At 41.7% G+C, this 72,089-nt stretch overlaps 1 protein-coding gene across 2 annotated transcripts; it reads right to left on the reverse strand.

Annotated features, from left to right (window-relative positions):
* Positions 1 to 1,961: 1,961 nt before the first annotated feature.
* On the reverse strand, positions 1,962 to 55,204 carry EGFL6 (EGF like domain multiple 6). 2 transcript variants are annotated; one of them, XM_081566446.1, is made up of 12 exons: positions 54,888 to 55,204; positions 37,768 to 37,880; positions 31,446 to 31,538; positions 27,288 to 27,407; positions 24,411 to 24,530; positions 22,683 to 22,817; positions 20,430 to 20,552; positions 11,715 to 12,026; positions 9,414 to 9,494; positions 7,551 to 7,652; positions 5,188 to 5,453; positions 1,962 to 2,565 (listed from the first exon to the last, which is right to left on the reverse strand). In XM_081566446.1, the coding sequence occupies exons 1-12, from the start codon at positions 54,959 to 54,961 to the stop codon at positions 2,455 to 2,457; spliced, it is 1,650 nt and encodes a 549-aa protein (XP_081422572.1). In that variant the 5' UTR covers positions 54,962 to 55,204; the 3' UTR covers positions 1,962 to 2,454. The 2 variants fall into 2 exon arrangements, with proteins under 2 accessions (XP_081422572.1, XP_081422571.1); XM_081566445.1 differs by having other exon boundaries at positions 2,246 to 2,565; positions 7,551 to 7,655; positions 54,888 to 55,201.
* Between the last annotated feature and the right edge of the window lie 16,885 nt (positions 55,205 to 72,089).

Here is a 72,089-nt window from a genome sequence, read left to right on the forward strand (position 1 = left end):
TGGGTGGCGGCCAGGGTCCACAGGTGTGGGAGTCGTGGCTGAACTGTTTGACCTTAGGTTCGCCAAAGGAATCCAATGGGATTCCATGCTGCTGCAGGCTAGAGATCCATGACTATAGGCTGTGGACTGGAATTTGAAACAAGATATTGGTATTTAAGGTCCAAGAAGTTAGTCCCAAAGACTGTGGTCTTGCAATGGACATGGCAGGGCAGCCCCCTGGGGCTCCGGAAGAATGGTAACCTGACATTGGATTGTGTTTTGTTTGAAATCCTAGATAGGCCAAGAGAGGATTTATTTTTGTCTCATGTAACATCAAGCAGTGACCAGTGTGGGACAGGGTAGACATGCCACCATGTCATCAGGAACCCAGGTTTCCTCCAGCTATGTACTCCACCATAGTTGTGGCCCTGGCCCTCATGGTCACAAGGCAGCTCCCAGAGCTCCTGCCTTCACAACCACATTGCAGGCAGGAAGGAGGGAGGGAAATGGCAAAAGGAGCTGCCAACTGAGAGCCTTCTTTAATGATCCTTCCTGGAAGCCTCACCAGTGACTTCAGTGAGCTCCCCCATCTGAAGGAGAAGTTGGGAAACACAGCCTTTTAGCTGAACACATTGCAGTCCCCCCATATATGTTTATACATGGTTATACTGGTAAGGAAAAAGGTGAGAAAGGATATTGGGCAGGCAACTAGAAGTCTCTGCTACAGATACTAGAGAAACATGAAATATTACTAAATTCAATTTAAATCAGCTTCATATTGATTTTCTCCCTATATGTAACATAATTGCAGGCCTCCCTATTTCATTTCAGTTAACATCTCTTCCTATAACATGGATTATGGGGCGCTGACTGGCCTTCACTGCACATTCTCCTCTCCATCTTCCTTTACTCTAAGCCATAACTATGCTCTCCAATTTCCTTGGTCACTGAGGAGACACGGTGAAGGAGGTCTTCTTCAGGTTCTAGCCCAGTCATATAATAGAAATCACTTGTGTCAGTCAACTTTTGCCGTGTAACAAACCACCCCACATTTTCATTTTCATATCCTAACACAACCATTTTATAACATTATCTCTTACAATTCTGTGGGCTGATTTCACTGAGCCAGGCAGTTCTTCATCTGGTCTCACTAGAAACACTGTCTTGGGGGTTTCTATAACTAGTAGTTATCCTAACAGATACAGCCACAATCCTGTGTCGACTTTCTATGGGAAAAGAACTTCACACTAAACGAAAACAATGTATTTTTTCCCACCATCTTAAAAGGTCGATTTAAACCCTTTGTAATCCTTCTTCTTGTCTTTTTTTCTTTTAAATAATCCTTCTTATTTGAAAGAAAAAGACAAAGAAGAAGAACGATTACTATGAGTTTCAATATAAAAAAAAAAAACTCTAAGAAAAAGGCTATAAATTTTAAGGATTAGTAGGTGGACACATTCTCGCTTTCCTTCATTTTACAGGTCAATGCCTTCATCGCTTCCAGGGCTAACAGGCAAATATCTGGGGAATCTTCTGTTTGGGAGCTGTCCTGAACTGCTTTCCAACTTAGAATCTTAAAACAGAATATACTTTCATCCGCAGGAATGTACACTCAGGATTCATTACCACACAAAGCAGTTCTTGAATTTGGAAGAAAAGAGAATAGACAAGGAGGCATTAGTCTTTTTTGGAACCTGGTTACTAGCATAATTTGATTTTAGATAATTCTCCGAGACCTTCAATTCAACAACTTAAGCTAATTGGCATCATAGTTATGTGGCCTAAGAAAGCACTCTGTGTTTCCATAATAGCAAGTAATTTTAAGAATTTTTAAGAATATAAGTTAAAAATAATATAAGTATTTTCACAGAAAAAAGAATGTAAAACACATTTTCTAGCAAAGCAAATAACCATACACATAATTAAACACGCAATAAACAACACATTTTCTTACTTAGAAAAACTTAAACCATGACACAAGGTGATTATTTGGATATTATTATTACAAAGGACTTAAATATACAAACTTCGTTGTAAAAGATCTGGCTAAGCCACTTAGGTAAAAGTCTATCTGTGATGTTATAGTTTCCAAGAAGTGCCATAAAAGTCAAACAGTTAAACATTTCTCTGTGCTGCTTTTTTTTTTTTTTTTTGGCAATTCTAGAAATGTTACATAAAGTAGTTCATCAAGTCATGTAGACACACATCAGATGTACTGGGGTGGGGAGGGCTGAACTGATACGTCCACGTTTTATAGACTCAGAAATGAGTGAGAAGACACAATGGTACTATATTTAAAGCAAATATCAGTATATCGTATACAAGAAAGGCATCTTACAACAATGGTTCTGTTTGTACACCACAATTGTTCAGTTTGTATTTCTAAAACGGGGGTGGGGATCTATGATCTATTGTCAAAAAACAGAGAACTGATGTAAAAAGCCAATATAGAGATATAAAAGATAACAGTAACATTCAACCATCCACAGATAAAAGGCCATCTGGACATAAGCCTGAAACCAGCAAGACGCCATCCACCGCAATTTCTCCAGTCTTGCCCTTGCCACGTTCAGCTTCAAAAATGATCTAATAATGAAGAGGGAATAAAAAATTACTTGCAAATATTTAAAGCAATGATAAAGTCCCACTATTTCACTGCTATTAAACTGAACTCAATTCATATGTCCCTATTCCATAGAAACAGGCTTTGGCATTGAATATATGGTAATGTATTTTCCAGATGCCTGGTATCTACACTGAGTGAATTACAATCAGAGAAAACAGGGCTCCTGCAACACCTACAAGAACCTGGAAAGCCCTGGAAAGCTGAGAACAGTAAAGTTTAAGAGGAAATTTTGGAATTCCTTCCCATTTAGAAGAAAAAAGAAAGCAAAACTAAAGGAATAATACGGTTTTCTTTTCAAAACCCAGGCTAGAAGAAATTTAATTATCGTTGTGAACCCTCCTACTCCACTGGTGGGAATGCAAACTGGTACAGCCACTATGGAGATCTGTATGGTAGTTCCTTAAAAAACTAAACACAGAGCTACCATATGATAGGCCAATCCCACTCCTGGGTGCTGAGAAAACCGTAATTCGAAAAGACATATGCATCCCAATGTTCATTGCAGAGCTGTTTACAATAGCCAAGATATGGAAGCAACCTAGATGTCCATCAACAGATGAATGGAAAAGAAGGTGTGGTATAATGGAATATTACTCAGCCATAAAAAAGAATGCAATAATGCCATTTGCAACAATATGGATGGATCTAGTTGGTCCTACTGAATGAAGTAAGACAGAGAAAGACAAATGTGATATGATTTATATGTGGAATCTAAAAAAAATAGTGGGAAAAAATAGTACATATGAACTTATTTACAAAACAGAGCCACAGACATAGAAAACAAACATGGTTACCAAAGGGGACAGGGGTAGGGAGGGATAAATTGGGAGATTGGGGTTAACATATATACACTATCATATATAAGATAGTAACTGGGAATTCCCTGATGGTCTTTTGGTTAGGACTTGGAGCTTGCACTGCCAGGGCCCAGGTTCCATCCCTGGTCCAGGAACTAACATGGATGGACCTGCTGCTGCTGCTGCTGCTAAGTTGCTTCAGTCGTGTCCAACTCTGTGCGACCCCATAGATGGCAGCCCACCAGGCTCCACCGTCCCTGGGATTCTCCAGGCAAGAATACTGGAGTGGGTTGCCATTTCCTTCTCCAATGCATGAAAGGGAAAAGTGAAAGTGAAGTCGCTCAGTCATGTCCGACTCTTAGCAACCCCATGGACTGCAGCCTACCAGGCTCCTCCATCCATGGGATTTTCCAGGCAAGAGTAATGGAGTGGAGTGCCATTGGATGGACCTAGAGAATATCATACTAAGTGAAGTAAGTCAGATAGAGAAAGACCAACACCATATCATATCAGTCATATGTGGAACCTAAAATATGACACAAATGTGGACTTCCCTGGCAGTCCAGTGGTTAAGACTCTGCACTCCCAATGCAGGGGGCATGGGTTTGATCCCCAGTCGAGGAACTAAGATCCTGCATGTGGCACACTGGGGCCAAAAAATAAATAAAATAACATATGAGACAAGTGAACCTATCTACAAGACACACAGACATAGAGAACAGACTTGTGGTTACCAAGGTGGGGTAGGGGAGGGATGGATTGGAAATTTGGGGTTAGCAGATGCAAACTATTAGAGAATGGATAAACAGCAAGGTCCTACTGTAGAGCACGGGAAGGATATTCAATACCTTGTGATAAACCATAATGGAAAAGATTAGGAAGAAGAATTATAGTTAAGTCCCCTACATATGAGCCTTCAAGTTTCTAGCTTTCAGAGATGCGAACATACGTTCCATTCATGTCACAGCTCGGCCTCTGTCTCCTATTGCTGATGATCCTTCAGCTCTACCATCTCCCACCTCTTCTCCCTCCTCCACCAGTAACTCTTGTTGCCTGTCCACTTGATGCCAGTCCCTGTGTGCCAGCCATTGTACTGCACTACTGTGCTTTTCGAGGTACTGTACTGTAAGATTTAAAATGTTTTCTTTATTTTTTGTGTTTCTTATATATTATTTGTGTGAAAAGTATTATAAACCTATTACAGTACAGTACTATATAGCCAATTGTGTTAGATGGGTACCTAGGCTAAATTTGTTGGACTTACAAATGCGTTCTAGGGACAGAACTCATTCATATGCAGGGGACTTACCGTACAGGGAGCTTACTGTATATAGAGGTAGAACTGAATCACCTTGCTGTACAGCAGAAATGAACACAACATTATAAATTAACTATGCTTGAATAAAATAAATATTTTAGAAAATGACCTTCTAGTTCCCATTCATTGTGATAAGTGCTGGGCACAAAATCAATGAGCAGGATGTGCTTTTATGTAGTAAGGAATTTAGAGCCTAGTTTGGAAGGAAGTTGGTGGGAGGAGCCTGACACATGAGCAGTTCATTTCCGCCGAATATGATATGCCTGCATCTGACAAGTATTGTTATTAGTTGTGCTGTTAAATACCTTGCCTATTTCACTCCAGAATATAAGCTCTTTAAGTGGAGGGAAAAGTCTTATTCATCTTTGTAGCCCCAAGGCCTAGGCACTTCAGTAAGTGTTTTGCTTTGTTTGTTAAGTCATTGAAAAAGAATGTAAATATCTCACTTAATACAGTTTTCCACTTACGCTTTTGGGACTATCAATCCCGCGATACAGCTGAATTTTCCCCATCTTCCACCGTTCATCGGTGCTCCTGGTTTTCTCCCAGGCCAGGGCATTGTTACTGTTTTTCGCAAACACTCGAAGCTTCCCTACTTTGTTTCCAGCCAGCCGATAATGAAAGAGCAAACAGAAGTTGCTGTGGGGTTGCAGGTTGGGGAGAAGAAGTTTCAAACGGCCGATGTCCTTCTTCTGACCTGTCAGGGCCGAAACAGCCATATAGTAGCCAACAGCTGGAAGAGAAGAAAAACCCACAGTTAATGAGGCCATTGCAAAGGGTTTGGCTACAGTGAATAAAATAGCTGTAAAAAATGAACACTAGGCTCCTACAGGGAAAGCTCAAGTCCTTTTCATTTCAAATATGTAGGAACAAAATTTTCATGCTAACATGAATTTTAGTATCCTAGGGCTGAAATTCTTTGCTCTGTGGAGAAGGAAACCAAGAGTTAGAGAAGCTGAGGAATCTGTTCACATTCACAAAGCTTGGTAGTAGTAGATATGGGGTAAGAATCTAATTTAATGGTTTTTGAGCACTGTAGATAATTTTCTGCTAACAGAAAACTTGTATTCCAGAACTTTCCACCTTGGTTGTTTGACCCTGGAATGCATTTCTCCTCTGAGTTGTATGTACAATGGCTAGCTGGTTATGTGGGTCCACAGTGTGGTATTTAATCCACAACATACATGAATTGATACTAATGGTATCATGGAGCTCAGCCACCATGTGTAACGTATCGCTCCAAGTTCTGTTTGAAGATGGCAGGAACACAGATCACCTTCTGTTTCTCAGATCCTTTTCCCAAGAATTTTGTAACCAGTGTAGTGGATGTTTGCTCGTCTGCAGCCTTCTGGTTGTGGCTTTGATGGATTTGCACAAAAACTCTCATAGAGTGGGGTTTGAAGAAGTTGACAGAAAGAAGATATTCCTCTAGAAGCCAGGAGAAAGACACAGTGGGTGGGTGGCGTTTTCTGGTAGTCCAATTCCTAGAGACATTCTCAGGGCCCAGGTTGACATTGCTTTAGTTTTCACTGGACCCAGAGACTGTCTGGTCTTCTTCCCCAGTTAGTAAGTTTGCCAGATTCAGAGAATAAAAGTACAGAATGCCCTGTGGAGTTTGCATCTCACATAAACATGTCTGAGATATACTAAAAAGCATGTGCTGATTATCTGAAATTGAAGCGTCCTACATTTTATCTAGCAGCTCTACTAGCTACAGTCTTTTGTGACCCACTGTGGTAGGTTTCCCTTTCACTCCAGTTCAAGCCCATTTTGATCTGTCCTTGAGATTTCATCTTCCTAAAAATGCTCATTCATCCCGTATTGAGTGAACCTCAGGGTTATTTGCAGATCAGGTGTTTGTAAATAGGGAACTTCTGTCCTCTACCTTAACCCCATGTTCTAAAAGGAATTTTTGTTAGGAGATACCCAGGTTTCCTGATTGCATGTAAGGGCTTGCAAGGAAGGCTCTCAGGGAGGAATCAGTGTCAAGGAAGGGTCTAGAAGGATCTTTTACCCAAGGGCTGGGCGTATACCTCCCCAAATAAACACTTTGATTGGTCAAGAACCAGATTTCCTGAAGGTATAACAGTTAATTCTAATTACAGAGTCAACCTTAAATGACCAAAATTTGATTTATGCTCCAAATGGGATCTGCCGACCAAATGCTCTGCCTCACAGGAAGTTAGAGCCCATCAATAGTAGACAGTGGAAAGTAGGCAACTCAGAGCTTCGGCAGAGAAAAATTCAAGGTTAACTGGAAAGAAAGAAATCCTCCAGCGATAAGTGGGCAAATCCAGTCCAGGAGTTCAGAGTGCTGATCTGCTGCTCGTTATGATTTCAGTGCTCTGAGGGGTGACGCTCCTAAAACTCCAGGTTTAGGGAGAGGTCATATTAATATTTCCTTTCCAGATTCATTTCCCCCTCCCCCTAAATTCAAAAGAAAACCACAGAGCCCCATAGCTGGTAAACTGGGAAAAAGAAACAACTTCCTTCTACCTTTTCCCAAGTACTCTTAAACCTTATACAAAGTCCTACATCTGTGTCTCAACAGCAGGGGAGTGAATATGGAAGAGGTTTACTGGAGAATCCTTTACTGGGTGGGAAATGGACGAAGTCAATCATTTATCAGGGGAGACTTGGGAAGGTCTAAAAGCTTCCAAACGTGACAAACAACCCTGACTTCACAAGCGATGAGAACATTTACCCTCGAATCATTCAGTTCAGTTCAGTTCAGTCGCTCAGTCGTGTCCGACCCTTTGCGACACGAATCATTGGATAGCTTTAATTCCAGGGCCAGATCACAGGACATGGAGCAGTGAAGACTACATACCATTATCTCGGTCTGCAGGATTCCAGTCGAAATCATCTTCTATGTCCTGTTTCCAGTCACAGACGCCATGGTCAAAGGTGCAGTCAACTGAGATATTTAAATCTGCTAAGAAAAAGGGTGCATTTCAGCATCATTAAGCGGATTAGGAAAATGTTTTAACATTGGGAGCTTTGGAAGGCATGGCCATGTTTGCAGTTGCCGTCAAGATTTTAGGGAATTTGGGACTAAAAGATGCAAACTATTATATATAGGATGGGTAAACAACAAGGTTCTACTGCATAGCACAGGGAACTATATTCAATATCCTATGACAAACCATAATGGAAAAGAATATAAAAATAAATACATACATATGAATGTATAACTGGATCACTCTGCTGTGCAGCAGAAACTAACACAACATTGTCAATCAAATATATTCCAATTAAAAAAAAAGTTTAGCTAAGTACGGCTGTCTTGGTATCCATTTTGTTTGGCCCTGCAGTCTGCGAGGGCCTTAAACTGGCACTAGCCCTCATGCAAGTGCAAGCGCTAGATAAGAGCCCATGGAGTCACTAGTAAAAGTGAGTTCCTCATATGACTTTCCCAATGTCCCCTGTGATTGACACCCTCCCTTGCTTCCCAGGGTCTTGTGTCTGCCTTAGATAAGAACCCCTGAAGCTTACTAACACCCCAATTGTTTTTGTTGGAATCCATCAATGCAACCTTAGCCCAACAAGCCCAAAGCACTACACGCACATGGACCCTCATAGAGGCGTGTGCCCCATGTTCTGCCTGGACTTCTCTCTGGGGCCCCTGGAGGCCATGCCATGTCATCCCCCAAGACCTGGAGTAATAAACTTCTCTATTTCAATTTCTTTTGTGGTCTTTTGTTGAACCATCTGGCACCCAGGGGCTCGATCTAACAAATGTTCATTTAACAAACCATTTAATAAATGTTCATTTAACAAATCATTTAATAAATGTTCATTTAACAAAAAAAAAAAAAAAAAAAATCCTAACAACTGCATGGAGTACAGGGTCAGCTAGCACAACCTTTGACTCAGTGCCTCCAGTTACTTTTATGTAGATTGGGGTCAGCAAACTAACATCCTGGCCCACTGCTTGTTCTTGTAAATAAAGTTTTATTGAAACACATCACACCTATTCATTTACATATTGTCTGTGGCTGCTTTTGAGCTGCAGTGATAGAGCTGACAGACGCAACAGAGAGTGTATGGTTCACAAAGTCTGAAATAGTCACCCTCTGGCCCTTTACAGAAAAAAGTCTTGACCTCTGATGTAGGTGTCAGATATTACCACTGGGAAAAAGAGGAAAGACTGAGATGTTTCTGATTTGTAATGAATACCAGACTCTGGCTTGGAATGGGGGACTTTTGCAGTTTATATTAAGGAATAAAGGAAGGGCAAAGAAAGGGGAAAAGCTAAAGAGATAAGGGGCAGCAACTGGTTGTTGATACATTAATGATTTGCAAAGCATTTTCACATACATTACATCATTTGATGTGGCTGCCACAAAAATTCTACAATCATGCCCATTTTTAAGAAAGTAAAACTGAGAGTCATAAGTGATGTGACCAAGTCCTCCAAACATTGAGGGCTGGAACTAGACCTGACTCCTAAACTAGATTGGAATCCAGGCTGTCCATCTATATATATCTTAAGCCGGTACAAACACACGGCCTCTTCTTTCATTTTCCTTTCTTCTTAACCTGTATTTCCCCCTATTCCAGAAAAGATATTTTATTTCTGTCTAACTTCTAAACTTAAAAGATGCCAGGTAATGCTTGCTTCCATTCTTCAATATTCTTTATGAGTGCTATTACTCCTAAAATATACTCACTCCTAATATATGTTACTCACCTTTGTGTTTCAGGTGGGATGATGTAGTTTTTCTCTGGACCAGAACCAGATCAACTTCACCTGCTTCATTCACCTTAGGGGCTAACAGTGAACACTTGATCAGTATAAAAAAATCCCTAAAGCCCCACCTACTAAGAAGGTATGAATCAATGAACAAAGATCATATACGGCTTATCATACACAGCTGGCCACTCGTAACCATGGGCTCCACATCCACAGATTCAATGAATCACAGGCTGAAAATATTTTTTTTTAAAAATCCAGAAAGTTCCAAAGAGCAAAACTTGAATTTGCCTTGCATGCCAGGAAACCGTTTACATAGCATTTACATTGTATTAGGTCTTTTAAGTAATCTAGAGACTACTTAAAGTATAGGAGAGGATGTGTTTAGGTTGTATATGAATACTGCACCATTTTATATAAAACTTGAGCATCCATGGATTTTTGTGTCTGTGGGGGTTCCTGGGACCAATCCCCCGGGGATATCAAGGGACAGCTGTGTTCTACATACAGAGTATGTTACAACAGTGTTTCCCTAACATTTCCAAAGCATTCATATTGGTGCCAGTTTCCTCATCTAGAACATCTTTTTCGAAAGGTGCCCCCAGTGGACCTCATTAGGCATCACCTAACTAACCTAAACACAGCATATTAAAAAGCAGAGATATGACTTTGCTGACAAAGATCCGTATAGTCAAAACTATGGTTTTTCCAGTAGTCATGTATGGATGTGAGAGTTGGACCATAAAGAAGGCTGAGCACTGAAGAACTGATGCTTTCAAGCTGTGGTGTTGGAGAAGATTCTTGAGAGTCCCTTGGTCTGCAAGGAAATCAAACCAGTCAATCCTAAAGGAAATCAATCCTGAATAGTCATTGGAAGGATCAATGCTGAAGCTGAAGCTCCAATACTTTGGCCACCTGATGGGAAGAACTGACTCCTTAGATGCTGGGAAAGATTGAAGGCAGGGGGAGAAGGGGACAACAGAGGATGAAATGGTTGCATGGTATCACTGAGTCAATGGACATGAGTTTGAGCAAGCTCCGGGAGATGGTGAAGGACAGGAAGCCTGGCATGCTGCAGTCCATGGGGTCGCAAAGAGTCGGACACGACTGAGCGACTGAACAACAACAACAATGGGGCAAGCACAGACAAGGCAAAATAGAGAGGGAGCAACAGATGCCTGGTGTGAATGAAAGGGAAAGTCCCAGACTGGGTCAACATGGAAATCCCCCTGCAGGGGCCGAGGCTGATGATGGCTCTGCACAGTCACCGGTGACAATGGTGATTCTCCGGCTCATGTAGAAAACTGAAGCTTAAGCTCTATATAGAATGTTCCTCTGTCTATTTTACCTTTTAAAATTATAACCAAGACGACCTGCTTCTGGGTCGGGGTTTCGTACGTAGCAGAGCAGCTCCCTCGCTGCGATCTATTGAAAGTCAGCCCTCGACACAAGGGTTTGTAAGAAAAAAAGAAATTTTTTTAAAAAATAAGAAGAAAAAAAGCTTTTTAAAAAAATAAAATAAAAATAAATAAATAAAAAAAATAAAAAAGAAAAAAAAAACAAAAAAAAAACAAAAAAAAAAAAGAAAAAAAAATAAAATTATAACCATACAACTCTGACATTCTCCTTTCACTGAGTGTGCCTGTAAAAAGTGCCTTCAAGAAGGAAAAAGGTAGAGCTTAGCAGATCTACCTGGGTTTGGGGGGTCCTCTCTGGGGTTTAGGGGCACACTGCATGCAGAGCTGGGCAGCCAGATGACCGAGCTGGCAGGACAAGCAGGCTTCCTTGGTCAGGAGCAGAAGGAGGGGTTGCATCAAATAGGACACCCCCCAGGTAAGTGGAAAGGACTGACCTTCTGTGCATCCCACAGCAGCAAATGTGATTTTGTATCTGCAGAAGATGTTAGTTTCCAGACCGTATAGAGAACCTTGCTTCTTAGGATTTAAAGCTGACCCCATCTTACTTAGGCTTCCCTGGTGGCTCAGACTGTAAAGAATCTGCCTGCAATGCGGGAGACCTGGATTTGATCCCTGGGTTGGGAAGATTCCCTGGAGTAGGGATTGACTACTCATTCCAGTATTCTTGCCTGGAGAATTCCATGGGCAGAGGAGCCTGGCAGACTACAGTCCATGGGGTCATAAAGAGCTGGACACGACTGAGCGACTAACTGTTACACTTCACTTCACCATCTTAGTTACGGCATGAAACTACCTTCCTCTTTCCTGTCATTTGCCAGGGAAAACTACAATTCACTTTCATAAGATGCATAAATTAACAAAAGTCATACTTGATACTCACAAAACACATCTCCACGAAGGCTTTGCTCCTGCTCCACATGGTTCTCATCTCTTTTCTCATCCTCCAGCCTTTCTTTCTTTCTGTTTTCATTCTTCCTTTTTCCTCCATGAGGGTTCCCATCTCTGGAAATGCTCTCTTCAGAGCTGAAGGGCTCCAATTCAACCTTTGGGGTGGGAGTCCCTCTGGGTTCTGCGATGTTTTTCATTTTTACCTTCTTTCTCATGCTATTCTTGTGAGCAAGCAACTTCTTAATTCTGTCTTTGATGGTACCAGGTGAACTGAGGAATTCTTTCACAGAATTTTCGGGGATAACTAAAGCCAACAGTAAAAGATAAGTTCCACATTGACCAATAATTAGATCTCTCACAAAAATGGAGCATTTAAAAAATGTCAAAGTGCAGTCAATGAATGCTTCCAGAATCAACACATATGAGGCTCAATCATCTGATATTTTAGAAAGAACTGCATTTGCATCTGTTTTAAGTGGTTCCAATGGTTACAGTAGGATCTTAACTACCTTAATCGTTCGAAGACAAACTTTCATTTTGCTTCATAAACTATGATGATGAAATACCTGCTCCTACCAAGCTGGGTTACAGATCACAACGTGATGGATTTTCCAGAATCCTCTAAAATTTCTGCTTTCACATTGGTATTTGTCAAAGCTGCCGTAGCCCAGGGAGCCCTGCAATTTGTTTAAATGTGATGTTAAAAAATTATAGCTAGCATTATGTTGAACCATATGTACATTGCCAATAATGAGCCATTTGTGACCTACAAAAATGGTGATTTTTGATTCAGTGTATACATATCTTTGAATTTCTTCACCTCAAACAAGTAGTATCAAAAGCTAAATGATTTTACTTATTGATTATTTATAGAGAGGCATCTATATTTAGTTTGACATTCATTTCGTATTTCTCACCACTAAATTAAATTCTTTTTTAAAATGCATCTTTGTAATAGACTGACAGACATAGAAAGCAAATTTATGGTTACTAAAGGGGAAAGGGAGGGAGAGATAAAATAGGAGTTTGGGATTAACAGATACACACTACTACCATATATAAAATAATCAATAAGGACCCTACTGTATAGCATATTCCCTGGTTGGGGAACTAAGATTCCATAAGCCACTTGGTGCAGCCAAAAAAAAAGTAATTTAAAAGATTAAAAACTCTGACCTTTAAAATCAAATATATTGTCCTTTTATAAAATATTCAGGCATGTGCTGGTCTGAGACTAAGCAAAAAGGGTCTAATACTATCTGAACCAATTCACTTGATTCTAAAACCTGGAGAGAGTTCAGAGGGAAATGAAATAAGGGAGTAGGCACCAATTTCAGTGTTCAAAAAGAATATTACAAAAAGGCATTGGATTGGGATTTTATTAGAATACTTTTCTTGTGTGTGTTAGTCGCTCAGTCGTGTCTGACTCTCTGCAATCACATGGACTATAGCCCGCCAGGCTCTTCTGTCCATGGAATCCTCCAGGCTAGAATACTGGAGTGGGTTGCCATTTCCTTCTCCAGGACTAATACAAATAATGCATCGTTACTCATTTACTTGACCTTCAGAGAGCTTGTTTCAGTTGATTTTCCAGAAGCTGCATAAGTTCTGATTTTAAGTAATGTGCATATATATATCTTCCTCTGGATGCCCCACTGTGCAACTCTGTTTACGGGACCCAGATTCCTTTCCCAGGATCCAGAGTGAAAAATTAACAGGAAATACCCATTCCCTCGAAATTTCCTTCATGCAATCAGTAACATGACACTAATCACCTTTAGTATTATAAATAATGAGGAGAGGGTTTCAATCCATACCAGGCAAACCTAAACATCTGCCTTTGGTTTCTACTTTGAAGTTTTGAGTTTTCCCACTGAAAAAAAAATCAATCAATCAAACAACGTTTGTGGTGCCAACAATTTCACTTCTTCAGTATGTAAAGAGCTGGGGCAAGGACAAAACAAACTCTGCCTATGCGTGACTATGAATGGATAGATTCGGCTGTGTCTAGGTGCTGCTGTTTCATATTGGACATAGTTGATGACTGTTTCTCTTGAAAATTTCTTGATTAGCACATCTTCTTTTTGAGGATATACAAACGTGGCAGGAAGCTGCGGCAGGAGGGTCTGGCACATTTGGGGATCTCAGACATAAAAACAGGGACTTCCAGGGTTTTCACACACACAGGCCAGTCTTATGTAAGTGAAACTGACAATTTCTCTTGGGAGAGATCTGAGATTTCTCTAAATATCCACTTTGTCAAAAACTTCAACCTATCTGAGATCCTCACTTTACTTGGAGAAGATCAATATGATTTGAGAACATCTTTCCCAGGAGGAGCATGACTCTGACAATTCATTTCCCTGTGCCAAGCTCACCAGATGGTCTCCTACCACCTGGCAGCAGAAACTCCCCTCTCATTCATGCTTTAGATGTAGTCTTGGGTGGAGAGGCTTAGTCATGGGTGAGGAATACACTGCACCATGAGATGCAGGCATTGGGAAGGGGGTAGGACAGCAGAAAAATGGAACCAGGAGTGTCTGATGGGGAGGGCCCAGAGGAGGCATCCACCCCAGAGGACTAGCCATGAGTCATGGACATACCATGCTGCCTTGAGGCACACAGACCTGGAGCCCAGGTTCCTGGGTATGACTCCCAATTCCTCACACTTTCTAGTCCTAGGACCTCGAGCCCACTTCTCTTTGCCTCAGTCTCTGCATTTATCAAGCTGGGATAAGGACTTCCCTGGTGGTCCAGGGGTTAAGAATCCACCTTGCAATGCAGGGGGCATGGGTTCAATCCCTGGTCGGGGAACTAAGATTCCCACATGCTATGGAGCAACTAAGCCCACATGTCATAACTAGAGAATCCGTGTACTGCAATGAAAGATTCTGTGTGCCGCAACTAAGATCTGACACAGCCAAATAAATAAATAAATGCAAGTTGACTTTTAAAAAAAAAGCTAGGATAAAAAGAGGGCATTCATAAGGTTGAAATGAGTGAATACATGTCAATTACTAAGATCAGTGCTCAACATATATTGGGCCTGTGTTTACTATTATTTTTAGTATTCATCACCAGAATGTCGAAAATCTTCTACTAAGTTAAATTTTTTTCCAGATCATACCTCTTCTGCTTATGTTATTACTGAAGGAAAAAGTATTGGAATGGCCTCGTTGTATTCACACCTATATTCTTGAATATGCTCTGTAAAATGTGAACTTCTAATGATTAAAGCATATTTTCAATGTCTAAATAAGCTGCTTTCCAATGGGAACCATCATTGAATTTTGGTAAAGAAGCCATTGTCACTATTACTCCTCCTATGAGTGCATGGTTATAGAGCATTTAATACATTCTGGCCTGGAGTTAAGCCCTACATGTGGATGTTTATTTATTATGTATGGATTATTTCATGTAATAGTCAAAACAGTATTAAGGGTCAGACACTATTATGAGCTTCCCAGGTGTTGCTAGTGGTAAAGAACCCACCTGCTAATGCAGGAGACATAAGAGACACAGGTTCAATCCCTGGGCTGGGAAGATCCCCTGGAGAAGAGCATGACAACCCACTCCAGTTGCCTGGAGAATCCCATGGACAGAAGAGCCTGGCAGGCTATAGTCCATAGTATCGCAAAGAGTCAGATATGACTGAAGCGACTTAGTATGCATGCACACACTATTTTGAAGAGAGAAATTGAGATCCTAAAAGGTTAATTTGCTCTCAGACCATAGGCAGTAGGCTAGGGTGCCAGGAATCAAGCCAAGGTAATTTGATTCCAGAAGCCATGCTCTTGGTAACTAAATGACACAGTGTCCTTTCTTAAATTGACTGTTACTAACCAAGTTGGGTAGTACTAGAGTTTTGATTTCCTTAGAATGACATATAGCTGCTGTCAAACTAAGACCAAATTATCTAATGGTGCATTATTAATACACACATATTCCCTGGTGGCTCAGATGGTAAAGAATCTGCCTGCAATGCAGGAGACCCGGGTTTGATCCCTGGGTTGGGAAGATCCCCTAGAGAAGAGAATAGCTACCCACTCCAGTATTCTTGCCTGGAGAATTCCATAGACAGAGGAGCCTGGTGGGCTACAGTCCATGGGGTTGCAAAGATTCAGATATGACTGAGAGACTAACACATACACACACATATAAGAACAGTAAAAAAATAAATAAATAAAATACACACATCCACATTTAAGTTGCATTTTTCTTTGGATATAGATGGTGCATAAGGATAATTGACTAACTCCTCTTCTGTACTGCCATGTATGGTCTGGACTTTTTCAAAAACAATAAACTCATAATAAAAGCTGCTTCATTATTATATACAAGCAGTTCACACGGATACAAATGTATTTTACAACACAGCATTTTATAATGCTAAACACTAATTAGATGTGATTCTCTCATTTTTCTATGACTTTTCTTTGCATGTAAGCGTAGATTTTGGCCATCCTTTAAGCAATATGTGTTAAGATGTTAAGATCAATTTTCAAAAGAGACATGGCTGTTTATTTTACAGAGAATCAATCAAAGCAGAATGGAAAGGACTGGGCAAATAGCATAGTGAGTGACCTGAAGATAGTTTTCTCTTGTAAATAAACATTTTGGCAAAAGACTAGAGAAATGATTCTGCCGCAGAATGGATAGTAACAAAATGAATGATTTTTCAGATATAAAACACAACATTGTGACGAGTTTGAGGTTTTGAAGAATCAAGAAAAATTTGTTTTAAACTGCTTCCCTAAATAAGCTTAGAGTTGGATGACCAAAGAAAAAAAAAGTTTTCTTAGCATAAGAAATGTTTAGGTTGACCAAAATAACAAACAGCTCATGCAACTCTATGTCAAAAAAAACAAGCCAATCAGAAAAATGGATATTTCTTCAAAGAAGACATACAGATGGCCAAAAACCACATGAGAAGATGCTCAACATCACTAATTATCAGAGAAATGCAATCAAAACTACAACGAGGTATCACCTCATACCAGTCAGAATGGCCGTCATCAAAAAGTCCACAAACAGTAAATGCTGGAGAGGGTGTAGAGGGAAGGGAAGCCTCCTATACTGTTGGTGGGGATGTAAATTGATACAGCCACTGTGGAGAATAGTATGGAGAGTACTTAAAAAACTAAAAACACAAAGATAGAAATATAGATCAATGGAACAAAATAGAAAGCCCAGAGATAAACCCACGCACCTACGGACACCTTATCTTTGACAAAGGAAGCAAGAATATACAATGGAGAAAAGACAATCTCTTTAACAAGTGGTGCTGGGAAAACTGGTCAACCACTTGTAAAAGAATGAAACTAGAACACTTTCTAACACCATACACAAAAATAAACTCAAAATGGATTAAAGATCTAAACGTAAGACCAGAAACTATAAAACTCCTAGAGGAAAACATAGGCAAAACACTCTCCGACATAAATCACAGCAGGATCCTCCATGACCCACCTCCCAGAATATTGGAAATAAAAGCAAAAATAAACAAATGGGACCTAATTAAAATTAAAAGCTTTTGCACAACAAAGGAAACTATAAGCAAGGTGAAAAGACAGCCTTCAGAATGGGAGAAAATAATAGCAAACAAAGCAACAGACAAACAATTAATCTCAAAAATATACAAGCAACTCCTGCAGCTGAATTCCAGAAAAATAAACGACCCAATCAAAAAATGGGCCAAAGAACTAAACAGACATTTCTCCAAAGAAGACATACAGATGGCTAACAAACACATGAAAAGATGCTCAACATCACTCATTATTAGAGAAATGCAAATCAAAACCACAATGAGGTACCATTTCACACCAGTCAGAATGGCTGCTATCCAAAAGTCTATAAGCAATAAATGCTGGAGCGGGTGTGGAAAAAAGGGAACCCTCTTACACTGTTGGTGGGAATGCAAACTAGTACAGCCACTATGGAGAACAGTGTGGAGATTCCTGAAAAAACTGGGAATACAACTGCCATATGACCCAGCAATCCCACTGCTGGGCATACACACCGAGGAAACCAGAATTGAAAGAGACGCGTGGACCCCAATGTTCATTGCAGCACTGTTTACAATAGCCAGGACATGGAAGCAACCTAGATGTCCATCAGCAGGCGAATGGATAAGGAAGCTGTGGTACATATACACAATGGAATATTACTCAGCCATTAAAAAAAAATACATCTGAATCGGTTCTATTGAGATGGATGAAACTGGAGCCCATTATACAGAGTGAAGTAAGCCAGAAAGAAAAACACCAATGCAGTATACTAATGTATATATATGGAATTTGAAAGATGGTAATGATAACCTTATATGCGAGACAGAATAAGAGACACAGATGCATAGAACAGTCTTAAGGACTCTGAGGGAGAAGGTGAGGGTGGGACGTTCTGGGACAATAGCATTGAAACATGTATATTATCATATGTGAAACAGAACACCATTCCATGTTCGATGCATGAGACAAATGCTCAGGGCTGCAGCAATGGGAAGACCCAGAGGGATGGGATGGAGAGGGAGGTGGGAGGGGGGTTCAGAATGGGGAACACATGTAAACCCATGGCTGATTCATGTCAATGTATGGCAAAAACCACTACAATATTGTAAAGTAATTAGCCCCCAACTAAAATAAATAAATTTATTAAAAAAAAAACAAACTAAACTAAAAACAGAACTACCATATGATCCAGCAATCCCACTCCTGGGCATATATCCAGAGAAAACTGTAATTCAAAAATATACATGCACTGCTATGCTCATAGCTCTATTTACAACAGCCAAGACATGAAAACAACCTAAATGCCCATAAACAGAGGAATGGATAAAGAAGATGTGGTGCATATATACAATGGAATATTACTCAGCCATAAAAAGAGAACAAAACAATGCCATTTGCAGCAACATGATGGACCAAGAGATGATCATACTAAGTGAAGTCAGTCAGATAGGGGAAGACAAATTTCCTATGATATTACTTATACATGGAATCTAATTTTAAAAAGTGATACAAATGAACTTATTTACAAAACAGAAACAGACTCACATATTTCAAAAACAAATCTATGGTTATCAAAGGGGAAAGGCGGAGGGGTGGATAAATTAGGAGGCTGGGATTAACATATACTCACTACTACATATAAAATACATAAACAACAAAGACCTACTGTATAGTACAAGGAACTCTACTCAATATTCTGTAATAACCTATATGGGCAAAGAATCTGAAAAAGAATGTGTGTGTACATATGTGTGTGTGTGTGTGTGTGTGTGTATATATATCTGAGTCACTTTGCTGTACACCTGCAACTAACACAACATCGTACACAAGCTACACTTCAATAAAATTTAAAAACTGTTTGGGTTGATGTGGGATTTATAATCTCTAAACACTGGGCTACAATAACAAAAACATGGGTTGCAAACAGCTACCCACTTGCACCCTTAAAAACAGTGCCTTCATTTGATGTTGATGACACACTGTGGTTTCAAGAGGGAGCAAGTGATTAAGAAGGAAGAGCACTCCAGGTCTGTTTTGGCCAGTTCTTCCTAATCTCTGTGATTCTTTGGTCTGGGGGGCAGGGATGAGTACGTGGAGGTGAGCTGAGTTGCTCCCTTACTGACACAAGTGTTTTCCCAGTGCATCTTTTTTTTTCTATGCACAGCATTTTTCTGCATTTACTTTTACAGGATTTCAGAGTCAGGAGGAGCTAGACCTTAATGAATATGATCGAAACTGTGCTAATACTGTTTATAATAGCCAGGACATGGAAGCAACCTAGATGTCCATCAGCAGACGAATGGATAAGGAAGCCGTGGTACATATACACAATGGAATATTACTCAGCCATTAAAAAGAATACATTCAAGTCAGTTCTAATGAGGTGGATGAAACTGGAGCCTATTATACAGAGTGAAGTAAGCCAGAAAGAAAAACACCAATACAGTATACTAATGCATATATATGGAATTTAGTAAATCACTAAAGATAACCCTGTATGCGAGACAGCAAAAGAGACACAGATGTGTAGAACTCTATTTTGGACTCTATGGGAGAGGGCGAGGGCGGGAGGATATGGGAGAATGCCACTGAAGCGTGAAGTGATGTTTTCTTGTTATACATTGAGTGTATCAGAGTTTACTAGCTGAGCATTAAAGAATTCATCGGCAAAAACCATGAAACTTGACTCTATATCAAAAAAAAAGTGAATAGAGGCTTGAGGAGGATGACAAAGGGAGGTTAGCTTCATCATACTCTTTTTTCAGTTGTACGTTCTGAAAAAAGTCCTGACTCACATGGTTAAAAACCTTCTCTGGTTCTAAGCCACTGACACTTCAGGACTGTTTGGTATTGCCCCATAACCGAGCCTCTCCTGACTGATACATTTGCTCAGTGTCATTGTCCTCGAATCTTATTTTCAGTATTTGAAAACATGTCGTGAGCAGAAGACCCTTCGGAACCCTTGCAGTGCTTTAAGTGCAGTGCCTACCACTTCTGTGAGAACTGGAGGTGTGGTCTGATTAGCTGAGAAGACCAGTCGGAGGCGGAGTTAAGTTTCCAAACACTGTACACATGCATCTTGCTCCGCTTCCGCTCCCAACACACAGAGGGGAAGGAGCAGGGAGAACGAAGGGAGGAGGGAGACAAGGAGTGCATGCTTTCTAGGGAAGAGTGAAGATACTGTGACCAAGTGTACTTACGGGCGCACTGCAGCCCGCTGCCTTTATACCCCTGCTTGCATTTGCACTGGAAGGATCCTTGGGCATTGAGGCAGTTGGCATGGAGGCTGCACGTGTGGGTATTCGCAGCACATTCATTTATATCTGAAAATGTGAACAGTCCCATGAATCATCTTGTGGTAACAGCACCTGCTGAAAGACTATCCCCTGAACTTGAGTAACTCCAGGGCCAACCACTCCACCCAGCCAGCAAACCCTGTGTGGCGGGGGAACTGAGAAGCACTGAGGATGCCTGGGGCCTTGGCCCAAAGCCCTGGCTTTGCTTGCTGCCCAGTATGGAGGGAGGGTGTCTGCAGCTCACCTCCCCCACAGCAACCTCCTCTCCTTCTTATCAACGCTACTGATATCTCTAAGTTGTTTGGGCTTGATTGCTTAACATTGTCATCGGCCAAACTTACTACTAAATAACAATGTCAGAAAGTAAACTCTATACATGGAAGGGTTTGGGACTCCTATCCCACAAAGAACAAGACAGGCTAGGAAGCACTGACATCATCTGAAAAATGTGAACCGTTTGTTCACAGGCTGCCAGGAGCAGGGGTCAGGCCGGTCTGAGCTCGTCTGTTGGGTTTAGATTTGGAAAGTTTACTGAATTCCACCCATGTGACACCTTCCTTGGCCTTCTTTTTCCTCCCACTTTCTTTCTATACTTCTCGAGGGCTTCCCATGTGGCGCTTGTGGTAAAGAATCCACCTGCCAATGCAGGAGACATGGGTTGGATTCTTGGGTCGGGAAGATCCCTGCAGAAGGAAATGGCAACCCACTCCAGTATTCTTGCCTGGAGAATATGCACACAAAACAGGCTATTGTTTGCTTGTTTAATTAATTAATTTCTTTATGGCTGTGCCACGTGGCATGTGGGATCCTAGCTACCTGACCAAGAATCGAATCTGCACCACCCTGCACGTGAAGTGGAGAGTCTTAACCACCGGACTGCCAGGGAGGTCCCCTAGGCTATTGTTTTTAACTCTGCCACAAGGGGGCTCAGATGCTGATCTTAATCACTTCTTAAATCACAAAGATTTGCTTCCTTTGACAGCTCCCCGTGGGGACCCCCAGCCTGTCCTGTGGCATCTCCCTCTAGGTCTCAGGAAATAGGCTCCAACTCTGTGACACAGCCCAGAGATGGACCCCAGAGATGTCAGGGTCTGGAGCAGCTTGGAGGATCCCAGCTCACAAGAAGTGGGGATTTTACAAGCCAGATTAGGATGGCCTTTAGGCTTGAGGGAAGAACTATGGAGGCTTCATATGATGTGTTCAAAACTTGGGAATGGATATTGCCCCAACACGATTACACAGGACATGTCCTGGTCAGCTCTGAGCTTAGGGTGGAAAGAAATCCTACTTTCCCCACTGCTGCTAGCTTTCCGTGTTATGCACACATGTCTGTCATGTGCACATTATGTAAACAGGAATCTCCAGGGGGCCGAGATGTCTGTGGGACCAACCCCATCCATGCTCTATCAAGGGCAATGGGAAGCCATCCAAGGGCTCCCCAAATACCTCACTTCACTTGCTCATTGAGACTTGGAACTCCTTCCTTAAGGGACAGGATCTCTGATTTCACCCGTATTGGGCTGAGAGCTGAGTGATACCTCAGTCTTATCATAGAGTGATCTTGATTAAGCAGGACTTGTTATTCCTCCCTTTATCAAATATAAATACACTTCACTGTCCTCAGTTTTAGGGCTTCCCAGGTGGTGCTAGTGGTAAAGAAGCCGCCTGCCAATGCAGGAGATGTAAGAGATGTGAGTTCGATCCCTGGGTCGAGAAGATCCTCTGGAGGAGGAAATGGCGACCCACTCCAGTATTTTTGCCTGGAGAATCCCATGGACAGAGGAGCCTGGAGGGCTACGGTCTTTAGGGTCACAAAGAGTCGGACACAACTGAAGTAACTTAGCACTTTTAGCTATACCTGGAGATAGAACCAAAAATATAAACAAAACAAAACCAATCAATTTTTTTTAAAAAACCCACAAAAATCATCTCAAGCTATTTATCTCCATAATAGAGCCACGAAGACTGTGATTCTTTACTTTAAACTTTGATGAACCTGGCTTCATGTAATTCATGTCATCAGAGTTCCCAAATGACAAAAATTTAAAAAAATATAACTTTCTCTGTGTTGTTAAGCTGGTCAGTACAGTAGATGGTTCAACTAATAGACTGAACTGATGTCTAAATATCTGTAGAGAAAGCCTATAGGTTTCTTACCTACACAGTCGTACCGGCCACTGATATATTTCAGTTCGAAACCAACATGACATTTGCAATAGTAGCTTCCAAATGTGTTCACACATCTTCGATTGTAGGGGCAGAAGGCTTTATCAGAGACACATTCATCGATGTCTAGGGTGGAGAACCAGGACATGTCAGACACACCCAGAAAGCACCCTGCCTCCAACACACTCTCATGCCCGCACCCAGAGCACACAGCACACACACGCAGGTGTGGTTTGTTCACTGGAAAACTCGGATTATTCTGCTACCAACGTCCTAACCTCCGGGAAGAGTTCTGGATCCCCGAGGCACATTCACTGGATTTCTATCACTTTGTACACTTTATTTTAGAGGTATTATCTTGCTGTAATGGCATTACTTATATTCACATTTTCTCTCTCATTAGGCCCTGCCTTTTCTGGGGCAGGGAACTTGGCACTTGGTACACAGACACTCCATTTTGCTGAAGGAATTAATATTCTTCCAGCTATGGATATTGCATGGCAAACCTAATACACAAACATTCAAAGCTTGCAGGTTACAAAAGAATTATTTCATTAGCAACTGCCTCCAAATCCTGTCATATTGTCCCAAATCACAGAAACACAGTTTTTAAAGAACGTACTGATACATAAATTGTGGGTCAAGTGGAATGAAGCCATGACACAACTTAGGAGACAAGAGGCTTCCTTCCTTTGCTACCATGGAAAGTCACATCACAGAGGGGCTGACAGCTATGTTGACCAAATCATTAAGATTCAGATTTTGCCTTAACTTTCAGATGTCAAATCAAGTAAATTTGGAACCATCATTATTTTGGAACAGTGGTTAAATATGAAACTTGGTGCTGGTTTATTGTTCTTTTTGCATTCTTGATATAATTAACAAGTAAGTGTTGGATTGACCAAAATTATTTTTCAGGGATCACTTTGATATACATCAAGTTTCTCCTCCAATAAAAATGGCACTCGACAAATCAAAGAGGTGGGTGAACACTTGGATTCATTTCAAGAATTAGCCTTGACATAAATCTGATTTTACTGAAGAGCACTAAACCCTGTGAATTGAATTAAATAGTTGCCTGCTCTCAAAGAGCAGAACCAAATTTTTAATTTATACAGACTTCTTATTAAAGTAGTTAAGTGATTTAGGATCTATTTGGGTGAGCTTTCTAAGTGTGGTTTATCAAGTTATGTATCAATACATTTAGGGTAAATAAACACCAACCACCTCAACTGAAAAATATTTCTATTGTAGTCCAGAAGTTAGAATATTAAATCATAGTGCTATTTGCTTGCTTACATCAAAAAAGATTAAGAACTCTTTCAACATTCTGTTTGGCTTGACATCCCATATTAACGCTATGTGTTAACTTGGTCATAATATTATCTATCTTTAGTGCAATATAATTAAATACACTAAGAATATATACAACTTGGTAGTTGAAGTAAAAAGTGCAGGGTAAATATACAAAAATAAAATTACTTATGTCTTTTTCCATTATGGCATCAGGCAACCCAACAAATTACAGAGAAGTGTTTTCTCTAGCACGGCAAAGTGTGTCTAGAACAGACATGCTATACATGTTGTCATGGAAATGGACATAAATCTGTCATTTCAGGAACTTTCGATGTATAGGCAACAAGTAGGTTGTGACAGATGAAAAAGGAGGAATGGAGTAAAAGGAGTAGTCAGGGGAGGAGGTGACTCCGGATACTCTACCTAGACAAGCTCTTCCATTGGGGGCCAAGTGGAGGCCCGGGGATGGACACAGACAGCGTGGACCCTCTTCTGTGTCTTTACAGCCGTACTGGCAGTTGGTCATGGCACACGTCCTAGAGTCTGTGAAAAGAGGCATGGATTAGCCTTTTCCCCAGGAGATGATTAAAAAATGCTTACTAAGGAACGATCCCTGACCCCTGAGACATGAAATGTAACACGTGGGATGGTATCAGAGGATAAGCTTCATCATCTGAGTCCCAGATGGAGATCCAAATGGAATCTGTGCAGGGGTGGTGTCTTGGTGGCCCCATGGTTGATTCTGTTGGCCAATGCATTGCACTTGACTGTCTTTAGGCAGAGCAGGTACCCCTCAGTCACCAAAGACAGCATCTCTCTCTCTTCCTATACAAGCTCCAATGACTCCTTTACGTCACCTGGCTGGTCTCTACTATTGGCTGAAATGCAACCTCTGATGGAGATGATTCATTTGAATAAATAGGGTAAAAAAATGCCAATTCTATCCATCTTTCCATTCATATCTAGTCTCAGTGAGAGTCACTCAAATCACAAAACCTTGTCTTTTGGGTGTGTGTATTAAAACACGCAGCAGATAAGGCTGATCAGCTACCCAAAAGCCATTCCCATTACTGAGGCTGAAAAGCCAGTTACACATCTTTTTCCTAGCTTCCCCTGCAGCAACAAAGGAGTGGCCATATGATTCAGTTATAGCCAAAGAGATATTAAGATAAGTCTGCTGGAGTTTCTGGAAAAGATGCTGCTGCATGACAAAACAGATGGACATAAAAGAGGTGTTTGTTTCCTGGCATCACTCATTTCCCCTTTGTCTTGCCTACCTTTGATGTGTGTGTGATATCTGGAGCTAGGGCAGCCATATTGTGACCACAAGGCCACAAGCATGAGGATGAAATCAATACCCTGAAGATGGCAGAGGCTGAGTCCTTGCTGACCTGTTCTGGAACTGCTTGCCTCCAGTTTTTAAAAGTAAAGATAATTTAGTTTGATTTTTCTGTCACTCATTGCTAATTAGACCTTGTCTCACAAAAACACACATCCCTAGTAGGGTTCCAGTATATATGGATCAAACGTGCCTATAACAAGGGAGCACAGTGAATATCCTCCCTTTATCCACCTGTATCTATAATATGCCAGTCAACCAGCTGGACGAAAGAGACTGCAAAGGGCTGGGTAAATAAAATCAGCATCCAGGAGAGACATTCAGGGCCACCTGGCCACTGTAAGCTATAAACAGGGAGGCAGAGGCAACCCTCACATGTATAGTAATAGACAAAGAGGGTACCAGGACAGACACACAGGCCACAGTAATGTAGCAAACACTGACCGATGGTTATATTTCTAGTTTATTCCTTTTCTCTTTAGTTGTGTTCTTTCAAAATTAATCTTCAAAATTTGCCTCATTTTATCCTTCCATTTGGAGAAAGATATCTTTTTTTGGCACTAATTAGGCTTTCATGGAATGTTTCAGAAACATCCATTAGCATATATCTTTTTTAAAATGGTAAGTGATGACTAGAAAACCCTGGACAGTTGTTCCCAAGGGGCTGGGGGGTGGGGGGGGCAGTACTGGCAAAGTTCTATTTGGTAGTGGTTACATGGATGCTGGCTTTATAAGAATTCATTAAGCTACATATTTGTTTCTTGGGGGTTTCTGTTTAATTTATAGTAAATATTTTTTAAAAATACTCAAAAAACAATTTTTAAAAAAGGCTCTCTGAATGCCTGCTTTATCTCTTAAGCATGCTTGCTAATGGAGACTCTAGTGGTGTTGGGGCACTTTGCCAAGTGGGACGAGCAGCTCAAGGATGAGGAAGGGGTGGGGGAAGCGAGCTATGCACGAGCCTGGATTTTACAACCAAGGGAGAGCCCAGGGTAGGCTGGGGAGTCAGAGGACCCTGCAACCATGGGAAGCTGGCAGAAGGCACAAGCTGTAGGCTTGCTGGGGGCGGCAGGGCGGATGGATTTGCTTTTCAGCTGCAACATAAAACCTGAAAAGCCTTCCTTCTCAATAAATGAATGGATATAGACATTTAGGCTCCCACAGGACATGGGTTCTCTTTATCAGAAAAGGGCTTTTCTTTTCAGGAATGTGAACTGGAATGGACTTCCAATAAGAGCCACTAATCTTTGAGCGTGGGGCAAGGGGCGTGAGAAAGCTGGTGGGAAGAACTGATGTCCTGAGATGGAACTGAGATTTATCACCTTCCTGAAACAATATGCTTATATTTTCAGTATGCTTATTTTTTTCATGAAGAATTCTAATTCATCCTTGTATATAGAGAGATACTCAATTTATCTTTCTCCTCAGTTACTCTTTTTATTTAAAAAACGACGTGGCCAGAACAGGCAAATCCAGAGAGACAGAATGCAGGGCTGGGGTGGAGGAGAAGATGAGTGGAGAGTGACTTCTAATGGGCACAGGGTTTCCTTTTGGGATGATGGAGGTATTCTGGAGAGTGGTGATGGTTTGCACAACATTGTGAATGTACAAAAATACCTGAATTGTACACTTAAAATTGTCAAAATGGTGAATTGCACAATATACGTATTTTACTACAATTAAAAATAAGTCCCAGAGGGAGGGGACATATATATATATGGCTGATTCATGTTGGTGTTTAGCAGAAACCAATACAATTCTGTAAAGCAATTATCCTTCAATTAAAAAATTAATAAATTGAAAAAAATAAGTGCGCAAAGATGTTTTAGTCTGGGGTGATGTGAGAGTCTTCAGGGCAGGGGGTTCCCCTCCAACAACTCAAGTCAACTTTGCCCCAAGCATTAAATGGCAAAAGTCAAGCCTCTAGGTTGACTGAGAGCAGGCCAGCTGCTGAAACTTACTGGAACATGTGGCGTCCGGCAGGAACATGTGGCCGCTGGGGCAAAAGCACTTGTAGCTACCATGTGTATTCACACATCTGTGTTGGCACGGCCGGGGTTTGAATCCACACTCATTCACATCTGCAGGGGGCAGTCAGAAAATGGAGAAAAGTGAACTGAAGGAGGAAACACCCAGATGTGGAATGGGGCTGGTCTCCCTGGACCCCAGCTGTGGGGGTAGGTACAAAGGGTGGTGACTCGCCTCTTCTCCAACCGTCATTAAAGCATTGGTGAGGATGTGGAGCAAACTGAACCATTGTACACTGCTGGAGGGAATGCAAATATAGGTACAACCACTCTGGAAAACTGTGTAGCAGCTAGATACAGACATACTCGTGAGCCAGTCACTCCACTCCTGGGCAAATGTCTAACAGAAACATGGGTACATGCCCACCAGACTTCCCTGGTGGCTCAGTCAGTAAAGAATCCGCCTGCAATGCAGGAGACCCGGGTTCAATCCCTGGGTCAGGAAGATCTTCTGGAGAAGGAATGGCAACCCACTCCAGTATTCTTGCCTGGAGAATCCCATGGACAGAGGAGCCTGGCAGGCTATACAGTCCATGGCGTTGCAAAGAGTTGGATACGAATGAGCAACTAAACCACCAAAAAATCACATGCTAAAATGATCACAGTAGCACTATTCTGAATTGCCTCAAACCAGAAAGAATGCAAATCTCTCCTCCCAAAAGGATGGATAAATGACTTGAACAAACCACAAGTACAAACAACTGTGGATGAAACTCACAAACATGATATTGACTGGGAGAAGCTGGACACAAATGAGCACACTGAAAACCAGGCATGAGTGAAAGAAACAAAACAAATCCAGGTACAATGACTCTGCGGTGTGAGAGACAAGGTACAGTTCCTTGTTGGGGGTTGGGGGCAAGTGATGGAAGGGAGCATGAGGGGTCTTCAGGGAGGCTAAGTTTCCATTTCTTGATCTGAATGCCAGCTACATGGGTGTTCTTGAACATTCATGGAGCTGTACATTGTTGATAGGTGTACAATTTTGTGTGTTTCCTACTTGAATAAAAAGTTAAAACATGTAATTTAGATACTGCTGCCTTTAACACTGTCCCAGATAGCCTATGACAGATGTCAACAGCGCAACCTCCTTTCAATTATTATTTTGAGCGGCCTCACGATGGCCAAATGGCCTTGTCTCACACCTTCCCTGAGGGAGCCCTGCCAGGCAGCTATTACTGGTGGTCAGGTCACAGGACAATATTTAATCCCATATAAAGGTGCTCAGAGGATGCTGTTACACAAGAAGGTTACAAAAAAAATATGTATATAGATACCACATTTTTAAAATAAGCATAGGAAAAAATGCCTAGGGAAATTCCCTGGCATTCTAGTGGTTAAAACTCAGCATTTTCACAGCTGGGGTCTGCGTCCTGTCCCTGGTCAGGCAACTAAGATCCTGCAAGGCATGTGGCACAGGCAGAAAAAACAACCTTGGGAGAGCAGGCTCTACACGTTTATAATGGTTACCTCCTGGGAAGATTGAGAGGGACTTTCTTCTCTAAGCTTTTCAGGGTTTCAAACATGAAACATTAAGAATGAATTAGCTTTTATTAAAATAGAAAATGATACATAAGGAAAAAAAACTTGTAAAGCCATCACGGGTTTCGTCTTTGGACACGTGGTGATGTGGTTGCCACATGTAGTAACTCCCTCAAGGCAGATATAGAAAGGAGAAAAGAACCAAATTCCATGCAAGACCAAAATTCAGCACAGTAACAGGCGAAGGCTGTTCTGGAAAATAAGTAAGTGGCTGCTTTCAGCTCTGAAAAGAACCTTACATGGAGATTTTCCGACACGTTAGCGGGACACTTGAACTCCCTTCTCTATCGCCAGTCCCCTGTACACTACCATCTCCTGTATGGATCCTAACTGCTTCAGAGGCATGAATTAAATAATGCTGGTTGGACATAACAGGAAAGCCAGGGATATTCCATCACTTGGCCTTAAGTCAGAGGCGTCTCTTGGAAGAAGCATTTTTGGGGAAAGACATCAGTTGGGTTGAGGACTGTGGCCATCAGTGGATATATATGGATTTTGATCAGGCGGCCCTGGGGCAGGGAGGCTGTGGGGAAAAGCCAGACAGCCCCACATGTGAGCCAACTGGACACTCCCTCAAAGTGAATATTTTGCCAGGACTTGAAAAGCAGCATGAAAAAATACCTTCTCCATTCCAACTCTCTTGAGAAGGTATCTTGGCAGAGAATCCAAGACATATGGAAAAACAGGTCTTCTGGTGAGAAAAGCTCTGGTAAGGGACATGGTTGAATTATTACTTATGAGAACATGGCTCCTGCCGTGCTTGCCTCAAGCCCTCTGGACACGGTTCTAAGGAGCACCTTGGCGGTGCTGGCCCCCATCCTGGGGTCGGGACAGGAGAGCTAGACGGTCCTCCCTGAGGCTGCAGGTCTGCCAGCACAAAGAAAAGATATGTGAGCATCTGGCCTTGGCAGTGGGGCGTGGGGGAAGAGTCAGGCAGATTCCTGGCTTTCTCTAGAATTCCATTCTCCCTTCTAGAACCCTAGCAGGGCTCTTTCCTAAGGGCAGTGGAACTGGATTTGCTGCTCTTTGCTTAACTGTGTTATAGAACTAGGGACCCTTTCTTAATTAGCGCAGGTTTCTTGGTGCCTGGGCTCCTCCACACTGGACATCTGGGGCCAGATCACTCTTAGCAGGGGGCTGCCCTGTGCACTATAGATGTTCAGCTGGGCTCTACCCACCAGATGCCAGTAGTAACCCCTCCGAATGTCTCCAGGCACCACCAGATGACCTCGAGGGTAAGACTTCCAGATTTATCAAAGGTGAGGGTGGGACGTTCTGGGAGAATGGCATTGAGACATGTGTATTGTCATATGTGAAACAGAGCACCATTCCATGTTCGATGCATGTGACAAGGGCTCGGGGCCGGGGCAGTGGGATGATCCAGAGGGATGGGAGGGGGAGGGAGGTGGGTGGGGGGTTCGGGAAGGGGAACACATGTAAACCCATGGCTGATTCTTGTCAATGTATGGCAAAAACTATTACAATATTGTAAAGTAATTAGCCCCCAACTAAAATAAATAAATTTATAAAAAAAAAAAAAAAAAAAAAAACAAAAAAAAACAGGATGCCCGGGTAAATATGAATTTCAGAAAAATGACTAATATTTGTTCAGTGTACATATGTCCCATACAATATTTTCAACATACATACACTATAAAATTATTTGTTGTTTATGTGAAATTGCATTTGAAAATAAGATTTAAATCTAACTAGGGATATATATTTTATCTGGCAAGTCTTCCTAGGGGACAAAACTGGTCACCTTAAGAACCACTGTTCTTAATGTTATAACCGTTTTAATACCTTCAGATAAACAGCCTATGACAAAAGTCAAAAATTGCCTTTTAAAATATATGAATTACAATAAAAATATGCATGTCATTCAACCCAACAATTCCATCTTTAGATATTTACCCTATAAAAATACTCAAAGGTGCAAGGATATGCATAGGATAATGACTGATATAGCGCTATTTGTAGTGGCAAAAAATTCTATAATAGTGGTTAAAGTATTTTTACGTAAATGACACAAGCATTTGCTCTAGGGACTAGGATAGAGCCTTAAAAAGTGTGAGACAGCTCTCTATGGGCTGACATGCAAAAAATGCCAATGAGAAATATCCATATTTGTAACTATAACAGAAAAGAAACTGCAGAGATGGAGCACAAACTCTTAGCTACGGGTGGAGGATGGACTGTGGGTGTTCACACTCACTTTTTAATTTATATCCTTTTGTTTTGTTGGATTTTCTTAAATAAAATATATGCGTTGCTACCTTAGCTTAAAAAAACAATAAACATGATTTGTTCAGAGGGAAAATAATGTTTTTTATCTGGCATCCTAACAAAAACATCAGAATGACTTTGACATTTTTCTGGAAGAGATTGATTAAAAAACCTCATTCTGAAACCACTTTCGTTTGAAGATTGGAGTTACAAACTACAGAATCCTGAGTGCTATACTGTGTTCCAAACACCACTGCACTGCCTGGGTTGATTCTGAAAGCTCTGGGGTAGGTCTGTATTACCACCATGGTCTCTGGTACTGACCTTGACTGCAGGTTTTCCCGGTGTATCCTGGAAAGCATCTACATTTGTTTGGTCCCACACACTCACCGAACTTGCATTCAGGTTCACACATGGCTGTGGAAATAAAAGGTATTTTGACAATTAAAGAATAGGAGCTAATAGGCATATGAAAAGATGTTCAACATGGCTAATTATCAGAGAAGGGCAAATCAAAACTACAATGAGGTATCATCTCACACTAGGCAGAACGGCTATCATCAAAAAATCTACAAATAATAAATGCTGGAGAGAGTGTATAGGAAAGGGAACCCTCCTACACTATTGGTGGGAATGTAAATTAGTGCAGCCACTAGAGAGAACAGTATGGAAGTTCCTCAAAAAGCTAAAATAGAGTTGCAATCCCACTATTGGGCATATATCTGAACAAAAATTTAATTTGGAAAGATATATACGTGCACTATCAACAATGGCCAAGACATGGAAATAACCAAACTAGCCACTGAAAGGTAAATGGATGAAAAAGATGTGATACATATATACAAAGGACTATTACTCAGCCATAAAAAAGAATAAAATAATACCATTTGTAGCAACATGGATGGACCTAGAGAGATTATCATACTAATTAAAGTAAGTCAGAAAGAGAAAGACAAACATCTTATGATATCACTTACATGTGGAGTCTAAAATATGAGACATATAAACTTATCTGCAAAACAGAAATGGACTCACACAGACAACAGACTTGTGGTCGCCAACGGGAAGGGAGGATGAGAGAGGGAAGGACTGGGAGTTTGGGAGTAGCAGATGCAAACTAGTGTATATAGGGTGAATAAACAACAAGGTCCTACTGTAGAGCACAGGGAACTATATTCAATATCCTGTGATAAGGCATAACAGAAAAGAATACGAAAAAGGAATACAACTATATATGTATAACAATCACTTTGTTGTATAGCAGAAATCAACACAACATTGTAAATCAACTATATTTCAATAAAGAAATTAAAAAGAACAGGGGTAGTCAGCCCAGTGAAATGCACACGTGTTAAACTTAGCTGCCTTCTGTGTGGCAGAGAAATCCATGGTGACATACAATACAGAGGGTGATCTTCTTCCTCTCCAGTTTGTTTTCACCTTTAAAATACTGAATAGTGCTTTGCTTCTGAACTACATCACCGGCCCCCATCTCCTCACCCCCCTCCACCCCACAAGTACAAGTTGACTATAACTTTGCCTAGCAGTGCCACACCTCCAGTGGCATTCAAAGAAAAAGAAAGCCTCCTACATTGCAATTAGGCAGTTTTGTATGTAAACACAAAAAGATTTAACAAAAGGAATATGATTTGTGAGCTGGAAGAAACTCCATAGTTACACTGGGCCAAGGTCCTTCTCCCTCTTTCTACTGTTTTTTTTTTTTTCTCTTCTGTATTATTTCCCCTGTTTCTCTTTTGAATGATCAAAATTTTTAAATTCTGTGTTATCAGCCAAAATGAACAAAGCACAGGTTGGAGGCAGGGAGACGCTGCCTCTGGTCCCAAGGATGGGAACCACAAGCATGATGGTGATGGCGATAATGATGGTGATGGAGGCATGCCAAAGGCAGGATTTGGTTTTCTGTTTTATCCACTTCTGTATCCAGACACCTGACACAAACTAGGAACTCAATAAATATTTGTTGGATGACTGAAGTGGCAGGAGAAACAAGGATAGGATGGGTAACAGATTGGATTGGGGGCAAGAAAACATAGTCAAAGATGGTGGAAAGTTTGAGTCTGGCTCATAAGGAGGAGACAGAGACAATGCTGTGGATAGGAAGAAAGGAAACGGGGAAAACCCAAAGACACAAAGGGGAGTGAAAAAGCAATGAATGAGAGAGGAACTAGGCAGGTAGGGAATCATGGACTCTCACATTTTCTGAATCTACTAGGAGTTCCAGAAACAGCAAGCATATGAAAGGATGACTCAGCAATTGCCAGAAATGCTTGCTTACTTCTCTGCACATTGATTCTCTGGCTCATAGAAGGTCCACCCCTAGGCAAGCCTGTTCCTAAAGACTCCGGCATATTCCCGTTTGACCCAACCCCACCTTTGCTAATGTCGCCATTCATCTCCCAGCTACCTGGAGTCAAAATCTCAGCTGTCTCTATTTATTCTTGTTCCCCAAACAATCACCTAACAAATAATCCCCAAACAATCCCCAGACAAGCATCCTACCCCTCTATCCCTGTTTCTACCATCAATTTCCTCGAGTAAGTATCGGGTTGGCCAAAAAAGTGTGTTTGGGTTTCTTTACGGTCGCGTACAGAAAAACCCAAATGAACTTTTTGGCCAAGCCAATATTTATCCAGCTGCTGGGAACCACTTAGCTCATAGATGTCTGGGAGATTTGTTGCATGCCTCTCTCTCTTTGCTTTCCTCACCTCAGTCTGTGACCAGGGCTTGGCTGACACACGGGCCTAACAGCTTAGCCCCTGGTTTCTGGGCAGGAAAATGCTGGGGTGCAATTACCACTCCAGAGCGCCCTGTGGGATCAGGATGAAGGCAAACTTCTCTTGAAGCCACATCTTTGCCTCGCTTCTTCCCTGGCTTCCTCACTTCCTTACAGATTTCTCCTGAGTGCCTCTCAACAGGATATTTGTGCAAGAATCACCTTCACAGGTGCTGCTCCTAGGATATCGATGTCCGATGTGACATTAAAGGCATATTCCAGAAGTATAGCTCTGATCATGCCATGTGTTGCCTCAGTTCAGTTCAGTTCAGTTGCTCAGTCGTGTCCGACTTTGCGACTCCATGGACTGCAGCACACCAGGCTTCCTTGCCCATAACCAACTCCCAGAGCTTGCTCAAACTCATGTCCATCAAGTTGGTGATGCCATCCAACCATCTCATCCTTTGTCATTCCCTTCTCCTCTCGCCTTCAATCTTTCCCAGCAGCAGGGTCTTTTCCAATGAGTCAGTTCTTTGCATCAGGTGGCCAAAGTATTGGAGTTTCAGCTTCAGCGTCAGTCCTTCCAAAGAATATTCAGGACCGATTCATTGCCTAGAAGTCATCAAATAATCTCTGTTGGGTACTGAATCCAGGACAGGGGTCATAACCATGATCTGGCCTCTGCCTTCTTTTAGTCTTACTCTGTTCCCTGAACCCAGGCAGCGATGAGGTCAAACCAGACTGCCTGCTCTTCTCTGACCTACTCTGCACTTTTTACCCCTTCTCAATTGTTAACCCACCCTGCGGCATCCCTCCCCACCACTACAATGGTTAATATCCTAACAATCCTTCAAGGACTACCATGTAGGGTCCCTCCTTCCAGAAGCTTGTACAGATTTCTCCAGCCACACATGAACTTCTGCTCATCTCTGAGAACTCCATAGAACTCTGGTAGGCTTCTCCCACAAAACTGATATCTTCATTATTCAATAACTAGCCAGATATTTCACTTCTATGTTTGACTTCTATCTGCTATCTGATACTAAGTGCTTTCAGAACAGGGATATAAACATTCATCTTTGTTTCTCCTCCTGCATTTAATAGTATGAACATGTTAAACAATGAAATAGTTTTGAATGACAAATAAAGCACTAAGTGTAGAACTTTGAACAGGGAAACATTTCAAGGCTTGAAGTAGATCGTAAGTGAGAGAAGGTAGGGGAAAACACGCTTCCCACCAAAGTTCTTCTACTTTTGGAGGCAAACAAGATAGAATTGGATTTCCAGGGTCTATTTTGTTATGATTATGCTCTTGGAGATGCAGCTTTAACTCTAGATGTTAGAAAAATAAACCTTTTTTTTAAGCCCCAAAGAATTCTGATTGCTCCCTGGAAAGTTATTTTCAATGTAGTCCAGATAGGAAAGCCCAGGATAAATGCCAAATAGAAGAGAGGAGAAGTGGTGAATATTAATACCCTTGCTGTTGGGAGGTCAGCACTCCAGAAAGACGTTTTTGATTTACGGTAACTTCAGATCTGTGATGGGAACAGCCAATCTATGGCATAGGGAAATTCCGTTTATGTCTAAAACGGCCTGAGATTTAAGTGTGCTTTAGATAAAGGAAGCTCTCTTGTTTAATTTCCCTGCAAACTCCTCCATCTTTCTGGAGTGTTGGAGGGCTCTTTATCCCATATCTCACTAAGTGACCCATATCTGAAGGCTAACGATACTCAGTGAAGCAGACCCTGCCCTGGGAGCAGATTTAAGCAGGGCAGAGGCCGAAATCTAGAAAGCTCTGGCATAGAGGCAGGGCCTCTGAAGGACTGAGGGGTGATCAGTCAATGGAGGTGAAGGCCAGGGCAGACTGCACCCTCACAGGCTGGAGCCTGGCTCTGCCTGTTCAGGCAAGTTGGCATGCATTCCTGTCTCATCAGCATGCACCCCATGGCTTAGAAATCAGAGGCCTGGTGATCAGGGACTAACCAGCCTATTGTCTGGTGCTTCAAGGAGCATATGACTTTACCGTCAAGAAGGACCATGCCGATTCAATGCAATATGATACAGATCATAGATACAAAAATCATTGCCATTTACTGTGTCAACATTTGACAGGGGCAGAGGGTGGGCTGACCATCTCTTTGGCTTGCCAAACGTGCAGAGGGAGTGGTGTGTTGGAATGTCCTTTAGCATCTGGCTTTCAATTCTTTTCAGGCTTCCGGTATGAATACTGGCCACAAAAGCGGTGAGAATGTGATTGGTTGTGTGCGCCATGGTCAGACTACTCGGATCTAGTTATAGAATAGCCCTTCCAGAAAAGCAAAGCTCACCCTCATTTATTTACCGGAGACATGCAAGTTTTATGGCCAGAGGTCCTGAGGTTCGTGTGACTGTAAGAGAGATTCCAAATCAGGTATGCCATGTGGTTTTTGACCCTTTCCACCTGACTGACTTCAAAGAAAAATGTGTCATGTTGTGTTTAGAAGGAGAAAAAAGCAACACTGAACTCCCTCATCACCTGCTGCTTTGACGGACAGAAGTCTGCAAGGGAGGAAATGGAGCCTGAGTGAGCTTATCTACCTTGCCCAAGGTCACCCACGTCAGTCTGGTTCTCAAGACAATGCCCTTGATCACGACCCACCCGATCAGTGTGAGGACCACCATTTTCAACTGACAAAGTCCCAGGGGAATGTTTTAACTTTCTTTTGCTAGGCAGGCAGCGACAACCTTCAAACATTTCTTCTACTATCTTCACACTCTTGTCATCTCCTCCTAAGGGAACTGTGACAGTGCAGGGTTTTACATAATATCAAACATGTGGGAGTGAGATCAATGTCCTCCAATGTTTCGTGGATTTCGGACATGATCAAGTTCTGCCCGCAGCTACAGTCTACCCAGATTATTTTTGAACCAGCTAAATCAAAGATGAGGAGGCTGGGGCAGAGAAAGAGCAGAAAAAGAAGGTAGAATTATTATTCTTAAAAATCACTAACACTTTTGGGCTTTATAGTTTATAATCCAATATGATCCACATCAGTGCCTAAAGTATATGGGACGTGCAAATGTCTGTTCATCCCACCTAACAGATTAAGGATTCAGGTTCTATGCCACCTACTAGGTACACAAGGCCCTGAGACCAGATTCCTGCCCTGAATGAATGTACCCCTGGTTAGTCAGCTACGAAGAATACAGATTTGATTCTTTTACACTGTGAGTGTTGATTATTATAGAAATTTACATGAAAAACAATGCAACACAAAACTCTGTGCTCATCCTTAGCCTCCCCAACTCTTTTGAAATTGTCAGAGGCCTCTCTTGGAGTTCCTAACACTGGTCTGAGAAACGATGTCAAAAGCAAATTATGGAAACTTAGTTTGAAATGTACACAATAGAACCATGCATATCTTGCATATATATGCACGCATCCCTTGGAACCATCTAGAAATTGGCGCAATGGACTTGAAAAACGTGAGTAACCAAACTACAAAGTAAATGGCTAACCTTCTTGTTTGTGACCAAAGCCTACTGGTTGAGTGATTCATAATTAGAAAGTGGAATTCATTAGAAATCAGTTGGAAAAATTATAATTAGAATGAGGTATTTCTTGACCTGTTTTTGCCTAACTCAGTTTTTCTAGATTAAAACAAAAACAGCCATACTAAGAGAACAGCAGAAATAATCGATGAAACAGGGCTCCTAAAACAAACACATCATATCAAGGGTGATGGTGTCAGCCATATTTTGAATGGGAAGAGATCTCACAAGAGCCTAGACCTTGGGTGTCAGTTAGGACTGTGTCCTTGCTCTGGAAAAGCCACTGGCAACCTGGTGACAGCTTATGGTGTCACAGAGAAAAAATGCAGGACCCAGGTCAACTACCTGAGCACCGGGTGGTCTGAGTTTTTACAAAAGTACCTTCACAGACTCCCTTGCTGCTCCTTCTCCAGCCATAGCAGCAGGCCAATATGGTTCCATAGCGACAGACACCAGGCTGGAGCGACGATGCTGACAACTCGTGATCCCTTGGACTGTGGATAAAGAGCCACATGTTAGTACTGAGAAAACAGGAAGCACCATAGAGACTCTGCCCTGCTACTCTATGGACAGGAGACATGACAGTTACCTGGTCAATTTCCACAAACCTGCTGGAAGTGCTAGATCAGATTTTGAAAACCTGAATTTCAGATTGCCAGCCTCTACTATCATCCTTTACCAGCCTTCACCAATAATCGTGCTAAGTCACTTCAGTCGTGCCCAAATCTTTGCAACTCCATGGACTGTAGCCCACCAGGCTCCTCTGTCCCTGGGATTCTCCAGGCAAGAATACTGGAGTGGGTTGCCATGTCCTTCTCCAGGTCCCCAATATTTAGCATCAGCCATTTCCTTCTTGCTCAGGGCTAAAAGAATTGGATTACATGGGACTTCCCTGGTGGTCCAGTGGATAAGGTTCCAGCTGCACTGGTCCACCTGCCAGTGCAGGTAACACAGGTTCAATCCCTGGTCTGAGAGGGTTCTATACGCCGTGGGGCAATTAAGCCCACGCGCCATAGCTAGTGAGCCTGTGCTCTGCAACAAGAGAAGCCAGCACAATGAGAAGCCCGTGCACTGCCACTGGAGAGTAGCCCCCACTCTCTGCAACTAGAGAAAAGCCCGCGCAGCAACGAAGACCCAGTGCAACCATTAAATAAATAAATAAACAGAAGGAGTTACATATAATCTATGAAACTAGGCCACATAAAAGTGGCCCAGATCGTCTGCTTCTGAACCCTGGAGAGGGCCAGTTTTCAGATTCGCTCTGTGCAGACACACTGGCTCCCCAGGTCTGTGTCCAGCTCCATGCCCTGTGTGCTCACGTGACTCCCTGGCCCCCATGGCTTTGTCCCAGACAAGAGTGCTACCCCTCTGCCCCACTGGCTACCTGGGGGCCACTGAACAAACTGGAATCTTGATACACTAGAGACAGTTAAAGCTGGAAAGACGCTATAGAGAGCCTTCATGCAAGCCATCTCCTGTTACAGATGAGGCAACTCCAGCCCAAAGGAGCAGTCACAACACCAGCAGATCCCTGTCAGCGGTTCCAGCCCAGGGTGCCCTCCTCACTCCTGGAAACACAATTCACTCAACTCTTCATCTGTAAAGCAGAGGTTGGCAGATGTTTTCCATAAAGGGGCAGATGGTAAACAGTTTAGCCTCTGTGAGCCACGGGGTCTTTGTCCAAGTGCAAAAGCAGCTGCAAGCAACAGTAGATAGATGGGCATGGCCGTATTCAGTAAGTATTTATGGACACTGAAACATTTGAATTTCATAAGCTTTCCACATGTCATGCAATAATATCCTTTTTTGGTTTAGTTTTAACCGTTTATAAAGTAAAAACCATTCTTAGCTCAAGAGCCACATAGAAACAGAGGGCCACCTAGCCTTGGCCTGAGGGCTGCAGTTTGCTGCCCTTGACCTAGAGGCTGGAAAGAGCGGGCCCCGACCCCAAGCGCCAAGGTGGTAGCTTGCTGCGCACTCAACGACTGGACAGGGTTACCACCAGATTCTGGGAGAAAAGACTTCAGTTGTATATTTGGTGGATGGCTGGGGTTATTTCCTCTTGCATATTAAATACACAATAAAATGCATGCATATTAAACACCCGGGCACTTTAACAGACAAGGAATGTACATTTGACCATGTGCTTTCTGCTGCAACTGTAACCACCATCCAATTCCAGGGCACACCTAATTCCAGCATTTAGTCCCAATTCTCCCCTCCCTCCATCCCCTGGCAACCACAAATTTACATTCTGTCTCTAGATTTGCCTATATGGTCTTTTTGTGTCTGACTTTTTTCATTTAGCATATTTTTAAGGTTCACTCATCTTGTGGCACACAAGAGTACTTTGTTCTTTTTTTTACTGATGAATAATATTCTATTGTATGAATAGACCACATTTATCTGTTTGTCAGTTGATGGACATTTGGGATGTCTCTACTCTTTGGCTATTAAGAATAATGCTGCTATGAACACTGTGTATTAGCTTTTGTATGAACATATGTTTTCGTTTTTCTTGGGTATATACCTAGGAGTGAAATTGCTGGATCATAGGCACTCTATGTTTAACTTTTTGAAGAACTAACACACTGTTTTCCTTCCTTTTCTCCTTTGCCTTTTGCTTCTCTTCTTTTCTCAGCTATTTGTAAGTCCTCCTCAGTCAATCATTTTACCTTTTTACATTTCAGGAAATGAATGGAAGCCTGGCTGCAGCCCATGCAGTAACAAAGAGTCAGACACGACTGAGTGATTGAACAACAACAAAACACTGTTTTCCAAGATAGCTGTATCGTTTTACACCTCCACCAACGGTGTATGAGGACTCCAACTTGTCCACATTCTCACCAGCGCTTGTTATTGTCAGTTTTTTAATTACAGCTATTCTAGTGGTTGAGAAGTAGTACTGTGCTTTGATTTGAATTTCCCAGATGGCTAATGATGTCAAGCATTTTTTATGTGTTTATTGGCTCTTTGTGTATCTTTTTTGAAGAAAGGTCTATTCATGTCCTTTCCCCATTTTCCAATTGGGTTATTTGTCCTGATATCCTTAAGAATGAAACAAAAAGATCAAAACTAATTTGTAAAAACAGCTGTCCCCATGCCCTGATGAATAAGGTAATATAATTTTACCTCACCCTGAGAAAAAAATCCTCCATCTAGATCCTCAGTCAGTTTTTTCACCATGTTTGTACTAAACTTTGACAAAGTGCCCACATCTGTTTTCTCTTCCTTTAACAACATGGAGCTGAGTTTGGGGAGCAGAGTGGAGGGAGAAACCGACTCTGCCTGGAAGAGAAGAAGATGTCACAGTTCAGGTGGATTTAAAAAGAACACATGACAAAGAAGAAACCTATAGAGGGGGATATTCTGCCTTTGGGAGTTTAATTCCATATTTTTATAAGGAACGTGTGATTCATTTAGTGAGATTTGAATCTATCAACAAATCATGGAGCTGACCTGTAAACTTCTTTTTTTTAATATTTTTATTTTGTATTGGAGTGTAGCTGATTTACAATGCTGTATAGTTTCAGGTGTACAGCAAAGTGATTCAGTTATATATATATATATATATACATATATCGATTCTTTTAAAATTCTTTTCCCATTTAGGTTATTACAGAACATTGAGTAGAATTCCCTGTGCTATAGAGTAGGTCCTTGCTTGTTATCTATTTTAAATATAGCAGTGTGCACAGGTCAATCCCAAACTCCTAAATTATCCCTCTCTCCTACCTTTCCCCTTTTCCCACTTTTCCCCTTCTTGACCTCAGATTTGCAAGCAATAAGTGCCCCAGCTCCAATAGGAAGGGCCTTACCTATTCCCTGATGCCAAAAAACCCAGCTTCATCCTCAAAAGGAGCCATCAAGAACATGAGGAGTCAGTGGCCTGCAAGTTGGAGCAGAGAAAGTGGTGTGTGTGTGAATCAGGGGAGTGAGAAGGGAAGCAGACAGAACAGTGGGAGGGAGAAGGAGCAGGAGATAAACAAGGGCCAGAAAGGAAGGGCCTGTGTCCACATGAAACATTTGGCCCATCCTAAAGGCGCCAGAGAGTTATACAGAGATTTCAAGCAGTTGGAAATAGCAAGGATTTTGCAAGACACAAAGCAGCTTCCATAGAAGTGAGGTGAACTCAACAGGCGCCAACAAGATTATTGAAACATTACACCAAAAGCAAAGGCAAGAAAAGCAAAAGCAAACAAGTAGGAACTACGTCAAACTAAAAAGCTCTGCCTAGCAAAGGAAACCAACAGAATGAAAAGGCAACCTACCAAATGGAAGAAAATATTTGCAAATCATGTATCTGATAAGGGGCTAATGCCCAAATATAAAATATAATATAAATATTTATAATATAAAAGGAACTCAAACAACGCATTTCCAAAAAAACCACTCTGATTTTAAAATGGGTAGAAAATGTGAAGAGACATTTTTTCAAAGGAAGACATTCAGATGGCCAACACACATATGAAAAGATGCTCAACATCAACTAGTCATCAGGAAAATGCAAATCAAAACAACAATGAGGCATCACCTTACACCTGCCAAAATGGCTATCATCAAAAGACAACAAATAACTAGTGTCGGTGAGGATGTGAAGAAAAGGAACCATCCTACACTGTTGTTGGGAATAAATATTGGTACAGCCATTCTGGAAAACAGCATGGAGGGTCCTCAAAAATTTTAAAACAAAACAACCATACAATCTAGCAGTTCCATTTCTGGGTATTTATCCAAAGAAAATCTATATGCTCCCCTATGTTCACTGCAGCATTATTTACAACAGCCAATATATGGAAACAACCTAAGTGTCTATCAATGAGTGAATGGATGAAAAAAAAAGTGGTATATGTGTACAATGGAATATTATTCAGCCATGATAAAGAAATAAATCTTGCCATTTTCAACAACATGGATGGACCTTGAGAGCATTATGCTACATGAAAGACAGATTCTGTATGACCTCACTTATATATACTTCGATGTGGAATCTAAAAAACAGACCAAAAAACCACCCAAGCTCAAAGATACAGAGAAGAGATCTGTGATTGCTGGCAGGGGCCACAAAACAGGTAAAGGGGATCAAAAGGTACAAACTTCCAGTTATACTATAAACGAGTCTTGGGGATATAATATACAGCATGGCCACTAGAATTAATTGTGCATGCTCATGCTCAGGTGCTAAGTCGTGTCTGACCCTTTGTGACCCCACGGACTGTAGTCCGCCAGGCTCCTCTGTCCATGGGATTCCCAGGCAAGAATACTGGAGTGGGTTGCCATGCCCTCCTCTAGGAGATCTTCCCCACCCAGGGATCGAACTCGAGTCTCCTGTGGTGGCAGGCAGATCTTTACTACTGAGCCACCAGGGAAGCCCCATCGTTAATAATACTGTAATGCATATTTTAAAGTTGCTAAGATAATAAATCTTCAAAGTTGCCATCACAAGGAAAAAAATGTTGTAACTATGTATGGTTTAGAGATGGTAACTAGACTTATTGTAGTAATCATTTTGCAGTGTATACAAGTATCGAATCACTGTGTTGTACATATGAAATGAACATAATGTTTTATGACAATTATACCTAAAAAAAGATTACTGAAACTGTGAGATGTGAAATTACAAAGAAACAAATCGAAATGTTGAAATATGATTTTTTTTTTTTAAAAGCTTACTTAGAAACTTTGGTGAAAAAGCCCAGGGTTCCCTGTACAGGTGGTCAAACTCATTTCATATGTATTTGTCAAAGTCAATTAGTTTTGATTGTGGAGAATACTGCCTGGGGTTAACTGAGAGAAGAAAGTTACCAGAAGGTGAAATTCATATACTGTTTGTACATTAACAGAACTCTACAGAGAAATCTGCTTTCTCGAGTTTTATTGTTTTCACATGTTTGCCTTTAGGTGAAAAGGTGAAACTGAGAAATCTGAGGTGTATTAATTTCTTCCAAGCCATCATTTTTAACACTGTACAAAGTATCACTTGTAAAGTTCTCCAAAATGTTAATGATGAACACTTGAGCCATGAAAAACTTGTTAATGAAGTCAGATTTCTTATCCACTCTCAGGGATTCCTTCCCTGGTCACAAATGCATTTTAGTATTATAGCTCTGTTGGAAGACACCAGAAATTCGACATTACATCTAGCCTTCTTCTCACTTGTTTAAAATATGGAAAGAACAACTAAGACTCAACTCATGATTGAGAAATATACAATGGATTCTGGATGTTCAGGCAACTACACAAATCATAAAACATCGCTTCGGTCTCCAGCTGCTCTATGGATGCAGAAACATGTTCTGTGCATATTTCCTACAGGAGAGCAAGCACCTTGAAAGAACTCTGTAGGAAAAGCCATCAGAGAACCATGAGAGTCCATAAATGAGCAACGTGCCTTGTAATTAATGAGTGTGCAGTCCATGTAGTCACCCAGTTTTGAGAGACAGCTTCAAAGGGATAGCCACAAATGGGATTTTACTGGTTTAATCATCAAATTCTACATCTGGTCAGGAAAGTGGGAAAGCAGTTTAAAAGAGGTAAATCACTAGTGGATAGAATGGCTAATAATTACTTGCTGATTTGTAGATGCAGGAGGAAATTCATTTATTACACCAAGAATCCAGTTCTGCATTCTATGCTTGCTAGTTTTTTTTTAATTCACATATGGCAGCTATTTAAAATTATGGATAAAAATAAAATTAATTATTAAAAATGTTTCTGATTAAGCTGAAACAATATTATTGAGGGGAAGAGAGAATCTACCACAGGCAAGCACACTATTGATGATAACAGTGGGACACACTATCTTATAAAATCTTTTTTAAAACTGCTAAAAAAAAAAAAGCTTTAACTTTTTGTTTCTGCGTAGTTCTTGAAGGACATTGCAAGTAAATGTTAGTAAGTAATTCAGATTGCTTTCCCAGCATCATCTCCTACCTGCCTTTTGCCCTAATTTCAGGGCCAATCACTAACTTTCCCACCACTAATTCGATCACTCTTTTAATATCTAGTTGTGAGTACTCTGGAATAAGAAATACAAACTATTAGGTGAAACCACATGAAACTATGATTTTAGAAGTTAAAAATGTCCAAATATCTGTAATATCATATATTACAATTTAATGATCATGGAATAGAAGGCTAAGTGCTCAGTAAATCCATTTCTGTGTTTTCTGGGCACAAAGCTACACTATACTTCCCAGCCAGCCTGCTGGTTAGGTGGGGCCACATGACTGGTTTTGGCCAACAGAATGGGGGTAGACCATCTCCAAGCCTGTGCACAAAGCCTCCTGTGGGATCTTCGACTCCATTTCCATCAGCCCAATATAGAGAACACTGTGGCCCTGGCAAAAGATGGCACCTCAAGATGGATGGAATCTGGTCCCATGTGAAAGCATGTAGCAGACTCTCTCAAATGTGTATTGGACTTGAAGGCAGGCAAAAAAATGAACTTCTACTGTGTTCAGCCACTGTGATTTTGGGATGGTTTGACACATAAAGTTAGCCCACCTTGATGAAGAGAGTAATATTCCAAGACCATTTCTTTTCCTAAAGTCTAGTACACATGATCTTTTCCTCATGTGTGAATCCACTGAAACAACAAACAAAAACTTAGAAAGCTATCAGTATGATTTGCATTTAGTTTCATATTTAGCAAAGCATTTTTTTTAATGTGCATAATTGGAGCAGGGCATTCTGGGAGATCAAGAATGCATCGTTAAGGCATAGTCCTGAATTTAAGAGACATCTGAGTATAATGAGCTCATATGCATTTGGCTGGATTAACCCAACTCCATGGAACCTGATAAACCTGGAGTGATCAATAAAAAAGGAGTTCCTGTCCTTTCAGGAACCTAGAAAGAGAAAGCTAGAAAGAGAATTCTTGGTCTTGGACTGAAAGTATCCCACCAACATTCTCTGCCACCCTGGGAGGTCTGACCAGGCTAGACAGCTGCTTGTGGATGCGTGGTTGTGCGCTCTGCCTCTGATCTCTCTTCCTAAACAACACTGGACATATAGAAGGCTCAGAGCACCCAGTCCTGAGGCAGGGAAGTGGCACTGTAGGTGAACAGTCTCTGTGGGGAGGAGGCCCTGAGCTGCGGCTCTCTGAGCTACATGCTGAATTGCCCAGAGCTCCTTTCACGCCTTATACAGCTTGCTGTTGACACTGATCAGATTAATCACAAATCGCTGTCTCCACAGCTGAAGTTAATTTTTAAAATATTCCAGGGGTTGTGCAAGTCGTATAGTATTTCTTCACGGGATTCCTTATTTTCTGCACAAATACACTTTGCCAGAATTCTTAGTATGCTTGTTTATGGTCAGGTTCCAGGAAACTTTATGATACTCTCCAAGACAAATTGAGAAGTTAAAACTTTTTTGCTGATGTTTTTACATTTAAATATTGCCAAATGAAAGAAATGAAGAATTTTCTAAATACGGACAACAAGGTCCAGCCAGAAGAGATTTGTTTTTGCTTTCTCCTGTTTTTATCATAACTTCCAGCATGGCAAGTCCATAGTACCCAGCTAGTTAAGATAAATTCTGGGCTCCCATCCATTTTTGACATACAGAGTCCAAGTCCAGTAGGCTCAGGATGCTCCCAAAACATCTCACTTTCCTGGGTGTATAGGCGTCTGAGAACCCAATCCAAAATGCTCAAGCTATCAAGTGTATCCCAGTGTGTATTGATGCATCTTCAAATTTCCCATGCCATGAGTATACAAAACTTGGAACTCTCCACTGCTTCCTCTATTTCTCTCCCTTATTCTTAACCCAATGGAGAGTCACTGGAAAGTTTTAAGGAGAGGGCTGATCTGACCTAATTTATTCTCAAGGAGAAAACTCTAAGACATAGACTAGAGGGGACAAAAGAAGCAGCAAGGGGAAGCTCTTGGCGGCTGGGGGGGGGGGTTGGTTCCAGTGAGAGAGGATGGTTATGAGGCTGGATGGTGGCAGGTAGGAGGGAGAGATGGAGATGGACTTGACACATGGTCTGGAGTAGGACTTGGCACCTGACTATGTATAAATGGGGAGGAAGAGGGAATTGTCAGGAACGATGCCCAGGTTTTCGACACTAATCAGTCTGGACACTCCTGGAATGAGGGAATGGATGAGAAGCAGGGAATGAGTTTTGGAGAGCTGACCAAGAGTTCAGTTTTGGATGTCCTAAGCTCAGTGAGACATCCCGATGGATAGGGCAAGAACTGACAAGGGATTAATCTCCAAAATATATAAACAGCTCATGCAGCTCAATATCAAGAATACAAACATCCCAATCAAAAAATGGGTGGAAGATCTAAGCAGACACTTCTTCAAAGAAGACACTCAGATGGCTAAAAAGCATGTAAAAAGATGGTCAATATCACTAATTATGAGAGAAATGCAAATTAAAACTACAATGAGGTATCATCTCACACCAGTCAGAATGGTCATCATCAAAAAATCTACAAACAATAAGAGACGGTATGGAGAAAAGTGAACCCTACTACACCGTCAGTGGGAATATAAACTGGTACAGCCACTATGGAGAACAGTATGGAGGTTCCTTAAAAAACTAAAAATAGAGCTACCATATGACCTAGCAATCCCACTCCTGGGCATGCATCTGGAGAAAATTATAATTCAAAAAGATATATGCACCCTAGTGTTCACTGTAGCACTGTTTACAACAGCCAGCACATGGAAACAACCTGAATGTCCATCAACAGAGGAATGGGCAAAGGAGATGTGGTACATCTATACAATGGAATATTATTCAGCTATAAAAAAGAATGAAATAATGCCATCTGCTGCAACATGGATAGATCTAGAGATTGTTATACTGAATGAAGTAAGTCAGAGAAAGACAAACACTATATGGCATCACTTACATGTGGAGTCTAAAAAAAGGGGGTACTAATAAACTTATCTACAAAATAGCAATAGAGTCAGAGATGTAGAAAGAAAACTTGTGGCTACCAGTAAAGAGGGGGTAAGGGATAAATCAGAAGATTGGGATTGACATATACAAACTACTATATAGAAAATAGATAACCAGTAAGGACCTACTGTACAACACAGGGAACTGTAGACTCTGTAATGGCCTATATGGGAAAAGAATCTAAAAAAGAGAGGATATATGTATATATGTAACTGATTTACTTTGCTGTACACTTGAAACTAAAACAGCATTGTAAATCAAGTATTCTCCAATAAAAATTAGAAAAAATAAAAAAGAGAACGCAGCAGAAAGAGCCTAAGATTTAAGATTCACATTTTTAAGTCATCGACATACAGACAGCGTGAAAGAGAAAGGACTGGAAAGATCCCCTGGAGATAGTTTAGATAAGGAAGATAATAGGGTCAGAGACTGATCTCTGTAGAAATGAAGGCTGGGAAAGGAGGCTGAGGAGTAATCAGTGTGAGAGAGGGAAAATGAGAATGCTTTGTGATGTTTTTAAAATATGCCCACCAATTCTTTGATATTCCTCCTTTAAAAAGTTAAGCCCAATTCCCCTTCCCTTATGAAATAGAGCAGGACTCTATAGTCTTTCCCCAACATGTCTTCCTATTGTTTTTTGTCTGTAGAAAAATTTAATCAGATAAGTGAGAAAATGCAGAAGCAAAGGAGACACAATAATAATAGTTTCAGTTCAGTTCAGTTGCTCAGTCATGTCCAACTCTCTGCGACCCCATGGACTGCAGCACACCAAGCTTCCCTGTCCATCACCAACTCCTGGAGCTTGCTCAGACTCATGTCCATCGAGTTGGTGATGCTATCCAACCATAACAATAATAGTTTAGTCATTAAGAAATGTCAAGGACCTTTAGTTCCTCCTCAAGAGCTATAGGGAGAAGGCAATGGCACCCCACTCCAGTACTCTTGCCTGGAAAATCCCATGGACAGAGGAGCCTGGTAGGCTGCAGTCCATGGGGTCGCTAAGAGTCGGACACGACTGAGCGACTTAACTTTCACTTTTCACTTTCATGCATTGGAGAAGGAAATGGCAACCCACTCCAGTATTCTTGCCTCGAGAATCCCAGGGACGGCGGAGCCTGGTGGGCTGCCATCTATGGGGTCGCACAGAGTCGGACACGACTGACGCGACTCAGCAGCAGCAGCAGCAAGAGCTATAGATAATATTCTGAGCTATATCCTTTGAGTTGTTTCATAGATACTAAAACCCTCACCATGTGCAAAAATGTAACTACACAATGACCAGGCTGTAGTCATGACATAAGCTGCTACAGTTCTAAGAACTGGCCTCAAAGAAATGGGAACAAACCAACCTTGGGAGCTGAAGATTGCTGCTGCTGCTGCTAAGTCGCTTCAGTCATGTCCGACTCTGTGCTACCCCACAGACGGCAGCCCACCAGGCTCCCTGTCCCTGGGATTCTCCAGGCAAGAACACTGGAGTGGGTTGCCATTTCCTTCTCCAGTGCATGAAAGTGAAAAGTGAAATTGAAGTCGCTCAGTCGTGTCCGACTCCTAGCGACCCCATGGACTGCAGCCTACCAGGCTCCTCTGTCCATGGAATCTTCCAGGCAAGAGTACTGGAGTGGGGTGCCATTGCCTTCTCCGAGCTGAAAATTAACTGTACTTAAAACAATCAAGATTAACACTAATCAGACCTCCACATGATCAATTCCAAGATAGGACTGTCAGAGTTGACTATGTTGTTTCTACTTGTAGCCCCCTCCCTCCATCGATACACCCCTGAAACTCCCCTGTGAAAGCTCTTGCCTACTGATTGTCAGTGAGGAGTCGGCCTTTGGACATGAGTTCACCCTGTCCTATGAAAGAAAGCAAACTTCCTTCCCACCAATCTTGCCTCTCAAGTATTGGCTTTCGAGTGGTGAGCAGTTGGACCTAACACTGATGTGGGACTGTACTTAGTGACTGGTTTCTGATGAAGAGATTATGGTGGGAGTGATGGGGAGTAACTTCTGAGATTAGGACATAGGGGGCATTATAATTTCCTCTTTGTTCTCTCTCTTTTGTAACTCTTGATATGTAGGAAGTCAGCTGACGCCTCATAAATACACTCAGGTAGCCTTATGGAGAGGTCCACAAGGCGAGGAGCCCATGGCCGTGTGGGCACGCCATCTTGAAAGAAGATCTTCCAGTTGGAGTCAAGCCTTTCAATGACTGCAGCCTCGGCCAGCAACTCGACTGTAACCTGGTGAAGAACCCCAGGCCCCATCCAGGCACACTGCTCCTGAATTCCCCATTCACAGAAACTGTGAGAGAATAAATGTTGTTTTAAACCACTAAGGTTTGCAGTATTTTGTTGAATAGCAATAGATAACTGTAATAGATGCTGGCACCAGAAATCGAACAAAGGGAAGACTTGAAGGACAAGGTGATGATCTTTATAAAGGTATTTGCTGCTTTGGTATTTTGATGTTTAATTTGTATTCATCCAATCTGAGATACTATGGACTATTATTATGTACACTAGGGGAAAAATGCTGCCAGGTAAACTAAATTATTGCTCATTATCTTAAAAATTATTTTGTGCAATTGTGTGATAATTCTGAGCATGAATTGGTGATGATGGGGTTACCGTTAAAGAATTCAGCCAGCGATGCCCTGCTTTGCTCTGTACTGCCCTCAGATCAAAGCTCAAGTTCCTTACCCAGACATGCAGGGCTCCTTATAGAGCCCACGCTGCCTGTGAGCATGGCAAGCTGAACACGTAGACTCAGCATCCTCCGAAGCCCTCCACCAATGACGCTGGGAGCACAGATACCCCAGCGCCTGTGCCTCAGGGGGTGTAATTCTAAGGCTTGGGCCCTACTGTCTTCTAGAACTCCCCAGCAGAATTAAATCACAATGGCAACTTATTTATATAACATGTCTTTCCCTTCTTTGTCCTACTAGAACTAGAACTTTTGGGGACAACCTCCCAAATAAACTGTGCACACTTGAATTCTGGTCTCAGAGTCTGCTTCTGAGAGAATGGAAACCTAGAGAGGAAGGGCTTGGGAGAATGGACCACCAGGAACTCCCCACATATTCTACACACATCCCTTGATGGTGCTGGGCAAGCATCAAGCTCAACAGGCTCACTGGTGATAACATGTGAGAAAGTACTTTGTAAGAACATCAGCTTTTATGTATTCAATTTTTCTTGAGAAACAAATTTGAAATATTGGAATGTCACGGTTGTTAGGGCAGAAGACCAAATCCAATGCAGTTCTTGAGGAATCATCTAATTTCAATTTTCTCCATCCCACTGTCTGTCAGAGACCCAATACTTATTTCTTAGGACTGAAGAGACAGTTGACTGAAATCACACTGAAAAAGTGTTGACACATAGTAGTGTTTCAACAAAATTAGCTGAATGCCAATCTGATTTATGAAGACTAGATAATACACTTATTCATTTTAATGTTTATATAACCTTAGATTATGTACATAAATTACATATAAATAGGACTTTAACACCTTTTAAACCAATGAAACTATTGAAACAAGACTGCTCAGAAATAATTTCTATACTGTAATTGGGCATTTCACGGTCACCATTTCTTAGAAACACTCAGCTCTTGAGTTTTGGGTATATTCCCACAAACCCTGGTTTTAAGAATAAAGAAAGGAATGATATGCCAACCACCTACAAATCATTAAAATCATGTTTAAATATAAGATCCAATCCATAAAACCAAGAACAACAGACTCATAGCTCAGACTTCCTGTGGCAGGCTGAATAATGACCCCCCAAAAGATGGTCATGTCATAATCCCTGGAACCTTGAAATGTTACCTTATGGAACAAAAGGGAAATTTCATAGGTGCTCTTATGCATCTTAAGACAGGGAGGTCACCCTGTATTTTCTAGGTGGGCCAGGTATAATCACAGAGTTCTTTTTAGAGGGAGGAACATGATTAAGAGTCAGAGAAAAGGCAAGGTGACAAAGGAAGAAGAGATGCAGTGATGTGCCTACAAGCCAAGGACTGTTGGAGCCTCTATAAGTCTAAGAGACAAGGAATGGATTCTCCCATGGAGCCTACAGAAGGAACAAACCCTGCCAACAGCTTAGTTCTAGCCCCATAAGACAAATTTTGGACTTCCAACCTCCAGAACTCTAGGAAAATAAATGTATATCCCTGCTCCCACCCCTGCCCTATGCTGCAAGGCTTGTGGGATCTTAGTTCCCCGGCCAGGGATTGAATTGATTTGATCTCAGTTCCCTGTGCCCTTGGCAATAGAAGCAAGGAGTCCCAACCAAAGGACCACCAGGGAAATCCCAAATTTATGCTGTTTTAAGCCACCAAGTTTGTGGAAAATTGTGACAATGGCACTTCCTTAGCAGGGCTCTGAGAAGAATCAATTCTCAAACAGGGTGTAGTTTGCAGAAAGCAGGCCTCTGTCCATGAACACATGAACTCGGTAATTCCTTCATCTCTCACGTTATTGTTACTTGAACTCAATAGAGAAAAAAATGTATATTACATAAATATAAGAAGGGAGTTGTTCCACACATCAAACTCAAGAACAGCAAAGTTAAGAGCATATATATCTTATGTGCCCAAGGCAGAAAGGTACCAGTGTCAGGACCTGGAATGCTGGAGATGGAGTTCAGATCAGTAAGTGTTCTAGACTAACACCATGCAATAGAAATATAATTCTAGTAGCCATATTGTTTTAACTGTAAAAGAAACAGGTGGAATTAATTTTAGTAATATATTTTATCTAATGCAGTATATCCACAACATTATCATTTCAACATGTATTCAATATAAAATGATTAGTGAGATGCTTTATGTTCTTTGTTTATTACAAAGTCTTCCAAATCCAATGTATATTTTGCAATCACAGCACATTGCAACTTGGACTGGTTATGTTTCAAGTACTCAACAGCTACATGGGGCCAGTGACTACTGTATTTACTGTATTGGACAAAGCAGGTTGAGAGCATCTAAATAGTCCCAAAGCCTAAATGGCATTAAAATGCATGGGGATCACATAGGGAAATAGCCAATATTTTATAAGAACTCTGTATGGTGTGTCAGCTACAAAAATAGTGAATCACTATGTTGTACACTTGAAAATAATACTGTAAGTCAATGATACTTAGAATATTAGTTTGAAATAGCATACAAGACAAAAGTAGAGTGTTTACGCCAAATTCTGACACTGAAGATAAAAAAAACGCATGCTGCTGAGGATTTATTCACTTGATGACTGTTAATTGACTACTAATACACTAATCACAATTTAAGAGGCATATAATCTTCTAGGTCACTGAAATTATGGTATGGTGTCTCAATTAAAAAATACAACAATGGGTGCTTATCTTAGAAATCCCTATAAAGCAGTCACTTTTTACTAAAAGTCGTAAAACCTCAGGAAATAACCAGTGGACACGCTCTTGTGCTACGAGCACCTTGCCTTTCCTGTTAATGTGCCATCTGTAACCTGGGGGCTGGAGGTGATTACACCTGGTCCCTGGGCAGTTCCTGAAAAACTGAGCATGAGACGTTTCTAAGCATGTTGCACAGATAATGAGCATACCAGCTCGTGAACCTGAGACCACAGAAAGAAACCACGATTCACATCTTTAAAACTGTGAAATTGCAGAATCCTGACGTCAAGCCTCCATTGTAATATTCTTAGGTTTAACTTGGGAGCTTTTCGACTTCTGATTTAATTTGGTGGCCCTCTGAAACTGAGGCTCCTGGAGGTCAGTTTGTCCACTGCTAAAACAACTATTAATCTCATCTCCAAATAGCACTTGATGTTTCTTAAGTGGGCTTTCTAGCGATGCCAGAAACTTCAGCACTCCAGGAAATGTGATCATGAGCAAATTGCATCTCCTTACATTTTTATCACGAAAAGGAAATTGAAACTTGCGATCATACATTCTAAGAACCGGGTCTGAAGCTTATTCTATTTGAACTTCAAAATCCCTTAATATTGTGACTGACGCTGATGAAAGATTTTTCCTGTAAGTCAAAGATAGCTAGGCTCACCTTTAAGAAGCCCATTCCAAACCAAGGCTCTCAGCCAGCTCTCCACAGAAACTGTTGACTAAAAAAACTAATAGTGCAGAGGCCCTCACTCAGCTGGAAACAACTGTGCAAACCCCCCAACCCCATATCAGTACTTTAGGCAATGTCTGGACCCAGTTCTGATTGTCACAATCTAGGAAAATTGCTACTGATCTAGTGTGCAGAGGTTACAGATCCTGCTAAGGATCCTACAGTACATAGGACCGCTCTCTAACCACCCTGAACAAATAATTGTTCTGCCCAGCTTGATAGTGCTCAACAGTGCCACAGTAGAGAAAGAAACTAGGGTACACCTTGGAAAGCAAGAGAACCAGGAACACTTCTTCAGTGAGTGATTCCCAAAAGGCGTCCTAGGGCTTCCCTGGTGGCTCCTTTTTGAGGAGGTAGAGAAGGTAAAGAACTCGCCTGCCAATGCAGGAAATGTGGGTTCGATTCCTGGGTGAAGAAGATCCCCTGGAGAAGGAAATGGCAACCCACTCTGGTATTCTTGCCAAGAAAATTCCATGTACAGAGGAGCCTGCGGAGCTACAGTCCATGGGGTCGCAAACAGTTGGACATAACTGAGCGATTAAACAACAGCAACAGCACAGCACTGGGGAAGAGCAGGGACTCCAGACTAGATGGCCTGGGTTTCAACGTTGGTGTTTTCATTTACTGACTGTGCCTCTTGGGGCAAGCTACTGGACCTCTCTGTGCCTCGTTTTTCTCTTCTACAACACAAGGATTATAATAACAGTATCTTCCAGGCAGAACACTTACAGGCTTTAAATGGGTTCATAACTCGCATGTGTTTAGGACAGTGCCAGGCCTACAGTATGCACTGTAAGTGTGTATTTATTAGGTGGCTTTGCTGATCTCTGGAAAAATAAATTTCAGGGCTTAGAAAAGTTTGTGAGAAGTAAAGAAACAGCTTCAGACTGAATTGCCAGGGCAAGAAGAGAGAGTCAATTTCATCTGACAATCCCGACCTTTCTTTCCAGTTCATCAACCTTAATCATAAAGGCATTGAGTAGAGGCCCCCCGCCCCTGCCCCTCACGGTGGGCTCAGTAAACCCTCACCATGGATCGTCCTCTGGTTCTCTCTCTCCTTCCTTCCCCCACAAAATTAGCCACTGATCATCAGTTTGCCCCCTTCCAATAGAGCACAAAACACAGGACGGTACAAGCACAGAACACAGCCACCCACAGACAGACGCACGCCGGCCAAGCAGTGGATGTCTGCAGCCCACCGAGTCCAAACGCACCGCTAGGTCCACGCATGTCTCCCTCCTCCTAAGGACGCAGCCAGGTGGGGCGCAGCTGTTGCCAAGGAGGTGCTGCGAAGCCCACCAGAAGGGCACGCGGAGGAGTCCGTAGGTGCACCCAGCCTGACATCCTCTTTGAATTCTGTCTCAACGTGCACAGATACACATGCCCACGGGTGCCTAGGGGGACGGGGGACAAAGAAAAGGGGCCAAGGGTGGGGGAGCTCATGGCTCGGGGCCAATCGTCAGCCAGACACTCACCTGGCTGCCTTCCCTACTCCACCTGCCACCCAGCAGAGCAGAAGCGGGAGCGCCAGAGCCCGGGGCTGCAGCATCTTCGCGGGGTCCTCCTTCTTCCGTGCCTCCTGCTGCTCCCCCTCAGGAGGGTGCGGAACCCTGGGTGCCCTGGGGCCACCGCCTCCGCTGCCCTTGGCTGCTCCGGGCCGGGCCTCGGCTCCTCCCAGGGCTTGGTCCTCGCGGGCGGGAAGGGGACGCCGGGCAACTGCGGCGGGGACGCTCGCGGCCCGGGAGAGGCTAGGGGCGCCCCGGCGAGGCGCACTTAGGCTCCTCTCCGGGTGCGCGAGGGAGGGCGGGGCGGGCCCGTGCACAAGTGGCTGGGAACCGCCTCCAGCACCACCCGCCGTCCTTCGCTCTCTCAGTAAGACACTTCTGTCTTCCTTTCTGCGCTTTCATACTCTGCGAGGTTTTCTTCCCAGACGGCAAATCACGGGCGGCTAGAGCTGGAAGGTCACCAGGTCCTGGGCGACCCCCTCAGTTGACAAGTGATCGCTCTAGCTCATTTGCAACAGCTTTCCTGACGTGGGGGCCGCCAGAGGATCTTGTAATATAATGATTGTAATATAATAACCAGTGCAGAAATCATGGGAGAAACACCAGTGCTATATGAGCTCAGAGAATCCACGTGGGTATTTAGAGGTTCTTTGTTTTGACAACTAGTTATAATAGAATGAATGACTGGTGCCTCCTGCACCCCCTCCTTGCACCCCCTCCCTGCACCCACACCCTGTAGCTTCATGGCGGGCAAAGCCTCTGGTCCCACACTTTGGCTTTGGACGTGGCTGTGTGACTTGCTTTGACAAATGGCATAAGGACCAGTTCCAAGCTAGAGGTTAAGACCTGGGCCTCTGTTATGGTGGTGAGAAGACCATGCCCCAGCCAGCCTCTGGACTCAAGGAGAATGAGGATCAGGGGGAACAGAGCTACTTGGTCAACTGCAGACCTGTAGCAAGCCTAGTGTATACCAGCCAACCCGCAGATGCATGAATAAACTCAGTCACGGTCAGCAGTGCCAGCCAAGCTACTCAGGCTTATTGTGATAATTTGTTACACAGCAGTAACAAATGGTCTGATACACCTGTGACCTGGTATCAGAAATAAAATGAAGAATATAGAGAAAGAGGAGATTTGTCTTGACTGTAAGCTTGACTCCTGGTTACATAATGGGCATATGCCTTAATTCTAGGCAGTGAAATATGCAAAATGGGGATATGGCAGATGCCTGCTGCAGACCATGGACGTCTGTACTGGTGTGAGCCATGTCCACTGGATCTTCTGTTTTATGAATGAAGACATCTTAATGGACTCAGTATCCTTGGTTAGTAACCACTTAGGCCTTGAACTGTTCATAGCTAATAGTGACAAGCATTATCCTAAACACTTTACACACATCTTACTGAACACTCACAACTGTATAGGTAGGGGGTGAATAGCTCCCTCATGTTTGAAGCATCCAGCTGAGAGGCAGAGAGGTGAAATGACTTGCCTCAGTTCACAAAGCTAACAAGTATAGCACCAGGATTGGAAACCAGTGCCCATCTCCCCCTGGGCTGTGCCACTATTATACTGACCCCCCTTTTTCATCTTCTTACTCCTTGGTGACTTCAGATGTCAATGAGTGTCATGAACAAGGTAATAAGATGATCTCTTCAAGGCCATCACTAAAACCCTTTGAAATCTTCATATCATAACTAGTTCTATCAACCGAAAATATCAAAATTGAATGGAAAGAATATAAAGGTATGAACGGTATACCTACAAGTATCTTAAAGCAAATGCAAGATTAAATTTGTCTAAGTGTGGGTTTTCCCACAAGCAGATGCTAAGGTAAGGATTTGAGAGGAAGTAGATTGCTCTACAGGTGCACAAAACAGTAGTAGGGGAGTGAGGGAGTGAATCGGGAAGGGAGGAAAACAATAGCAGGAATGTATCAAGTTATCATGGGGCCACTGAAGCGTCAGGCTGCCAGCATCACCCAGAGCCAGCCTAGATTGTGCATCGCCACGTGATCTCGCTCAATAGGCGAGGGAGCTAGGGTATTTAGACACCATCTGATTTCAGAGATTGCCTAAAGGGCACTGCCTTCTAGCAGGGCACTGATCTAGGACTTCTGCCTGCTGAGCTGAGGGCAGAGAAAGCTGAGGGCAGAGAGCTGAGCCAAAGAAAGCCCTTAGTCCTATAGATGCCAACTAGTGAAGTCCTATTGAAATGTTAAGGCCGGAGGCATGTGGGCAAGGCACCACAGTGACTGTGACCTAAAGTCTAGAAATTGAATTGAACTGAGATTATGTTTTTACCCATGCCACTTCTCCCCAAACATTCAGAACGAAATCACTCCCTCCTCCAAAAACACCATTATTCAAAAAAGTCCTACTAGAACATGACGGGCCTCCCACCTGCTTAGCCCTGAGTTATCAAGGGTCAGAATTACATCTCACAGAACATTTATCTGTCACTTTCTAGCTTTAGTTTCAGCATTTTGATGCAGTTTCTGCTTTGTTGTTTTCAGAGGTGACTTTTGTTTAATTAAAGGAGGTGATGAACATGACAAGGGGAACATGAAAGGGGAAACTTTCAGAGGAAGTCAAACACTCCTCCGCCAGTGCCCCCATTATTTCCTGGGGAGAGCTATCGATGACGGCATGGTCAGGAAGCGTGAGGAACAGAGAAGGAAACCTGGAAATGATGTGCGGCCAGGCGAGAAGATGCTGGACACAAACTGCCACTTGGAGGCAGGTGTTTGTAATAACCACACTGGCAGGGCTGACTTTGAAGAGAACTGCTCTTTAGATGGCCCTACTGCATTTTACAAAGGAAAAGCAATCTTTGATCAGAATCATAAAATCATCCACCCTTTTTACAGAATACTTATTTTTTCCCAATCTATTTCCATTTAGCCCCCTGCATGGAACAGGTGTGATGGGGTATTTTTGTGCTTGCTGAATGTATACACATAACACACATATAAAGCTTTCAACCCTTATGATCTGCCTGGGGTTGAGATCCAGAAGTTATATTGAAATAGCAACACCAGAAGTAAAGCACTGTTGGATGAAAAGGCAGGGTGGGAGGGTGTCCAAGCCAGAGTTTTCAAACTTTAATGTCAATACAAATTCCCTGGGGGTCTCTTGTTAAAATGTTCCCAGGTGGCGCTAGTGGCAAAGATCCTGCCTGCCATGCAGAAGACGCAAGAGACGTAGGTTCAGTCCCTGGTCCAGGAAGATCCCCTGGAGGAGGGAATGGCAACACACTCCAGTATTCTTGCCTGGAGAATCCCATGGACAGAGGAGCCTGGCAGGCTATGGTCCATAGGGTCGCAAAGAGTCGGACACGACTGAAGTGACTTAACACGAACTTGTGAAAACACGGGTTCTGTCTGTGTGGCTCTGGAATGAGGGCTGAGTTTTGATTACAAAAAGGAACCCAAGTGATACCCAGGCAGTTTGTTGAGAACCACTTAGGGCAGTGAGGGTCTAGAGACCACCTGGCCCAGTAGGTCTCAAGTTCACCTGCATATTGGGATCATCTGGGAAACTTTGAAACTACTGATGCCAGTGTCCCACCTAAGGTGAGTCTACTGTCTGGACTACGGCTTGGAAATGGGGACAGTTGGAAACTCCTTGGGTGGTTCTATTGGAGAAACAAGGTTGAGATCCATTGATCGGGACCAGCTCTGACATTTTACAGATGGAAAAACTCCATGTGTGAAGTGCTTTGCCTGAGGCCACACCCTGGATGAATTCATGTCCCTGAATTTCCATCACATCAGTCCTCCCCTTCAAACTTGAAGTTTTCTCCATCACCATTCCTACCGAAGAAGAAAATGGCATCGTTTCTTCACCTTCTCCATGTCCCTAAAGACACATTGCTTTCCTTCATCCCGTGCCTGTCAAGGACCCTGTTCTTGGGGATTTATGGTAGAAAAAAAAATTCCAAACAGCTTCAGTCTTCCTTCCTTTTCTCCCCTCCCACCTCACTGCCTCCATCCTTCCCTTTCTATTCCTACCCTCTTTCCTTACTCAAACATTTACCCGAGTGCTATATTGCTAAGCCGTGTCCAACTCTTTGCAACCCCATGGACTGTAGTCTACCAGACTCCTCCGTCCATGGAATTTTCCAGGCAAGAATACTGGAGTGAGTTGCCATTCCCTTCTCCAGGGGATATTCCCGACCCAGAGATTGAACCAGGGTCTCCTGCATTGCAGGCAGACGCTTTACCGTCTGAGCCACCAGAGAAGTCCATAAAACATTTACCTGGAAGCTACAAAATGCCAGGCCCTGGTATTTATTGTCCACTAAGTGAGGACACTTAGTGGAGATGGGTACACAGATGGTCCCTGGTTCCTTTTACTCCCTGGTGACATGGGCTGGACAACCAACAATATAAGAACATATGATCTTTAACAATAGGACTCTTACTTCTTAGGAAGCAGGAAAAAATGAAGGTAAGATTAAAAGAGTAAAATAAACGACATCATGATCCATTTTCTCTTCAAATTTTGCCAACTCCCCACTTGAGATTTGGGGAAGAGAAAGTAATTGATATTGGTGGAGTGATTGTGACATGCTAAACATTTTAGGCTTCCCTGATAGCTCAGTTGATAAAGAATCTGCCTGTAATGTGGGAGACCTGGCTTCAATCCCTGGGATCCCCTGGAGAAGTGAAAGGCTACCCACTCCAGTATTCTGGCCTGGAGAATTCCATGGACTGTATAGTCCATGGGGTTGCAAAGAGTTGGATACCACTGAGTGACTTTCACTTTCAAACATTTTAGAGAGAGTAACTGTTTACTCTTAACAACACCTATATAAAGTAGATATCATTACACAATTTTACATCAATGGGAGGTTTAGAGCAGACAAAATCTTATGTTAAGATCACTTATCAACATAACAGAAAGAACATGGATTTTGAAGTTAGATCTCACTGAAGATTAATTTTGCCACCAGATTTCACTCTTTATGACATGAAGTGGTGGTGCTGGGGAGGCGGGCAGGGATCAGTTCACCACCAGCAACAGTGAATAATGTTGTATCTGGAGGGGAGGGGAGTATGTTCTAGTTAGGAGCAATAGGAGTTTCTTCAGATTTTTAAGTGAGTCTATGACCCTTTAAATGTGGTTACCGTATAGAAAAATCCCCTTATCCGTGAATAAAATCTTGTTGTCTGCATGTGAGCTCCCTTGACTTTTACCAAATTCATGTTTCCAACTTAAGGCACTCAATCATCAGGGGCTTTTCTGTCTTTATTGGGGGGAAGGTATGGCTTGAGTTCATCCTGAGCACTTCCTTCCTGTCCCATGTGTAAACATCTTTTGCTATTTTCTTGTCCACAATTGAATGTAATAATAACTTGGCATACACCTACCAGGTTTGTCTATTTACTTTTTCCTATGTAAACCCTATAGAATGATTTCTGAGAGCTAAAACCAGGAAACTCAGTTTAGATAGGCCTTAAGAGTAAAAGCTTTTACTCAAAGTCACTCAAAATTAATTTGGGAAAGTTGGGTTGAGAAATATTCTGTGAACTCTAAGATTAGAACTACATTTGTAACTTTTTTTAAAAAAAGATAAAAATAGGAAAATTTGTTAAAACAAAAAAAATTTTAAACATATTTACCTCTCTATTTTCAAAAAGTTCTCATACGTGGTTTATAGATTTATTCATTCTTTTAACAAACATTTAATGTCTCCTGGCCATCATGGGCTGGACAGTGTTTGGTTGAGGTATAAAGATGACTAAGACATAATCCCTACCCCTAGGTGACAGGAATGTAAATTTATTATTAGAATAAATAGCCTAAGTCTTAAAGAAGTACTTTAGGATGCTGCGGAAATAAAAAAGTAAAAGTTGCTCAGTCGTGTCTGAGTCTTTGCGACCCCAGGGACTATATAGTCCATGGAACTCTCCAGGCCAGAATACTGGAGTGGGTAGCCTTTCTCTTCTACAGGGGATCTTCCCATCCCAGGGATCGAACGAGGTCTCCCTCATTTCAGGCTGATTCTTTACCAGCTGAGCCACAAGGGAAGCCCGCAGAAATAAAAAAGGAAAAAGATAAATTCTTTGTGTTGTATACATGCAAATGTTTGTCCCTGTTTGACTCCCTGCATTCACGAATCATCTTATAAAATTATTTTTAGATGGCAAGATTTCTAGACAATAGAAAACCCTGACAACTGTATTCACTCAGATAATAACTTGCCCCAAACCCACTGTCCTGACTCACAGGAGTTCTGCTATTCTTGAGTGAGGCACTATTTGGTTTAAAAATAAAATAAAATAAAAAAGCCTGGAACTGGAAATTAGAAGAATCAGGATTTAGTTCCAAGTTCAATCCAGTCTGCCTGTTTGGGTCTCACTTTCTACATCTATATTGTGCTTGCAAAGGATTCTTAGGGCTTCCCAGGTGGCTTAGACAGTAAAGAATCTGCCTGCCAATGCAGGAGATGCAGGTTTGATCCCTGGGTCAGGAAGATCCCCTGGAGAAGGAAATGGCAACCCACTCTAGTATTCTTGCCTGGAAAATTCCATGGACAGAAGAGCCGGGCAGGCTATGGTCCATGGGGTCAGAAAAGAGTCGGACACGACTGAGCGACTAAACAACAACAAAAGGATTCTGGACCCTTCCCTGTCTTTCTTCAAAGTTGCTTGATTCAAACATTTTGTTTGGGAGGAGGGTGGGAAAAAATGTCATCTATGTCCCCAAAGACCGTATTTGAAATGGCAAAGTAGGGTTAACTCCAGCAAAGGAATCTTGATCTCAAGAATCAATGGATAGACAAATGAGGGGATTTTTTTCTTCCATTGTGGTTAAGATCCATCCTGCTTTGCTTCTAGAGTTTATTCCACATTCTGTGAGAGCTGTTACACGTACACATTAATTGGCTGAGTATCCATTTGGGGCCAGGCACAATGCCTGGGGTTGGTGATAGAAAGTTCAGGATGTCTAGCGTTAACTGACATTAGAGCCCCCAGTCATCATGCCTACCTTTAAAGCCACTGTGAATTTTCAAAACACCCTCATGAACGTAGTACTGTCCTGCTGAGAACCACTGGTCTAGCATGCTGACAAACTTCATGAGCCTGGCTGAAGGGTTTGGACTTCATCCTATGGGCTCTGGGAGCCATTGAGGGACGTTAAACAGGGAGTAACATGATACATGCCAACATCTGTTGGGTCATCAAAAAAGCAAGAGAGTTCCAGAAAAACATCTACTTCTGCTTTATTGACTATGCCAAAGTCTTTGACTGTGTGGATCACAACAAACTGTGGAAAATTCTTAAAGAGATGGGAATAGCAGACCACCTGACCTGCCTCTTGAGAAACCTGTACACAGGTCAGGAAGCAACAGTTGGAACTGGACATGGAACAACAGACTGGTTCCAAATAGGAAAAGGAGTACGTCAAGGCTGTATATTGGCACCCTGCTTATTTAACTTCTATGCAGAGTACATCATGAGAAACGCTGGACTGGATGAAGCACAAGCTGGAATCAAGATTGCCGGGAGAAATATCAATAACCTCAGATATGTGGATGACACCACCCTTATGGCAGAAAGTGAAGAAGAACTAAAGAGCCTCTTGATGAAAGTGAAAGAGGAGAGTGAAAAAGTTGGCTTAAAACACAACATTCAGAAAACCAAGATTATGGCATCTGGTCCCATCACTTCATGGCAAATAGATGGGGAAACAATGGAAACAGTGACAGATTTTATTTTTTGGGCTTCAAAATCACTGCAGATGGTGACTGCAGTCATGAAATTAAAAGATGCTTACTCCTTGGAAGGAAGGTTATGACCAACCGAGATAGCATATTAAAAAGCAGAGACATTACTTTGCCAAGTCAAAACTATGGTTTTTCCAGTAGTCATGTATGGATGTGAGAGTTGGACTACAAAGAAAGCTAAACATCGAAGAATTGATGCTTTTGAACTGTGGTGTTGGAGAAGACTCTTGAGAGTCTCTTGGACTGCAAGGAGATTCAACCAGTCCTTCCTAAAGGAAATCAGTCCTGAATATTCATTGGAAGGACTGATGCTGAAGCTGAAACTCCAATACTTTGGCCACCTGATGCAAAGAACGGACTCAATGAAAAAGACCCTGATGCTGGGAAAGATTGAAGGCGGGAGGAGAAGGGGACGACAGAGGATGAGATGGTTGGATGGCATCATGAGTTTGAATAAATTCCAGGAGTTGGTGATGGACAGGGAAGCCTGGTATGCCGCAGTCCATGGGGTCATAAAGAGTCAGACACGACTGAGTGACTGAACTGAACTGAACATGATACATGATCAAATATGTGTGTTTAACGTCACCAAGACTTCTGAATCCATTAATTGCCAAAGGCTTCTTACTGTAAACACATGCAACTCTTTGAGAGTTTCTTAGTCACTGATGGCAGCCCGAAACCAATGATGGATAGGGATTTGGTGAGTCAATACCCCAGCCACCTCACCCCTTGGTTGGGAAAACTGAGTCATATCGTACATGCTCCCTTAGTGATCCCCAGTGGGAATGATGTCCAGAGGCCCAGAGTGGAAACAGGCTTCATAACTTCCTGTCCTATGTCTTCCTTCTTTTCCTTGTCTCACTTTCCCCTCTCTTGCCCGTGTTTCCAGGAATCACCTTCCAAATACCTGCTGGCATTCACCTTCTTGCCTCCAGGGAAACCCCAAACAAGACATTTATATATTCTGGTAGAAACAATTTCCATTCAAACTCTGAATTATGCCTTACGGCAGATTTGGAAACAGAATCTCCTTTTAATTCCATCTAGCATAAATTCTATTGTATGTGTGAGCTCTGAGGTTCCCCAAGGCCAATTTGAGAAGAGTGGGGTGTTTTGCTCTTCTTTAGATGGAGAAGTGGTCATTTTGGTATGACCCATTCACTTATTCTAGTCTGATTATAACCAAGGGGATAAAACCCATGAGTCTAATCCTAAACCCATTGTTTGGTCACACACCTTTCATTTAGTGAACTTGTAAGAATGTGGTATTTTCTCTATGGTATAAAATTTGTATGGTGTGAAAATGAAGAAAACACATCTTTTAAATTTTGTTTTCAGTGCAACAAAGTACACTATAAATTCCCTAAATGACAGATTTATGACATATGTGAATTCTAGTATTTCCTTCTTTTGTCAAATGCATGGTACTGCTTGAATGCCAGGGACATGAATTTATGTAATGAGAAGCATATGGTATAAACACAATATGACAACTATTATATATTTCTTTGATAAACAGAAAAAGAATATGTAAATTTTTTTATGCTAACTACCGTTCAGATTGTAAAAAAAAGCTATCCCATGTTTGCTACTAGGCTCCATTAAGATGACTTAATTACTAAAACATTTTAGATGAATGCATATTCTCAAGAATCAAGCATACAATATAGATCTGATGGAAATATGTGACTGTGCTCAGAGTTTACTGTTAAAAAGTCTATTTTGTTTGCTTTCAGTCAATAAAGGTTTACATGGCACAGATCCATGGGACAAAGCAGGGAACAAGAGAAAAGTCCTGCTCTGGGAGCTTCCTTATAATGAGGGAAAACAGGCAATTAACAATTAGATAAAAGCAAACCAAACCCACAATACCTAAAAAAAGATCATTCACCATGATCAAGCTGGATTTACCCAAGGTCACAAGGATAGTTCAATGTAGGCAAATCAATCAGTGTGATACACAACATCAACAAAAGACAAAAACCACAAGATCATTTCAACAGGAGTAGGAAAAGCATTTGACAAAACTCAATATTCATTCATGATTAAAAACTCTCAAAATGGGTAGAGTGGGACCATATTTTAACATTATAAAGGCCATTTACAACAAACTCACAGCCAACAAATATTCAACAGTAAAAAGCTGCAGGCCTTCCCACTAACTTCAGGAATAAGACAAGGATGCCCACTCTCATGACTTCTATTCAATATAGTATTAGAAGTCCTAGCCACAGTAGTCTGGAGAAGGAAATGGCAACCTACTCCAGTGTTCTTGCCTGGAGAATCCCAGGGATGGGGGAGCCTGGTGGCTGCCATCTATGGGGTTGCACAGAGTCGGACACGACTGAAGCAACTTAGCAGCAGCAGCAGCAGCAGCAGCCACAGTAGTCAGACAAATATCGACGAATAAATTTAACCAAGGAGGTACAAGACCAACACTCTTAAGACTTGAAAACATTGATGAAGAAAACTGATGATTCCAAGAAATAGAAGGATAGCCCATGCTCTTCAAATGGAGGAATTAAAATGATTAAAATGGCCATACTACTCAAAGCAATCTATAGATTTAATGTAATTCCTATCAAAATACCCAGGACTAACACAAATAATCCTAAAATTTATATGGAACCAAAAAAGACCCCAAATTGCCAAAGCAATCTTGATAAAAAAGGACAATGCTGAAGATATGACCCTCCCAGACTTCAGACAATACTACAAAGCTACAGTAATCAAAACAGTGTGGTACTGGCACTAAAAGAGACACATATAATAATGAAACAGAGTGGGGAGCCTAGAAATAAACTGACACACCTACAGTCAATCTACAACAAAAGAGACAAGAATATACAGTGGAGAAAAGACAATCTATTCAACAAGTGGTGTCGGGAAAACTGGACAGCTACATGTAAAATAATGAAATTAGAACATTTTCTCATACCATATACAAAAATAAACTCAAAATGATTTAAAGACCTAACTGACCTGAAACCATAAAACTCTGAGAACAGAACATAGGTGAAACACTCTCTCACACAAATCGTAGCAATATTATCTTGTGTAAGTCTACTAAGGCAAAAGAAATAAAAATAAATGGGGCCTAACTAAGCTTTTGCATAGCAAAAGTAACCATCAATGAAATGAAAAGACAACTACAGATTGGAAGAAAATATTTGCAAATGATGAGACTGACAAGTGGTTAATATATGAAATATCAAACAGTTCATACAACTCAATATCAAAAAACCCAAACAACTCAGTCAAATATGGGAAGAAGACCTAAATAGACATTTCACCAAAGAAGGCATACAGATGGCCAACAGGGACATGAAAAGATTCTCAATATTGTTCACTTAGAGAAACGCAAATCAAAACTATAATGAGGTATCAGCTTACACTCGTCAGAATGGCTATCATCAAAAAGTCCACAAATAAAAAATGTTGGAGAAGATGTGGGAAAAAGGGAACCCTCCTATACTACACTATTGGTAGGAATGTAAATTTGGCACAGCCAGTATTCCAGTCACTGCCTGGAAAACAGTATGAAAGTTCTTAAAAAACTAAAAATAGCACATTATATGATTCAGCAATACAACTCCTGGGTATGTATCCAGAAAAGGTAAAAACACTAATTTGAAAACATACTTGCCCCCCAATATACATAACAGCATTATTTGCAATAGCCAAGACATGGAAGCAACCCAAGTGTCCAGCAACAGACAATGAGGTTTAGAGGATATAGTGTGTGTGTATATATATATATATGTATATATAGGCTTCCCAGGTGACCCTAGTGGTAAAAAATCCACCTGCCAATGCAGGAGACTTAAGAGACGTGAGTTCAGTCCTTGGGTCAGGAAGATCCCCTAGGAGGAGGGTGTGGCAACTCGCTCCAGTCCATAGGGTTGCATAGAGTTGGACATGACCAAAGAAACTTAGCACACAGGCAGGGTGTACATATATATATATATATATATATATATATATATATATATATATATATGTATGTATGTATGTATATACACATACATATATGTATGTTTGTGTGTGTATATACACACAATGGAATACTACTCAACCATAAAAAAGAATGAAATATTGCCATTTGCATTGTGACCAGACCTAGAGAATACTATGCTTAGTGAAATAAGTTGGACAGAGAAAATACAAATACCATATGATATTATCTATATGTGGAATCTGAATGATAACACGAATGTATATGCAAAATAGACACAGACTCACAGAATATAGAAAACAAACTTGTGATTACCAAAGAGGAGAGAGAAGGGGAGGAGGGACAACTTTGGTATATGGAATTAACAGATGCAAAATACATATGTAAGCAACAAGCATATACTGTGAAGCATGGGAAATTATACCCATTATCTTGTAATAACCTATAATGAAATATAATCTACCAAAAATACTGAATCATTTTGCTGTATACCTGAAGCTAATACAACACTATAAATCAAATAAACTTCATTAACAAAACTATAAAAATTTAAAACCAAGTACATAAATGTACAAGTAATATAACATGCTTTTAGTTGTAGAAAAAAATTTTAAATAATCTGGACATCTTGTTATATACCTAGGCCCTCTCTTGATTTGGCTTTATAATCACAGGAAAACAGAATTGGAGATTTTAGTCAAGTCATTAACTTGTGTTTGGCTTTACATGTCATTTATTTAAACTGCAACTGCTTTTTAAAGCCTACCTTTCAGGACGTCCCTGGTGGCCCAGTGGTTAAGATTCTGCCCTTCCAGTGCTGGAGTCCTGAGTTTGATCCCTGGGCAAGGAACTAAGACCAGCACATGCTGCCTGGTGTGGGGAAGAAAAAACAACCTGTCTTTCAAAGAAACATTTTAATTAAGATTTTTTAAAATAACAAAACATTCATTTGGTTTCCTTTGGAGACATGGAGGGGGTATTAATCACAGCATGTGTACTTTTCAAATGTGACTTTGGACCTCATGCAAAATAGCTGTCCAAAGCTTAATATTACTAAGTCCCAACTGATCATGGATAATTCAACATCAGGAAATGCAGAGAAATAATAAAAGTGCAAACTTCAGCAATAAAGCAGCACAAGACTTCCTACTTCTCAAATAAGGTCAAATGCCTCTAGAGTAGTTGTGTTATATTATTGAGCTTTGCTTCCACTTTGGGGAGCTAACTTAAGAATCTTCTTTTCTCTGTTGTTCTTAGTGAATTGAACCACAGACATGACCCAAACCTGCAAATGGGTGTCACCTGGATGTCAACACTACTACTGAAGTACAGTCCAGCTCCAATCTCCTTACCCTGAATGTAACATGATCCGTTTTCTTGTAATGAGAGCATCACAAGCATGTAATTCTGAGATCAAATATGGCTGGACTTCCAAGACTTACAAATCAAGTGATCTAGCTCAAGCTGCTACTAATTCTTGGTGAAAGTGAATCGTTTGATCATGGTATCTCTTCACCAGTTTTGAGGGTCAATGAGAATACTCTTAGATGTTTGACATTTAGAAAGTTTGTATTCTGATATAAGTGTAAGTGCAAAGAGATATGAGACACTGTCATTGAAGGAGGTGACAAGTCTGCTGTACTGTGCTGTGCTTAGCTGCTTCAGTTGTGTCTGACTCTTGTGACCTATGGACTGTAGCCCGCCAGGCTTCTTGGTCCATGGGGTTCTCTAGGCAAGAATACTGGAGTGGGTTGCCATGCCCTCTTCCAGGGGATCTTCCCAGCCCAGGAACTGAACTCATATCTCCTGTGTCTCCTACATTGCAGGCAGGTTCTTTACCTACTGAGTCACCTGGGAGGTTCCCCAAGTTTGCTATCCATGGTTTAATCTCTTCTTGTGCTTTTCCCTTTCTGTCCTACTCAAACTGATGCAAGGCCAGCTGCAAATTCTGGTTTCCACTCTTATTCATAAAAGCATGGACATGAGAAATAATGAATTCTAAGACAAATTTAGGAAAATAAACTTCTACAGAAGTAGACCCCATTTTATGTGATTATTCTCCATCTTTATTTTGTTGTGACTTTATTTTATGACATAAAATTTCAGAGCTAGATGGCACCTTGTGCATGATCTGGATCACATCCAGAAATATGGAACCGAGGTTAAAGCCCCACTTCTTACTAACTGTATCACATGGGATACATTATTTTTTTTTCTTAATTTCCTTAACTGTGAAACAGGAAGAAGCTACTTTGCAGAGTCATTTGAGAAGTTACATGAGTTGATATAAACTCAGCCCTTAGAATGGGCTTCCCCAGTGGCTCAGTGGTAAAGAACCTGCCTGCAATGCAGAAGGTGCAGGAGATGTGAGTTCGAACCCTGGGTGGGAATATCACCTGGAGGAGGGCATGGCAACCCACTTCAATATTCTTGCCTGGAGAATTCCAGGGACAGAGGAGCCTGGCGGGCAACAGTCCACAGGGTCATAAAGAGTCAGACACAACTGAAGCAACTTAGCACTCACTCACAGCTCTTGGAATGGTACCTGGCACAGGGCAAACACCGACTAAGTGTTAGATGACAATGGGGTTGGAAATGTTTTTATGAGATGTATCCAAGGCCCACAACTAGAGAAAGGCAACCAGGATTTCTGATTCCCAGCCCAAAGTTCTTTCCATAATACCACACTATAAAACTAACCTTGGTTTTGGAGTTTGGGGGTTAAACAGAAGTTCATCTCCCAGTTATATTGTTGATTAGTATACCAAAGAGGCTGTATATTGTCACCCTACTTATTTAACTTATATGCAGAGTACATCATAAGAAATGCTGGATTGGATAAAGAACAAGCTGGAATCAAGATTGCCGGGAGAAATATCAATAACCTCAGATATGAGGGTGACACCACCCTTATGGCAGAAAGCAAAGAAGAACTAAAGAGCCTCTTGATGAAAGTGAAAGAGGAGAATGAAAAAGTTGGCTTAAAACTCAACATTCAGAAAACTAAGATCATGGCATCTGGTCCCATCACTTCATGGGAAATAGATGGGGAAACAGTGGAAACAGTGACAGACTTTATTTTCTTGGGCTCCAAAATCACTGCAGATGGTGACTGCAGCCAGGAAATTAAAAGACACTTGCTCCTTGGAAGAAAAGCTATGACACCCAGACAGCATATTAAAAAGCAGAGACATTACTTTGCCAACAAAGGTCCATCTAGTCAAAGCTATGGTTTTTCCAGTAGTCATGTACGGATGTGAGAGTTGGACTATAAAGATACCTGAGTGCCGAAGAATTGATGCTTTTGAACTGTGGTGTTGGAGAAGACTCTTGAGAGTCCCTTGGATTGCAAGGAGATCCAACCAGTCTATCCTAAAGGAGATCAGTCCTGGGTGTTCACTGGAAGGACTGATGTTGAAGCTGAAACTCCAATACTTTGGCCACCTCATGCGAAGAGTTAACTCATTGGAAAAGACCCTAATGCTGGGAAGGATTGGGGGCAGGAGGAGAAGGGGACAACAGAGGATGAGATGGCTGGATGGCATCGCCGACTTGATGGATATGAGTTTGGATAAACTCTGGGAGTTGGTGATGGACAGGGAGGCCTGGCGTGCTGCGATTCATGGGGTCACAAACAGTCGTACACGACTGAGCGACTGAACTGAACTGAACTGGTGTGTAAAAAGAATCAAACTGGACTACTCTCTCACACCATTCACAAAAAGAAATTCAAAGGGATTTAAAGACTTAAATCTAAGACCTGAAACCATAAAACTTCTAGAAAAGAACATAGGCAGTAAGCTCTTTGACATGACTTCTAATATTTCTTTCGATATGTCTCTTCAGGCAAGGGAAAGAAAAGCAAAAATAAATAAATGGGACTACATAAAACTAAAAAGCTTTTGCACACCAAAGTAAACAATACACAAAACAAAAACAAAAAGATAACCTATTGAATGGGAGAAAATATTTGCAAACAATATACCTGATAAAGGATTAATGTACAAAATATACAAAAAATATATAATTCAATATCCAAAAAAAAGCAAACAACCTAATTTAAAAAACGAGAAGAGAATCTGAATAAACATTTTTCAAAGGAAGACATATAGATGGCTAACAAGTACATGAAAAGAAGATCAATATCACTAATCATCAGAGATGTACAAATCAAAACTACAATGAGGTAACACCTCACACCTGTCAGAATAGCTATTATCAAAAAGACAACACATAACAAGTGTTAGCAAAGATGTGCAGGAAAGGGAACCCTTGATGGGAATGTAAATCAGCGCAGTTCAGTTCAGTCACTCAGTCATGTCTGACTCTTTGTGACCCCATGGACTGCAGCATGCCAGGCCTCCCTGTCCATCACCAACTCATGTCCATTGACTCGGTGATGCCACCCAACCATCTCATCCTCTGTTGTCCCCTTCTCCTCCTGCCTTCAATCTTTCCTAGCATCAGGGTCTTTTCCAATGAATCTGTTCTTCGCATCAGGTGGTCAAAGTATTGGAGTTTCATCTTCAACATCAGTCCTTCCAATGAACACACAGGACTCATTTCCTTTAGGATGGACTGGTTGGATCTCTTTGCAGTCCAAGGGACTCTCAGGAGTCTTCTCCATCACCACAGTTCAAAAGGATCAATTCCTCGGTGCTCAGCTTTCTTTATGGTCCAACTCTCACATCCATACATGACTACAGGAAAAATCATAGCTTTGACTAGATGGACCTTTGTCGGCAAAGAAATGTCTCTGCTTTTTATTATGCTGTCTAGGTTGGTCATAGCTTTTCTTCCAAGGAGCAAGCGTCTTTTAATTTCATGGCTGAAGTCACCATCTGCAGTGATTTTGGAGGCCCCCAAAATAAAGTCTCTTACTGTTTCCATTGTTTCCCCATTTATTTGCCATGAAGTGATGGGACCAAATACCATTATCTTAGTTTTCTGAATGTTGAGTTTTAAGGCAACTTTTTCACTCTCCTCTTTCACTTTCATCAAGAGGCTCTTTAGTTCTTCATCACTTTCTGCCATAAGGGTGGTGTCATCTGCATATCTGAGGTTATTGATATTTCTCCCGGCAATCTTGATTCCAGCTTGAAAGGGAAGGTTATTTCCCCAAAATTAATGAAGCCATTCCAAATATACACCTTTTTCCCCCCAAATAGAATCAGAACACAAAAATATTTGGAAACTGAAACTTAAATGAGTAACCATGTCATTCATCTGAGTTTCTGGAGAATGAAGATATGGGAAACACTAAAACCATTTGAACATTTATCTGTGAAAGGTAATCAGAGACAGAACAATAGGTGATTCAAAGTGACAATTCAAACATTTAACTGGACGTTAAACATTTTGGGAGTGAGGGCCTCATCAGACATCATAGGCAATGTTCAATTTCCGGTCAAGATGCTTTTCCTATTGTACACCCAGAATAGATGACTGTCATTTTAGTAAACACTCTGTCCTTAGTATAT

This window comes from Giraffa tippelskirchi, chromosome X (genome assembly GCF_054371585.1).
Source record: "Giraffa tippelskirchi isolate mGirTip1 chromosome X, T2T-mGirTip1v1.2.pri, whole genome shotgun sequence".
NCBI lineage: Eukaryota > Metazoa > Chordata > Mammalia > Artiodactyla > Giraffidae > Giraffa > Giraffa tippelskirchi.

Bases quoted from the DNA above. Each gene is read 5' to 3' on its own strand.
- EGFL6 (XM_081566445.1), bottom strand. From the start codon at position 54,961: ATGCTGCAGCCCCGGGCTCTGGCGCTCCCGCTTCTGCTCTGCTGGGTG. The intron at 9,495-11,714 runs GTGAGTATCAAG...GTTCACTGTTAG, and splicing joins CCTTCGTGGAGATGTGTTTT to CCCCTAAGGTGAATGAAGCA. The intron at 2,566-5,187 runs GTAAGTGGAAAA...CTTCATTATTAG, and splicing joins GGATTGATAGTCCCAAAAGC to ATCATTTTTGAAGCTGAACG.